Source organism: Mytilus galloprovincialis, chromosome 3 (assembly GCF_965363235.1).
Source record: "Mytilus galloprovincialis chromosome 3, xbMytGall1.hap1.1, whole genome shotgun sequence".
Lineage (NCBI taxonomy): Eukaryota > Metazoa > Mollusca > Bivalvia > Mytilida > Mytilidae > Mytilus > Mytilus galloprovincialis.
In genome coordinates, this window is record NC_134840.1 from 50,010,385 (window position 1) to 50,063,933 (window position 53,549).

At 32.4% G+C, this 53,549-nt stretch overlaps 4 protein-coding genes across 4 annotated transcripts; 3 read left to right on the forward strand and 1 right to left on the reverse strand.

Annotated features, from left to right (window-relative positions):
- Nucleotides 1-7,633: 7,633 nt before the first annotated feature.
- On the forward strand, nt 7,634-10,641 carry LOC143068221 (uncharacterized). Its single transcript, XM_076242111.1, has 3 exons — nt 7,634-8,026; nt 9,723-9,869; nt 10,299-10,641. The coding sequence occupies exons 1-3, from the start codon at nt 7,765-7,767 to the stop codon at nt 10,442-10,444; spliced, it is 555 nt and encodes a 184-aa protein (XP_076098226.1). The 5' UTR covers nt 7,634-7,764; the 3' UTR covers nt 10,445-10,641.
- A 2,535-nt stretch (nt 10,642-13,176) lies between these two features.
- LOC143066275 (bifunctional protein GlmU-like) lies at nt 13,177-17,647 on the reverse strand. Its single transcript, XM_076239268.1, has 3 exons — nt 17,558-17,647; nt 13,709-13,876; nt 13,177-13,428 (listed from the first exon to the last, which is right to left on the reverse strand). The coding sequence occupies exons 1-3, from the start codon at nt 17,645-17,647 to the stop codon at nt 13,177-13,179; spliced, it is 510 nt and encodes a 169-aa protein (XP_076095383.1).
- A 1,698-nt stretch (nt 17,648-19,345) lies between these two features.
- LOC143068222 (putative E3 ubiquitin-protein ligase UBR7) lies at nt 19,346-36,993 on the forward strand. The gene is made up of 11 exons (XM_076242112.1): nt 19,346-19,547; nt 23,220-23,347; nt 24,718-24,778; nt 25,432-25,527; nt 25,986-26,039; nt 26,470-26,578; nt 28,891-29,021; nt 29,501-29,635; nt 29,859-30,024; nt 31,010-31,071; nt 36,425-36,993. Exons 1-11 carry the CDS (start codon nt 19,383-19,385, stop codon nt 36,524-36,526), a joined length of 1,209 nt encoding a protein of 402 aa, XP_076098227.1. The 5' UTR covers nt 19,346-19,382; the 3' UTR covers nt 36,527-36,993.
- A 12,509-nt stretch (nt 36,994-49,502) lies between these two features.
- Nucleotides 49,503-51,064, forward strand: LOC143068223 (E3 ubiquitin-protein ligase NRDP1-like). The gene has a single exon (XM_076242114.1). The coding sequence runs from the start codon at nt 49,939-49,941 to the stop codon at nt 50,947-50,949; it is 1,011 nt and encodes a 336-aa protein (XP_076098229.1). The 5' UTR covers nt 49,503-49,938; the 3' UTR covers nt 50,950-51,064.
- The last annotated feature ends 2,485 nt before the right edge of the window (nt 51,065-53,549 follow it).

Below are 53,549 nucleotides of genomic sequence, written 5' to 3' on the forward strand. Positions count from 1 at the left end.
TATGAATTTCGAATAGCGGTATACTAAGGGTGCCTTTATGTATGAATAGAAAACAAACATATACATCTTGAAAATTTACATGTATACAGAAAGGTATTAAATTAAAATTTATATTATATTACAATGTCCCCAATTGTACAGAAAAAATATCAATTTCATAACTTCAAACTGTGCATTTTAAATACACATTCAAATGGTCCTAACAACATTGTTGGTACAAAAATGGCAAAACTAAATCTGCAAAAACAAAAACAATTAACAAAATTTGTCATAGAACACATATACATATTTCAGAGGATAATTTAAACACCACTCTCACGTGCACATTCTTACCTAAAATAATGCTATTGAAAGAAGTTCAGTAGTAAGTTTTTAATTCAGGAATGCTTACTTCCTTTTCTTGGCATCAATGATTACTTTATCAGTTGTCAGTGCAAGTATCGAAAACAGATAAACTGCAATTTTCATAGCACGTAACATTGGTGCAATTTGCTGATACAAGAACATTAAAAAGGAGGTTTACATTTGTAAGAAATATGAAGTCATATCGTTAATAGAAATTCTTTGTGTGGATTTTCAAGTTTTTCGATTTAATTTTTTTAAATTAACACTTAACTAAAGCAAATTGGGGAATGAAGTATTGAGTATCAAATTATGAACTTAAAAATGCAACTCGTAAATAAAACTGATAATTGATCTATAGAAACTTGAAAAATAGGTATCTTTGATATAGAAAAAGTAAATTAACGAACAAATTGCAAACAAACGTTAGACCAAGTTAAACGTATTTTAATAAAAAAAAAAAAAAAAAACCCGAATTGGTCTGTTTCCATCATTATGCATAAATCCGCTCTTAACATTTGTTTCCAACTGTTTAGAAATAAATAAACTCAGAAAGATCATGTGAACAATGCATGCAATCAAAGAACTTAGTACATTATATGACAGTTACAAGTCTATACATCATGTTATGCTATGTGATAATTATTTGACAACAAGTACATTCAACCTCGTTTGCGTCTAATTACACGTTATTATCTTGTGTATTGCTTTTTCTTTCTCCTGTTTTAAAGTTATTCTAATTCAATCTGCATAATCTTTCTATCAATTTTAAAGGACCAAATTTAAATCGTGAATTCCATTATAAAACTCAGGAGAAAAACATACTCCCTTTTTTCTCCTCCTCTACGAGGGCGTATGCATAGTACATTCCTCCTTGAAACCTATATTTACACCATTGCTGCAAATGTCTCCACGTTGACAAGAGACATGGACGGATGTGGAAAATCATTGATACTTTTAATTCTGTCCTTGATTACTTTATGTTGCTCTTTAGTTCTCTTTATTATTGGACTATTTACGGTCTCGTGGATGAAAACGTCCGGAGTTGGGACCTCGTATGATTATGGACTGTTTAAGGAGAGGGATTGTGATCGCGACAGATGTACATACACGACATGGTCAGAGATAATGAACGAGGGTAAGAATGAAGTGAAACATAGACCATTCTTCTTTTGTGGAAGCATTTTATTCTAAATTATTTTTTGATTCGAGATTTCTTTTAAAAATTTGTTTCCATTTGAATTGAGTGGGAAATCAACGACTATATTTTTTTTATTAAAAATGCTTGTTCCTCAATGATAAACAGTTTGTTTTTGAATACTGATGAAAAAATAAACTTCCCCGTCCCCTCACCCCTAACCACCACAAAAGCGGAATTGTCGTTTCACTAATATCTTTGCTAACACTCAGTTAAATAAAATGTTTATGCATGACAATTACACAAGCACCTTGGGTTAAATGCGTGCCAGCGTTTTAGAATTTCCAAACACTTACTGTGTAAGTTATATCAGCAGATTAAGTCTTTCGAGCTAAAGCTTCTGTAAAAAAGTAAAATCAAACATTCCGAATCCGATGGAAATTCAAAACAGAAAGTACCTTATCAAATTTCAAAATCAAAATTCAATCACATCAAACATGTCAAACGAATAGATAACAACTGTCATATTCCTGACATGGTACAGGCATTATGTAACTGATTATTTAATTCTTTTCGATGCAGCATCGTTAATACTGATTTGCTTATACCTACATTTTGAATGATAACATACATTCTTGGTTTTCCATTGATAAATAGGTTAAAAGAGATGAGAACTTAGAAAACTATTTTAATAAACCCCGACGCATGTTTATCTATCTGTCACAATTCATGATCAAGAACCTGTCTTAATCATATCATAGCGGGATTTACGTTATATAGGATCATATTGTGACGGCAGATCTTTAGTACCCTGTTTAATTGATTATAAACCTGTAAGAACAGTTTGTTTAAAGGGGCACTAGCTGTCAAATTCATGGTCACCGATTTGACTCAAATTCTCATATTTGATTTATAACAATGTAAAAAATTTATCCAAACTATCGAAAGTCTAAAAAACAGTTTACAGAGCATGGGGTAGATAATATATAGGTTCGTTTCGTGTGTATTTTAGTCCAGACGCCATCTAATTAACTATCGATTTGACCTCAAATGACCATATAAGCGATGTAAACATAAATAAAGATATGAATAGATTAAACCAACACGTGCAATTGGATTTTCATAGGTCTGTTTGATTTGATTTTATAGATTAAAAATAGATGTTTCTCATTGCTTTTAACCGTATAAGAATGGTTTTATGTGCATTGAATTAGTAATCAAATGATTTACCGTAGTTTCACTTTCATTGTTGACATTCTTGTTCTTTAAATAACCAGTACACGTACAATGCATGCGTTGTCAATCTCTAGCGAGGGGTTAAATTGAAGTTCACATGAATACGGATTTAGAGAGGTCGACTCATTCACTTGCAAGTGAATAACTAATTATCAATGTTTCTTAGCGTAATTTGACAAAATTGAACCTTTTTGGCTGAACATAGCGAATTGTTATTTCACTATTTCACTTTCATTATTGATTAAAACAAGGATTTGTATAGTAAGAAGGATTGGAATCTCGTGAACTTTTGCATAGACTGTAGTATAATATGCAGCGCAAGATTTTGACGTGTGATTACCCGTGATGCATCTGGAAAATGCTCTAACTATACAAATCCTTAATTGAACAAAAAAAAAAAATCAAACTTTAGATTTTTTATATATCTCGTAGCTAGTGCCCCTTTAAGATCGTTTTTAACTTGAGTTTGATCACGATATTATTTGTGTTTTTGATTGCTGTTCAATTAAAAATTTCACAGGTTCTCTCTTTCTGTTGATAGTGTGTTTACTTCATAGATTTTAATGTACATGCGTAAATTCATATACATACATAAAAAAAAACTTTTATTCAGCAGCTGTTTTTTTTTTAAATAGTAATTTGAGCTCAGACGCCTTGTCACTTGACTGTATACTTCTGAATAATTTGACAGCTTCTTGAGAAAAAAGTAATACTGCACTTTGGGGAAAATTCAAAACGGAAAGACCCTAATCTAATGGCAAAATCAAAACTTAGCTGAAACACATCAAACGAATGGTTAACAACTGTCATATTCCTTGCTTAGTATGTTCAGGCATTTGAAACTTATTCGTTTTCTTATTATTCCATTATCCCCCCCGACCACATACTCCTACCAGATTGTTAACTAATATGAACAATTTATGAAAAAAATATTTAAAGATGGACTTATACTTATACACATGGTATAGTAGTGTTTGTTGTATTTTATCTTCGTATCATAGTATGCATTAATCATTATGGTTTGAAGGTACGGTACAGTGATTGTATGCTACTTGGTTTGAAGCATAGTACGGTTCGAAGTATATTTTTTTTCCATGTGTATTTTGAATATCTAAATAGAAATCTTATTTTGATTTAGTGCTTAACTAATATATATCCCAGTTCTGATTCTAAAATTTAAATTTGTCAGCTCACACATGCGTCGACAGCGCAAACAGTATCATGACATTTGTTTTACTTTTGTTAACTTATTATGAGCATTTAAGACATCTCAGATTTGACTAAGAAACATTTCCTTTGCATATTTCCGTCGATCACTCTTGAAAAAAGAAAAAGAGGTATAAATGTCCCATGATTACAATCAGGGTGTGTAGTGAAAGTTTTATAGCATTCAGTCATGTATCATCGACCAACTTCGCATTGCAAATAGCATAAGTAACTGTTAAATATCATATCCTATTTGACATAGATGTATTATCATTTATTAGCAAAACGTTGCATGTTTTTGGCAATTAAATGAAACAGACATTATTAAGTGAGCAGTGATTCTTCCATGCAATCATAAGTAGTATAATAGACAATAAAGAGTCAAACAGTGAATCATATAAAATTGTTGATAAATACTTAGTAATGATGACAATGCGTAACTATGCCTCCCTTTTTTGTTCACCTGACCCTATCATGTTGGAGCGATGCTATTGTCATCACTTGGCGTCTATCGTCGTCGCAAAGTATTATTGTGTATTACTGATAAATTATTATCACTATAAAAACTTTTATAAGGAGTCTTTCAATGATTTCGGTCATATTCCAAATTTATGAATCATCTGTATTGCTGGTCAATATTGCTGTTTAAAATACATGAAAATTAGTCGCAAATTGTTTTTTTTTTTAAGATAATAGCTCCTATAAGCATTCATCTGATTTTTTTTATAAAATGGTAAGTTATATCGTCAGTCGATCTTATTATTTTGACATCTGTCGGATTCTCAAGTGAGGACAAAAGCTCATCTGACAAATATGACCATATGAACTATAAAGGGGATGAAATCCCCCCCCCCTCTTTTTTTGTTTAACGCAAAAGATTTTTTTTTTATCAACGATATTTAATTTCAAATACCAAATCTTTTGATAATACGTCTATATAAAAAGAAGATGTGATATGATTGCAAGTGGGACAACTCTCCACAAGAGACCAAATGACACAGAAATTAACAATGTTTGTCGAAGACACATGACTGAATACAATAGAAGGTTTACTGTATCACCAAGCTAGAGTCACGGTAATCATTAAATATTTTGCGCTTAAAATTTTATTGATGATAATATACGCCCATGCTTGGATCGTTTGTTTATTTTATTGTCAAATGTTTTGTTTATCTAAGATATCTTAATTGTTTATTCTTTCTAAAATGTTCACTATGAACAACTGTATATAAATGTTTGTCAACGCCTAATTATCCAGATGGATTTACACTTATATATTCCTATCTTAATCAAACAAAAAAATCGTTTCAGATTATCTTCAGTCAAATGGAAAAAATAAGTTCGATACTTAAAAAAATATGAAATTATGCAAGGGTATAATCATATAACTGTACTGTATCATAATGCCTATTGCTGTATATATTCTTGGTTGGTCAAAAGATCTGAAACCTTATCACAAGGTAATAGTAAATTAGAGAATTATTTCAACCTCAAGACTGACTTTGTAAAGGAGGCTTATTTATCAATTAAAGATTTTAGTATAAGAAGAGCTATATGTAAAATGAGAATAAGTGCTCATGATCTTAAAATTGAGAAAGATAGATATAATAAAAAATACATAGAGAGAACTCAACGTCTATGTCATCACTGCATATCACATGGATCAAATTCTATTGAAGATGAGACCCATTTTACAGTAAATTGTCCATTATATGATGAACAGAGGAAATTATTATTTGATAAAGTTATAACTTTTTGTACTAATTTTAAAGAACTACCTAATGATAAGAAATATTTCTGGCTGTTCACAAATGAGCATTTACCAACTCTCATGTGCCTAGGAAATTACATTATTAAAAGTTTAGAAATAAGATCTAGATGTAAACAAAATATATGAAGTAATTTAGTATTTTATTGTTATAAGATTTAATATAATAGTTATATAAAACACATGTTGTGTTAGGCTCTGATCCTGTTCATAACGTTATAGTATGTATTAGTTTTCTGTTTTGTTTTTTCCAATCATATTGTGTTGTAAAATGATGCCCTTTATGGGTTCTTGATTGGATTAATAAAATTCTTATCTTATTCTTATACTGCGTATTGTGCATACGTAACAAACCGCTATACAATACCACATACCACACCACCGTCCCATGCTAATTTTTACAGTATGTCATTTTATACCGACACAATAAATTATTTAATCAATTGCAAATTGACATGAACAAACTTATGAAGTTTTAGAATAATAGTAATATCCTTACTAAAACATAATTGATGTTCTTTTCAACATTTAATCATACCCTGGTATGCCATACTATACCAAATGGTACCATTATTACATATCATGTACTAGTACCATACCACATTACCGTATCATGTTTGACAGTATGCCCTTGAGGTGTTGCATGTTGTATCTTTAAAACATTATGTTCCAAGTTAAAAAGGGGAAATACGAAACGTAAATTAACATGACGTTAATATACTCATAACAGTACAGACATGCATTTGCTGTTTTTTTAATTATACTAACTGATATTATTTGATAAAGTTATAACTTTTTGTACTAATTTTAAAGAACTACCTAATGATAAGAAATATTTCTGGCTGTTCACAAATGAGCATTTACCAACTCTCATGTGCCTAGGAAATTACATTATTAAAAGTTTAGAAATAAGATCTAGATGTAAACAAAATATATGAAGTAATTTAGTATTTTATTGTTATAAGATTTAATATAATAGTTATATAAAACACATGTTGTGTTAGGCTCTGATCCTGTTCATAACGTTATAGTATGTATTAGTTTTCTGTTTTGTTTTTTCCAATCATATTGTGTTGTAAAATGATGCCCTTTATGGGTTCTTGATTGGATTAATAAAATTCTTATCTTATTCTTATACTGCGTATTGTGCATACGTAACAAACCGCTATACAATACCACATACCACACCACCGTCCCATGCTAATTTTTACAGTATGTCATTTTATACCGACACAATAAATTATTTAATCAATTGCAAATTGACATGAACAAACTTATGAAGTTTTAGAATAATAGTAATATCCTTACTAAAACATAATTGATGTTCTTTTCAACATTTAATCATACCCTGGTATGCCATACTATACCAAATGGTACCATTATTACATATCATGTACTAGTACCATACCACATTACCGTATCATGTTTGACAGTATGCCCTTGAGGTGTTGCATGTTGTATCTTTAAAACATTATGTTCCAAGTTAAAAAGGGGAAATACGAAACGTAAATTAACATGACGTTAATATACTCATAACAGTACAGACATGCATTTGCTGTTTTTTTAATTATACTAACTGATACATAGTAATAAAAAGAGTTTTTCTTATTGAAATAAGATTGACCTGTCTTGATCTTGTAGCAATTACCTGTAATCCTTATCAATCAAGCAATTGCTTCAATTGTTTTCTTAGTAAGCACTTCAAAACGATGTGTAAACATATGTACCTGTTATCAGCCAGTAATAAGTAATTAATTGGACATACAAAGCTATCCCAATTGTTCTTAAATCTTGTCTAAAACATTTTATTCAATGTTCATTCATTGTAGTATTCAAAAGTAATTTATTAAACAGATAAAAACATCTTAGATGATCGTTGTTATGGTAATTGGTTGTTACCGCAGATCTTTATTTTTAGGTTTCGCATCTATAGATAGGAGAAAAGTATGCAATTCATTTAGTTGTTATGATGCTATTTTCTGTCTATTTTGTTTAATTATAAACAATCCGTTAACTTTCGTTGGGCAAAGAACTCTCGAAAGAACTTAAGCGCTTAAAGAAATATTCTGACAAAATGGTGGTTGCAAAGAGATGGAAAGAAGCTTCAGCTTATATAATTATTTCCTTGTTTTGTTTGGCTATATCTGTTGTGCTTTTTCTGGTTGGGTTTTCATCAGCAGTATGGGTTAAAAAGACATACGAAGATAAAGGAGTAAGAATGTATGGACTTTGGAAATATACAAGATATTATCCATGGGTTGAATCCACTGAGGAATATAGACTTAGTGGAATGCTTCTAAGCAGTGACGAAACACCTTTGTCGGCAACAACTACAGGTATGTAAGTGTCCGAAACAAAAACAAATCTAACCCCTTGTTCTATTAGATAGTTCGTAACAAAAAATTTAATTGATTTATTGTAATAACGATTATTTAAAACACGACTTAGTTAAATGAATGCGTAAACCTTGATAATTTATCTGGTAATAATTAAAAGGTTTTTAGTGTTCATTGGTTTTGTTCATTTTTGAAGTCAGAAAGGTGACCTATAGTTTCTTACAGTCATATCCCCTTTGATCTCGGGTAAATATTTGTCTTATTTATAATCATACCACATCACTTTATTGTTGTTGCAACCTTGTCAATTTCCTATTTTTTATGATTATCACAAAATTGATAAGATGTTCTATCTTTGAATGGCCATATTGTAAAACAAGAGGACTTGGGACTTTTATGGTATTTTTTTCAAAAGAGGGTGGAAGCCGTATCCAGTAGAAGATTCAGGAAAGGGGTGTAGAGAGCCACAGACACTAGACGTTCTGTCAATAGTAATAAAATATTGGCAATGGGAAGAAAATAGTGTCCATATATATAAAAAGAGCTTTTTTTTCAGCATAAAAATTGTCCAAATTTTCGCCCAGTATATAATACGTTTTATTGATAAACGCCCCTTTAAAAAATGCGGATTCCGCCCTTGACATCGTCTATCTTAAACTGTATGTCTTGACTTCTCATTTTGCTTTTACCTAGACAATTATGCAAACAGGGTTATTGGGACGTCCAAACTAATATTGTTTTTTGTGACTTTTGTCTGAGTGGGAATTTGCATGACGAGAGTTCGTGCGAATTCGCCAGTTTTGTTCTTTAACTTGAATGGTCTCCTATTAATCGATTTACGAGATTTTCACATCGATAAACTACTGTCGCATTTTCGTTTTATCATCACATATTGATAACATTAATATAAGTCATAAGTATATTTTACATTGCAATTAATTCTGTTTGGTGTCATAGGAATTTAGAATTATGTTTCTTTAAATCATCCTTATCATCAAAGCCACACTCATTCAGTCATAAAGACAAAAGGAATATTTAAATATCTGTAGAGAAATTGATAGTCAAATTATGGTACACTTATGTACCTTAGTTAACCATTACCCTTTCTGTAACGTGAATTTTAAGCTACCTTAAGACATAAAGCCAGTGTTTAATTTTTCACCTAGAATGCATTTCGAATTTCTACATAACATAAAATTTACCTTCAAATAGACAGGTAATAACCGGCTCGAAATTATCATATTCCAAATTCAAAAATGGAAAAACAAAAGATATATACCATTACTACCTACTCTTTCTTTACAGTGGTATAATTTAAACACAACCGATGTTAATTTTTTTCGTCCAAATGGTCTTGGTTCCAAAGTATAAATTTCAGATGAACTGAATACATCTCTATTCTTCAACTGAATCAGTTTGAATTAAAGGGATTGTACAATCAAGCAGTCACCAAGTTTAATGCTTGTCGTCACAAAACTTTTTTTCAAACTAGAGTCGTCTTGGATGTTTAATAGGAAATGAACGCAATGCGAAAGGTCAAATCTATTTGATACTAAATTCATATTAAGGCTAATACAAACTAGTGTGGTGCTTCAAAAAGTTTGTATTTTATTCACCAGTATAATACTATAATTTCCAAACAGACTTTGATAACTGACATGTTGATCTAATTTTTTTCAACATTCTTTTTTTTTAGACTGGTATAGGGCAACACAAGCAATGGAATGTCTTGGTTTAATAAGTCTTGTTTTGGCTTTACTGATCCTGTTATTGTACTTCTGTGTACCATCATGTAAAGTACGGAAGGCACTCTATGGAATGATTTTCTTCACATTTCTAGCAGGTAATTGCGTATTATATCTCTATGTGTTATTCGTAATTACTTATATTATTAAAATATTCATACATTTAGTATTTTCGAGTAATTTTAATATCGAATCATAACAGGATATGATTATGCATCTACAATTTTTTCATGATTCAAGTTTGTTTTCACTTTGAATTCACTAAAGCATTGCAATTTTAAGCAATGTTTTAAAAAATTTACGAAAGCAAAAGATTAATGTTTCCAGTCAAAACGGAAAATCTACGCAGAAACAAAATATTGACCGAAATTCAATAAATAGTATTAACATTTTACATTGCTTGTCGTCTTCTTCTGGAAACATGAAAACATTTAAAAAACAAACAAACTGTAAGCACGTTTTTAAAATACTGTTTACAAGGTTAATCTAGTATGGTTATGATGCTTATCGTTTTTGTCTCTTTTCAGTAATGTTTATTGTGATTGGAATTGCCATTTTCGGCTCGAAGTTCGACGAGAAAGGATTTGACGTCGGATGGTCCATGGGATTAGCAATTGCTGCAGCATTGTTAGCTTTTATCTCAGGGATTTTACAAATTTTGGAGATGACATAATATTGTATTTATAAGTGTGTATGGGTGTTTCATGTTGTATAATCATTATAAATTGTTGAATGTTTCACTGTTTTGAAATGTAACATACTGTATGTTTTGGTGTCATAAGTTTCCAATACTATGTGTTAAAACCATTGTTGTCGAATAGATTATAAATTGTTAAATTTGCTTAAAATGAATACACTTGTCGTTATACATCAACTCGTTTATTTGTGAATGTGATGCAAATTATACTCTTCCATTTCCAGTTTCCTTCAGTTTCAACAACTGTCAATTCAAGATAGTTAATAAACAAAGCAGCAACTGGTTTAGAATACTTTCACTTCCCAAATAATTTATTACCTATGATATAAAAAAATGGTACACAAAAGTGAAGTAATAAAAATACCGAACTCCGAGAAAAATTCTAAACGGAAAGTCCATAGGCAAATGGCAAAATCAATAGCTCAAACACATCAAACGAATGGATAACTACAGTCATACCTGACTTGCTCGGCATGCATTTTCTTATGTAGAAAATGGTGAATTAACCTGGTTTTATACCTAGCTTAACCTCTCACTTGTATGACAGTCCTTTAAAGTTCCATTATATTGAAAACGATGTGTAAACAAAGTGCCAACAAAGCAAACAGACATAATAGGAAAAACATCTAAAATAGGGGTACACAACAGTCAACACTGTGTTATAATCTTAATCACTATGAAAATAAATAAATATGTAAAAAAGAAGCACAAAAAGGCATATAAATGAAAGAATACAAAAAATTACAACCACACAATAAAAGAATGACGGGATTATCATTAATAGAACATAGGTTACATAGATAACTTTGAAGATAGATTTATCATCAGGTGTTGATTTGGTAAACATCATCATTACATAATGCGTAATGTGTTTTACATACTTGTATCTTGTCATAGAAGAGAGGCGAGTGATACCGTAGAGATAACCAATCTCATAAGTCGAAAACATACTGTCAGTGCCTTGTTAAAAGAACGAAAACGACCAAGAGACCAACACATTAACAGTATACAAACCACAACATACAACATAAAAAAAATAAAAACTGACCAATACGAACCCCATTAAAAAAAGTCACAGGTATATTCTGTCATTTTTTTTTCGATTTTTGTTACTCTTTACCTTCGTATTCGATTTTGCCTTCGCATTATTTGATTCGAGCGCTACTACACTATGCGTCTGACGTAACAAATCATTAACCAGGTATATCTTTAATGAGTTTTTTACACGTCGATTCAAAATGGTATTATACAAAAACTGATTATCAACTAGCTACTACTGTTTAGACATTATAAAAACAACACGATTGCTGTCTCACATAACAAACGAATGAACAAAGTGGTTTGTGTAAATGATTAACCAGGTTCATCAGAGATTCTTAAGCCATGTAAATTAAATTTTAGTTATTGAAAACACATTTTGTTCTGAAGGAATATAAAGAGATTTTTTCTAACGAGTTTCTGAGTATCGGGGTTAACGAAACATGGTTTTGTAAAGAAATGTACAGTCATTTTAATAAGGTCTTAGTTAATCGACGTATTATGTAAGAAATTTGAAAGATTTAAAAGCTCAAACTATTTCTAACCGTCACAGATGAGCACTATATTTATTTAAACGTCCAAATGTTTTGATTTGAGCACCGCGAATGAGTCTGGTGTAGACAAAATTCGCGTCAAGCAAAACAAAATGCATATGGCATAATGATTGTTGATGTTTTTTGGTAAATATTGAGACATGTTTTTGATTAAGATCTGAATTGGAAAGTAAACATTTAAGAATTGAATGCTTCTTTTTGTAACTTCATTGGGGTGTAAAAGCGTTCAATACTTATAATTACATTTTTTAGCTAGGATCATGAAAACACGAATTTTAACAATTTTTTATTTAATTCACCTGTGCACTTTATTGTCGGACCTCGTGTCATCGTGAATGATAAGTTTTATTGTGTAATGCAATTGCTTTAGGAATAACACGTGATGTCACCGGCAGTTAGCCAATCAGAATAAGGTATCATAATGAATCATACATCTAATGTAATTATTAGGTTGTATGTTTCACCTGCTGTTATGTTCTTTTATTCTACTAAAGAACATACCTGTACCAAGTCAGGAATATGGCAGTTGTTATCCATTCATTTGATGTGTTTGAGCTTTTGATTTTGCAAATAGTTTCTGGACTTTCCATTTTTTATTTTTCCGTATTTTTGTGATTTTCCTTTACATATACTAGAGAAAAAAATACATGTGTATATTCAAAATAGTTTATCATTTAATATCTAAAATACTAGTTTTAATATCGAACACATAAATGCTCCTTAGGAAAAGTTTTGATCCCAAATTATTATTATGTTATTTTGTTAATAAATTTATAGTTTGTTATGAAGTTAGCACTTGGTCTGTTGAAAAGTTTCGCAGTTTTACATTAGCGAAACTATTTTAAAAGCAAATAAGTAGCACAAGATTCAAGCATCTGATAGAGTATGGAATATCCGAAGAATTAGTTATAAGACAAATTTGTAATATGTTTTTTTCGAATTCAAAAGACTAACATGTATTTTCATACCTTGTCCTTTTAACATGTTATTTTTTTATTAATATCCTTTAATATATAACACATATTCTTCTATATCAATACCAGCTCATTTACGCTATTTGGTTCATTTTTGTTTTGTTTACAAGTGTAAAGTTTCGAATTGATAATTGCATCAACACTAACCCTCTTGTGTAGGTTTTTCTATTAGAAGTTCTTTAAACCCTGTCCTTGTATCATGTTCTCTGCTAAACGATGCTCCAGAACACTCACCAACCATAATTTCTGCGGTAGTATACACAATCAAATTACCCATCACATGGCCACCGAATACGTTACCGTCTTTGTCACTTAGGCTTGCGTGCAGATGGCCGCCTGCAGAAAGCGTCCCAACCAAAGAAACGATTTCAAAGTTACCTTTATATTCCTTTATCTGTAAAATATAAGAAAAAAATTTAAATGATAAGCAAGATAAAAAACATAAGAATTAGTTGAGTGTTTCAGTTTGAAAATTATATAATAAAAAATTTCTAGAGAAAAATCGTTCTAAAAGTAATAAATAAGTTTGTAAAAAATGGTTATATACATATTTCAAAACAAAAAGTATTTCTATTTTCTTAAATCTAAAGTGGGCATTCTAAGTGATTAATGACGTATTCGGGAAAGATATTAAGTAGCACTTGTGATATTACGTAATTTAAAGAGGTATATACCGTCTTGCTATCTGACATCCGTAGAGATGCATGTGTTACACTGCCCACACAAGTCATTATAAATGCTGCATTCAATTTATTCTTATTCACAAAGCTGACAAGTGATTCTTTAATTTCCTGTCCAGGCTGAAGTCTCAAAGGATAGCAAGTAACAGGACATGGTACACACTGAAATTTTCAATTTATTTTGTGTGATTATCTGTCTACTCTTGGTATTAGTCATTTGATCCTTACTTTATTGCTTTCAGCAGTTGTAAGTATCCCAAGTTATAAACATACAGTTAAAAACAAATGGACATACAATCGTAAAAAGAAAAAAATAACAAAAACGGAATTCCAAGGAAACTTCAAATGGCAAAATCGAAAGCTCAAACACATCAAACGAATGGAAAACATTTTTTTATATTCCTAACTTTACACAGACATTTTCTTATGTAGAAGATGGTGAAAACTGTTTAAAATTTTGATATCGGATTCGCCATTTCATTATGGACTTTCCTTTTCTAATTTTCCTCGGAGTTCAGTTATTTTGTGATTTTACTTTTTTTTATATATAGCAAGCTTGATCTCTCACATATATGACAGTCTTATAAAACTGTAAAAACAATGTGTGAACAAAACAAACAGTCATAATCGGTAAAAAATCAAACATACAGTAATCGAATATTATCTGCATGGTTATGCTACTATACAGTTAGTATGTAAAAAAGGTGAAATTTTATCAAGCATTTGTCTTATGCTAGAATGTAGCAACCCTCGTTCATCTTGTTTTTAATTAGTGAAATGATTTGTGATATAAATCAGATGTTATCATTGTTATTATTTAATCACAATGAATAAACATTTTGTGAGTTTGAGGCGCTTTTCTGTATGTTTAACGGAACTCTCGAAGCATCAAATTTGAAAGGCCAGGATATATCAATAAACCTAAAACCGTGAGATGTTAAATGACCAAAAAGGGATAAAAAAAGAGTACCAATATTAAAATGCAATTGGCGGTTTCATTTTCAAGCTTACAAAAGCTTTCCTAATTTTATAAATGCTTGTTTTTGAAACTGAAACATTACATATACCTGAGTTGGATGATATACTAATAACCATGGATTTCTTTTGATTTTCTAAGTTCAGTATATATACTTATAAATAATGTGTTCAAACAGATTTTTTTAAAACTATTTTACTTATTGTACCCGATAACCTTATCTTTATTTGGCAAAACATCACGGAATTAGGGGTTCTCAGTGCGCTTAAACTTCGTGCTTTGTTTGGTCTTTTTTACTTTTTCAATTCGGGCGTCACTGATGAGTCTTTTGTAGACGAAACATGCATCTGGCGTACAAAATTAAAATCGTGGTATATATAATCTATTTATTTATTAGCTAGTTAATAGTAAAATTCAAACCGGAAAGTCCCTAACTAAATGGCAAAATCAAAATTTCAAACACATCAAACGAATGGACAACAGCTGTCATATTCCTGACTTATAAAGAAAATGGTGGAATAAACCTGGTATTATTGCTAGCTAAACCTCTCACTTGTATTACAGTCGCATTAAATTCCATTATATTGACAACGATGTGTGAACATAACAAACAGACATAATTTCTCGCTGCATTGAAGACCTGTTGGTGACCTTCTGCTGTTGTCTGTTCTATGGTCGGGTTGTTGTCTCTTTGACACATTCCCCATTTCCATTCTCAATTTTATAATAAGTAAAAATGTCAAAAAAGGGGTACAGCAGTCAAAATTTTGTTATTATCTTAATCACCATAAAAAATAATAATATGTAAACAAACATCTATTTGTCATAATTTGTCATACCCCTTGTTCATCGACTTTCTACTCTGACACTGGCGACGTTTTACAAAGTCAGAGTAGTTGCTGCATGCTTTGACTACCGAATAAGTGTTTGAAATGTATATATCCCATATGCATGTGAAGTTGGTATACTGCTACTATACTAAGGTGGGGTGAAATTAATAATTTCAAAATTAAAATCGTCTCGTTTTTCATATATTCTGGTACTGAGATGACCGTGTATGTCGAATCGAGGTATAAGTCTAAATATGAGATAGGCGTGTCTGTTGTTTCTTTGTTTTGTTTTTTTTTAATTCTTTGAGATATCAACTTAAAAAGCATCACTAAACTCTGTGTAAATTGTATATTACGCTCGTATTGGAATGACAGGAATTTGTAAAAATAATGAAGCTTTGTCGCCTGTTTGAAAACTTTATTTCTTTCTCAAGCTTATCCCAACCTAGTACTGTCATTTTACGTACCTTGAGTTTTATTTCAGTTTAATTTTTTTTCAACAGTTTTACTAAAATGGGGTCCTTACAGCAAGTTATCTCAAGTAGACTGTAGAAAATCGTTAACAGCAAACAAAAGTAACAAATAAATTTCATCACAATTCTTTTGAAATTAAAAGCATTATGCCATGAAAACATTTCTTTGTCTGGTGAAACTTTTCTCTTTCTCCTTGAGATTCAGTGTGGCATACAGAAGAGAACGGGAGTGGATCGTAACCATTGGCTAGCGAAGATGACATTCGATTACAGATGTTGAAACATCTATGATTCGACTTATTATGTGTAATTTATCATACATCCAGCTGATCCATAACTTGGAGGAAATTTTTACGTGATGATTTCAATTTTTAAAACTGTCAACTTTCTATTTCTGTAGTATCATATCATCTACCCAATCACACGACAGTTATATATCTTAATTAAAACGTTACAATCATAATTGCATGTTCCAACTAAACGGGATTCATTAATAAACAGGGTTGTGGTTTTATTACAAAAACTGCTCATAAACTTTTCAAAGAACTACTGAATTCGACAATTCCCAATTATTTGGTTACTATTACGAATTGGCTCATCGATACGATGTGTATATGACTCAACACACCAGCGACATGTTTTCGGGGTATTAAATTATTTTATACCAGTATAGTCGTCTGAAAGTTTACTGTTTGTTACATTTTGACTGTATATTCGCATGACGGATGCTGCATGGATAGCAGGAAACGTTAATCTGTTGACGTACTCTGTCGTATGGCATTTAAACATCGGCAAACTACTGTTACCTAAATTTACAAAAACTGGTGTGATTGATAACCAGAGTCAGTGAAATGCAAAAGGAATTACCTATGAAGCAAACACCACAATAAAATAATCTGGTTTCCAAAATATATCTGTGTTTATGGTCTTGCACAGTCAACCATCAATCGCAGTTGTTTGTATTTCATAAAGAGGCATTATAAGAATTTACTGGTTTGGTTTTCTAATCATTTGACACATGTGTAATGATTTACAACATCCTACAACATCTTGCTTAAGTTTTAGTAAAATAAAAATAATAAGTTTTTCTGATAATTGTTTCCTGATTTCCTCCTAATTATCGCCCATCGGTGCATTAACTTTGTGTGTGTATGTATTTTGTAAGTATAACAAATGGCAAAATCAAAACCTCAATGGCATCAAACGAATGAACATATTCCTAACTTGGTACATGCATTTTCTTATGTACAAAATGGTGGATTAAACCTGTTTTTTCCATAATTAAATTTCCATAACGCATATTTACTATGCGCGTGTGTCAACCAGTAAACAAAAACTATCGTGTATTTTCAAGAACAAAAAGTAAAAACAAATAAAATTATGTGATGTTTGCAACAACTGTACAGGGTTAAAATCAGTATCCATAGTTTCGTCAGAAAATCACACACACTGACCCGGAAATTGTCTGTTGTGGGGGTTAATTGGGTGGGACTTTCAGGTAGTTAGTTCCAGTCAACAATTGCTCTGGGGATGAAGCTGTATTTATAGGCATCCGTTGAATTACTGACTCTGGAAAACCTGTCTCTGTGGTATTGTCTGGTTGTAACAGTTGGTCTCTTAATGAAATCTGGAATGATGACTGATAAATCTCCATGTAGAATGTTATACAAAAGTATGGGCTTGATTCCTTTTCTGCGTGTTGCTAGGGTTGTCCAGTCAAGTGTTTGAAGGATGTTGGTAACAGTTCCTGGTTACCGAGGATAAGTTGTTACAAATCGGACAGCTCTTCGTTGCACCATCTCGATTTGGGTAATATGGCACTTTTATATGGGTCCCAAACTGGGATTCGTTCTCATGGTGAGGTCAAACTAATGTTTTGTATGTGCTCTAGTTAATATCTCGTGGACATTTGTTTAAGTTTCTTCTTAAAAATCTGTTATCTTTCGGTGTTGCTTTGGAAATACGATTTCCCAATTCATATCCTCTGACAGTTCTAAACCGAGGTATGGGTAGTGCTGAACAGTTCCAGGTAATGTCCTCAACATATGGTAGTTTTGAACAACAGGGTTGCGTTTTCTGGTCACCCTAAGGATAAACAATTTTGCTGGATGAAATGTCATCTGCCAGCGTCTTGTCCATTCTACGAGTTTCGTAAGGTCTGCTGTTGGCATGTCCCCGAGTTATGGCATTCCGAAGTACAAGAGGGAGTCGTCAGCAAACAGGAGTTGACTGGTACATGATGATATAGAATCGTCTATGTTGTTGATGTACAGAAGGAAACATAGGGCCCAAGGACCCTCCCCTGTGTTACACCGGAACGTACTGCTTTCAGTTCACTCATTTTACCATCTACATATGCACTCACTCCTTGATTTAGTTTGATAAGCCAGGCGCTTATCCAGCTGCGAACATGATCTTCTAGGATACCATAGAAACTTGTTTTCTGTAAAAGCCGCTGGTGTGGGACTGTATCTGCCTTTTATAATCTAGGACAAGCATATCTACTTGTTCTCTCATATCTAAAGATCGTTCGACTGATTCTATATATATATGTTTCCGAGTCACAAAATTTCACCAGTTTGGTTTCACTGTCACAGGAACGATGATTTCTTAAACCGTGTTCAACTTGGTAGTCTTTCTTGAAGATATGTGTGATGTTATCTAGCTTCCAGTCTGATGGTAAGTTGTCCCAGTTTCAAAAGTCTGTCGAAAGCGAGATTGAAAGTCCACCTATACACGGTCATCTGCACATGCCTGTAATTGCGCTTCCACTAGTATAGGCTTATTCATCAGCAGAATTCGTTATTTTCTATCAAATTGCCTTGGAGAACGGTGTAATGTATTTTAAGACAAGAAAGATACAAAATACAAGATACTTTATAACCAATCATGGTGCCCAATATTTGAGCTATATACAATCAAATGAATTACAAAATAAAGCACAGTAAACGATTAGAATGATTTTAAGTACATTCAACAAAAACACGTAAAACAATGTAAAATAATAGTAAATAAAGACATACCGGTATCCCTGGATCCATTTTTCTGAGCGCACAGACACGTGTATTCAAAATAACTTAACACCAAAAATACACTAATTATAAAATAATTTTTGTTGATGGTTAATTATCATCAATTTACAAATAGTGTGAAAGATAAGTTGATTATTTAAATAACAAAATTGATTATATTTAAGGTTAAAGAAGTATTTTCGATGACATTGATGCCAATTGCATTCGCGAAGCGTTTTGTTCGTTTCCTTTTTCGCTAAATAATTGAAGATCTTTCTTGTGCTTTGTTTCTTATACTGCAATTTTTGGAACATGCGCTACCTTTTCTTTCGGAACATTTCTACAGTTATCAAAAGGTTAGAAAATTTTAGAGGGAAAATGGCAACCAACGAAAGTGGCCAGTCTTCTGCTCGAAAAGAAGAAACACAAGATGAAGATTCAGCTATTTCAATGCTTGAAGTTTTGCAGGAACAAGAAGAATTAGAAGCAGATGCAAACGCTGTATTGGGAGATAGCGATGCTGTCAACTGCACTTACGTTATGGTGCGTAGTTTACTCTGACACTGACAGTGAGTCAGTTGGTTATGTCTGATGATCTCTGCCAAATTATTTACATTAAGATTATCATTCAATGTGTCTCGAAAAGGGGTTGGTGGGGTAATTTTTTTTTGTAAATTGAAAATGTCTGAAAATAGAGGTAGAAAAAAGAAGGGGGAGGGAACATACACATTTGTCAGTTTGCTGTACATGTACAACTTTCTAAATATCAGGCAAGTGTTACCTGAGAAAGAGGACGAAGTCTGTATCAATAAATTTTACTTTTTTAAATTCTAACATATTTTAATGTAAAAAAGAACCCGTCTAATATACGTCCTTGTTCAGGGGTACTACTTGTACAAGTTATTTTTAATTACTTGAAGAAGTAATATTAATATACTTATATAAGTAAATTTGTAGGATACTTATACCAGTGAATTTTATTTACTTGTATAGGTAAAAAAAATATTGGCTGAGTTATGTCCCTTAGACATTCAGATTTTTTTTACTTGTAGAAGTAAAAAAGTCATCCTATCTTCTTTTATTGAATTCTTATGATTTCTTTGCTCTAATAGAATTTTGAATTATCTGCCCTTTGCAGATGTCTTTACTAATCATTTAAGTGTAATTTCATGGACAATGAAAACCCCATTTGTCTGTTATCTTCTGAACACTGCTCATTTACAAGCCCCCAAGGAGCAATTTTTTAAGGCCTTGCGCAAGCAAATACTTAAGATCTTTGCACAATCAGTTTCTTTGTTGAATTAATGAGATGAAACATTGAACTCCAATAAAAAAAATTGAGCAAACCTGGGAAAAATCATTAAAGGCATGATTTTACATCTCAAAACTTGAGGACTTTTGTGGGATTGTAAGAAAAATTTACTTACACAAGTAAATTTTTCAGAAAATTAAGGGGAGATTATTCAAACATTATTTATTTACTTATATGTGTATATTTTTTTTACTTCTTCAAGTAAATAAAAATAACTTGTACAAGTAGTACCCCTGACTGACTGTATTGTTTCCGATGTTGGTCCTATTTTACTCAAAAACTCCTGATAAACGAGACTGGAAGAAAGAAAGAAAGATTTCTGCACATATGCAGGAAAATTAAAAAGTAAGAAAAAAAGTTAACGATTTTGAGTTCATTAGTACGTTGGAAATTATATATTTTTTTTATATTTTTATTGATTTTTCTACTGTAATACTAATAGGGGACTTCATCCCCTTATAATTTTTTCTATTCTATTCTCACAAACTGACTTGATCATAATGACTTTGTTAAAGCGTTTGACAAAGTCTCACATCGTCGCCTTATTTACAAGCTCAGCTTCTATGGTATTCAAAATAACAAACTAAATTGGATTCAGGGATTTCTACATGACAGAACACAAACAGTGGCCATCAATGGCATTTATTCAAATAGACTCAATGTAAAAAAAAAATCCCTACCTACCTACCCTGTTTTTTTAGCTCACCTGGCCCGAAGGGCCAAGTGAGCTTTTCCCATCACTTGGCGTCCGGCGTCCGTCGTCCGTCGTCCGTCGTCGTCCGTCGTTAACTTTTACAAAAATCTTCTCCTCTGAAACTACTGGGCTAATTTCAACCAAACTTGGTTACAATCATCATTGGGGTATCTAGTTTAAAAATTGTGTTCGGTGACCCCGCCAACCAACCAAGATGGCCGCCATGGCTAAAAATAGAACATGGGGGTAAAATGCAGTTTTTGGCTTATAACTCAAAAACCAAAGCATTAAGAGCAAATCTGACATGGGGTAAAATTGTTTATCAGGTCAAGATCTAACTGCCCTGAAATTTTCAGATGAATCGGACAACCCGTTGTTAGGTTGCTGCCCCTGAATTGGTAATTTTAAGAAAATTTTTGCTGTTTTTGGTTATTATCTTGAATATTATTATAGATAGAGATAAACTGTAAATAGAAAAAATGTTAAACAAAGTAAGAATTACAAATAAGTCAACAGGTCCAAAATGGTCAGTTGACCCCTTTAGGAGTTATTGCCCTTTATAGTCAATTTTTAACCATTTTTCGTAAATCTTAGTAATCTTTTACAAAAATCTTCTTCTCTGAAACTACTGGGCCAAATTTAACCAAATATGGCCAAAATCATAATTAGGGTATTTAGTTTAAAAATTGTGTCCGGTGACCCGCACAACAAACCAAGATGGCCGCCATGGCTAAAAATAGAACATAGGGGTAAAATGCAGTTTTGGGCTTATAACTCAAAAACCAAAGCAATTAGAGCAAATCTGACAGGATGAAAGTTGTTTATTAGGTCAAGATCTAACTGTCCTGAAATTTTCAGATGAATTGGACAACTGGTTGTTAGGTTGCTGCCCCTGAATTGGTAATTTTAAGGAAATTTTGCTGTTTTTTGTTATTATCTTGAATACTATTATAGATAGAGATAATCTGTAAACAGCAATAATGTTCAGAAAAGTAAGATTTACAAATAAGTCAACGTGACTGAAATGGTCAATTGACCCCCTAAGCAGTTATTGTCCTTTATAGTCAATTTTTTAAAATTTTCATAAAATTTGTAAATTTTTACTAACATTTTCCACTGAAACTACTTGACCAAGTTCATTATAGATAAAGATAATTGTAAGCAGCAAGAATGTTCAGTAAAGTAAGATGTACAAACACTTCACCATCACTAAAACACAATTTTTCATGAATCTATCTGTGTCCTTTGTTTAATATTCACATATACCAAGGTGAGCGACACAGGCTCTTTAGAGCCTCTAGTTTCAGCATGTGACAGTAAACACACATACTTTTTTGTTTGGCCTTAGACTTTTTGCAGCTGACAGCATAATTTACAGGGAAATAAAAACACAATATGATTGTCATAAACCATAACTTTATCTATACTCAGCAGCATGATGGGAGTTAGATTGGCTCATGGCATTTCACCCTGATAAATGTACCAACCTTACTATCTCACAAAAGAAAAATAACTACCAGCATAATTACATCCTCCACAACCACATTCTCGAATCAGTAACATCTGCAAAATATCCCGGCATTACCTTATAATCCAATCTAAAGTGGAACAAGCATATAGACAGTATAGTATCAAATGTGAACAGATCATTTGTTTTTTTAAAAGAAATTTAAAAGTTACAAACACAGAAATAAAATCAAGAGCATACCTTGCACCAATAAGATCAAAACTGGAATATAGTTGTAGCGTCTGGGACCCCCATGTGTAGCTTTCAAAAAGTGTATTCATGGTCAAAACACCATTCTGAAAAACACCATGAATATACACAATTATAAACAGTATTGATATAGATATCTCATTAGATATGGGTGATCATACTACTACATCATCATACATGTACTATATTTGTCAATTTACGTCCTTTCAAAAAATATCTGGCAAATCAGACTTTTAGAGTATGATATTTTTCAAATTGTGACAACACAAAGTTGCAATTTTCCAATCTTGTTCAGCATTTTTGTAGTTGAATGATTACAGATTGGATGCCAGTTGGTCCCCCTGACACATACACAACTACCAAACTGTTTTTAATAAAGCATATTTTAGCTCCCTGTTTGATGATTTCTTCAAGCATGATCATTAGCGCTTGAATTCCTAATCATAATGATCTATTTTCGAAAAATTTGATTTTAGTTATGTTATATTCTAGGGCTATGTTCCAAGACAAGCTTTGTATGCCTGTATGACATGTAACACAAGTGAACCATCTGGAATTTGTCTTGCCTGTAGCTATGAATGTCATGATGGCCACGACTTAATAGAACTATATACTAAAAGGTATGTCTTTTAAAACTCCTTTTTTTTCTAGAAATTACACTTTTTAACAGCAAAATCAGCATCACTGCACTTAACTTGGCTGAATATAATTGTTTGTGTCCTTAATCTTAATAGTTGTTATACGATGCAGTCCTGTAACTCCTCCCACCTAAGTCTCTGATCATGTATAGTTCATCTTTAAAAAAAAATTGCATAAAATTTTTATTTAAATATATTCACTGAAAACTGAATGTTATGTATATAATCTGATTTCCGCAAAGAGACATCTGAAATGATTTGAAAATCAATCTGACAAATGGGTCACCTGTATTTTTCTTGGAAGTGCGGTTGTCCGGTAAGTCCGCCCATGCGTAGTAAACATGTATGGAGGACCGGTTTACTAGATATTAACGAGCAAGAAAGTAAGGAAATGATGTTTTATTAATGGACCACTAAGATAGGAAGTATAGATGAACAAATTATAAAAAAAAATCAAGTCATTAGAATAAATGAATTGGTGAAAAAGAAGAATAAACCAAAAATGTAAAAAGGTTTTTTTATTAAGATCAGAAAATAAAGAAAAGTAAAAAATATGATAATAAAAAAGATAAGAATGATAATATTATTCTCATAAGAAAATTGTCATCATTCAGTTTTCTAAAATGCAGTTAAAGACACCCTCATCCTTGTCTTTGGGTTTAAAATCTCTGCATTTTGTGGTGATATTAATAAATAACCCAAAATTTTATTTCAGAGTCAATATATTTTATTTCTATTCTTTAGAATCTAAAATAAATCACCAAAAGAAAAGGTTGTGTCAAACTTTCACACACATATTTCTTAATGCTACAGGATCTTTTATAAGAAAGTTTTAATTTTTGTTAATTTTGCTTTCCATAGTTTTTAAAATTGAATTATCTCCCTTTGATTTAGACATGACGTAAACAAAGGTTTTCTTCAAAGTTAAAATTACATAGTAGACGAAATTTAGGCATATCGAAGTAAAAAGCGGAATTATCGGATGGGCAGAGTTACCGGACAGGCAGAATTACCAGACACGACTGTACGTGTAGATGCACTGACCTGCATTTAAGAGGGTTTGCTTATTTTTATGCTTTATTCATATTGAAAGCATGTACATTGATTATTTAAATTCAAATCCCTGTCTGATATGGCACTTTGCTGAAAATATTTAAAATCAGATGTACTTCAAAGTTCAAACTTAATAATACTCATATATATATATACAGAATTTAATTCATATTTATACTTTTAAAAAACAAGTACCAATACAAAAACACATAAATTTTGTAGAGAATGCAATACATTTGGTAAATACATTTGTTTGTTTTATGTAACTCTTTGATTCATTAATTTTTACGTTTTAATAGGAATTTCAAATGTGACTGTGGGAATGGTAAATTTAAAGACCAGACATGTCAGTTGTATGAGGTGAGTCATATCAGGCCATAAACTTGCCGGCAAAATGACAATTCAAGTCACCAAGGATTTTGAAAATCGCTAAAATTCGCCGGCTGACTTACTTCATGGCGAAGTCAAATCGCTATCAAAATTGTCTGTTTGGGTTATCATTTTATGATGATTTTCATCCAAGGATGTTGCGTAATCACTCAGCTGATTTTTATTTATTAAAAGGCCTATTCGGTAGGTCAAGGGTGGGAATGAATGGAAGATTTTTCACAATCTTTGATCAAAAATTGAAATATAAAAGGTAGAAAGACAGCTAATCACAGCTGGTAATCTACACACACAGAACAATATTGGTCAATTAAAACCATGAGAGGATTTGAGTAGAGCAATTGTAAATTTTGAAATGGTTCTATTAACAGACCTACAAGTTCAATTTTTTTTTTTTTTTCGGCTAATGGGTAAGAATGTCGTTTTGGGCGGCGTGTACGATGTCGGAAGTTGATAGACATTTGAACTTGTAGATCTGTTTATAGCATTGGTGTTTAATGTACAATGAAACTTTATAAAGATCACACCATTGATAAAGACTATACATTGTTTATATAATTATTATTCTAAATACAGATACACTATTTAATACCTTGTAATCTCCTCAGTTTCTTTTTTTGTTACAGAGAAAATCTGAGTACAATGTAGATAACAGATACAACCACAACTTTAGAGGGATTTACTGTGTATGTGACAGACCATACCCTGATCCAGATGATGATGTAAGAAATCTAAATCTATAGAAGAAATAGTATTTCAAGTCCCAATTAATTTGCATTTATTATTTTTCTATGATTTGGCATTGCAGTATAATATACAGTTATTACCAAAAGCTTGTTCTAGTAATGGCATATGTTACAGGCATATTCAGTTCAAGAGCCTGTGAAAGTGAATTAAGATACCATACATAAGTCTGACATGCTGAGTTCTGAGCTTTCAATGGCTCGATGAAACAGTTTGTAAGAAGACATTTTATACAACTGCCATACTTACATTTTGCGAAAATCTGAAGACTGAGCTGACCCGTCTTTGCTTATATTCTAAATACTTTAATAACAGAAATGCAGCAATTACCAATTCGAGCATTTAATATAACAATGAATAAAAGTTATGAAATAATGTGAAAAAGAAATTAAATTGATACTGCATTGCTGACTGATGCAAATATTTTTGCTTGTAGGTCGAGGATGAAATGATTCAGTGTATAATGTGTGAAGACTGGTACCATGGAAGGGTGAGTTAAGATCATTTTTCATTTATGCCAATCTATTTTGATTAATTGTCAGAAAAAGTTTTCTGTATGTCATAAAAGGAGATTTGGTATGATTGCCAATGAGATGAAGCATCTACCAAAGTTATAAAGACAGAGATGTGACAGCAAGCATCAAACTCCAAACTTTACAGCAAGCTATAAAAGGCCTGGGGATAGCAAAATGCAAAACAAACAAAAACGAAAGAGAAAACAGATAGCCCTATTTATTTTGAAATTTATAAAGAAAAACAAGCATGGCAGACAGCAACCATGGACAATCATTGAACCACAGGTTCCAAAGGCTTTCTGATTTCCTTAACATTAAAGTCTTAACTATAAAGTTTAAAATTTGTTTGAATCAAAAGTTGATTCTGACACTATTATTATTACAATTTATAATTTTATTTTCTAGCATCTTGGTTTTGATGAATTACCTGAAAACAATGTTAGAACGGAGATGGTTTGTAGAGGGTGTATGTCAAAACATGATTTTCTCTGGGCATACACAATACAGAGTTTAGGTGGGTTTCTTCATGTACTGAATTGTTTTTTTCGAGCAGCAAAATAAAATCATGTGCATACAAATCCTTCTTTAGAACCAAACTTGAATTTAGTTGCAGCTGATAAAATCCAAATACAACAGAACATGTAAAGATTTTTGAAATAGTATTACAGGTGTGCTAGCCAAATATACATGCAACAACTTACAATGACACTAGTCAAAGTCGAACAAAATTTGAATGGCCAACACTTCTAGAGCACTGTCTCTAAACCAGACTCCTCATGTTTAACAAAGTTGTACACATACAAAATATTGCACTTATTCCAATAGACACTAGAACAAGAAAAACACACAACCACACTTTTCAGCAACTCTCTACTACAAAAGAAAGTTTCGTATGGTCATTTTTATGCCCCTGTCTTAATGGAGGGGGCATTAAGTGTTACCCTTATCCATCTGTACGTACGTATGTACTTCCCAACAGAGGTTTCTGTTCCCTTACTTTAGTTTGCCTCAAACAAATTAAAGGAAACTTATACACAATGGTTGTTACCACAAAACACACAGATCAAGTTTGAATTTTGGTAACGTCACTTTAAGTGTTTTAGAGTTATGACTCTTTCTGTTTCCGTTCTCTAACTTTAGATTGCTTTGAATTAAATGTTATGAAACTTATACATGATGCTTATTACCACAAAATACAGATCAAGTTTGAATTTTGGTGATTTGACTTTAACCATTCTAGAGTTATGCCCCTTTACTAATGGAAAAATTGCATAATTATTAGGGTCCCGCCAAAGGCGGTCCCCTATAGTGATCAGTCTGTCCGTCCGTCCGTCTGTCCGTCCGTCCGTAACACTTTGTGTCCGCTCCATATCTAGAGAACCATTATGATTTCATACTTTATACTTTACATGTTTATTAACCACCACCAGAGGGCGTGTCATGATGTATTTACAACTTCCTAGGTCAAAGGTCAAGGTCAAAAAACTTTGGTTTCAGTTGACAACCCTGTGTCCTGTGGTGAAGATCGTGTCCGCTCTATATCTTGAGAACCGTTATGATTTCAAAGTTTATACTTGACATGTATATGAACCAACACCAGAGGGTGTGTCATAATTTATGAACGACTGCCTAGGGCATAGTTCAAGGTCAAAAACTTTGGTTTCAGTTGACAACCCCATGTCCTATGGTAAAGATTGTGTCCGCTCTATATCTTGAGAACCGTTATCATTTCAAAGTTTATACTTGACATGTATATAAACCAACACCAAAGGGTGTGTCATAATTTATGTGCAACTGCCTAGGGCATAGTTCAAGGTCAAAAACTTTGGTTTCAGTTGACAACCCCATGTCCTATGGTAAAGATTGTGTCCGCTCTATATCTTGAGAACCTTTATCATTTCAAAGTTTATACTTGACATGTTTATAAACCAACACCAAAGGGTGTGTCATAATTTATTTACAACTTCATAGGTCAAAGGTCAAGGTCAAAAATTTTGATTTCAGTTGACAAACCCATGTCCTATGGTAAAGATACAATTTTTTAATGCACATTATTCACAGCGGGGCCCACAGAGATGGCTCCCATCTCAATGATATCTAGTTATTTTTGTTTCCATTCTCTAACTTTAGTTTGCCTTAACCAAATGTTATGAAACTTATACACAATGCTAGTTACGACTAAAATCAGATTAAGTACAAATTTGGGTAGTGTCACTTTTACTGTTCTTCGTTTATGTCCCTTTATAACTTTATATGATATGCAAGCAGGGGCATAATCTGTGTCCAATGGACACATTTCCCATTTACTTCCTCATACAATAGTTCAGTGGAACATGCTTTCACAAGGTGTTATAGCATGTCCAACAATCGAATCCTTCAGAGAACAGTTAACACAATCTAACTATAAATATCAATGTATATAGTTTTGAATTACTAAAATTCTGGATCATGTACATGTATATAGTCACATCAAAGTAGTTTCTCAAAATTTAAATGATTACTGTTTTGCACCTTTTTATGCCCCATTTATAGTCATTATGTTTTCTGGTCTGTGCCTCAGTCCGTCCCGCTTCAGGTTAAAGTTTTTGGTCGAGGTAGTTTCGATGAAATTAAAGTCCAATCAACTTGAAACTTAGTACACATGTTCCCTATTTTATGATCTTTCTAATTTGCTCAATGGTTTAAAAAGTCAGTTATAATAAATGCTATTCTCATCATGTTACATTTTTTGGCTATACTCTCCCTCTATTATCTTGGTTAGATTGCTGAAAAGTTTTAAATACATTGAAACTTGCATTAAAAATAAGTCCAAATTGATTATTTTAGAAACACAGAAACTGACGTCAGGAGAAACTTCAGACAGTATAGATGTTGCAAGTGGAGGAAATGACAATGCAAAGGCTTCTAAAGCAACTGGAGGAAAACATTCACCAGCAAAAAGAAAGAAAGTTGAACAAGTTAGTGTTGAAGGTTTCTTACGTAATGTTTGATGCAGGTGAAAAAAGTAATTAGGACCAATTTCAACAAAACCGCCACCCAACAACACACAGTAACAAAAAATATCTGAATATGGTTCACATCAACTTTAAACATAGTACATGTGAACATTATGCTTCAGACTTAAAAAATATATATGTAGGACTCTGAGGTGCGATGGGGATGCTGAAGTGCGATGGTCTACGCCGAAGTGTGATGGTCCATTTGCTGATGTGCCATGGTCGGTCAAACCCATGATGGCGAGTTTAAAGTTATACAGATTATTTTGAGAAGTAAACTGAACAAGAAAATTCGATAGCGTGAGTTAGAGCATGGTGTTCATTGAACATTTATTCTTTTATTTAATATTGGTCCTAGACACTTTTATTACTTTTTTTTGTAAAATTGAGTATTGATATCTTGCTGCATAGTGTACTTATTACATTTTATAATTATTTAGGTTGACAATGCATCATCTCCAAGAAAATCTTGCCATTTGAAGGAGTTACAGAAGAGAAAAATTTCACATAAAGATACAGCTGCATTCTTTGCTGATGGCTGGAGATCAAAACTTTGTACATGTACAGATTGTAAGGTATACACAAATTTTGAAATTATCAATTTCATTTGAAAAATCATTTTTGATTGTTTTATGTAGTGATACCAACTGTGCAGGGGCTTACTAGTCAATCCAGGTTGTTAAAAACCCAGTTAGTTATGTAGTGATATTTCTCCAGTGGGTTTTAATCCTGAAAATGTCTTTGCATAAATGTAAAAATGTAAGAATTGAATTTTATCATTGGAATTTTTTTCTTCAGAATGTATATTGTGATCAAGGAATTGAATTTTTGAGTGATGAGAGTGATACTGTACATGCTTATGAAGTCAGAGGAAAAGAGAAATCCACACCTACATCCCAGTATGATAAAGGTCTTCAAGCATTATCTAACATGAATAGACTACAACAAGTGGAAGTTTTACATGGTCAGTATTGTAATAGGGTAAAAGTTTAAGATTTTATTGCCTTTTTGAGTTAAATTCAAACTCATGTTAAAAAAACATGTCAAATTTTGCATGTCTTAATTAGTTGAATTGTGATGTTGGGTTTGCTGTTTCAACGATATTAAGCCCACATGATGGATGCATCTTCATTTAAAATCATATGAAACCTCTAATTAAAGATAAATGATGCATATGTTTTTTATAACTAAATTAATTGCTAGCTTCCAGGAAGCACTTCGCCGAAATATTTTCCATATGCAAGTGACCTATGCATGACCCTTTTCATAAAAATCCAGTGATCTCAATACACATGGATATGTCATTGAAAAAAACTATTATCTGATTGTACATGTTATACACATGCTCAATTTCCATACTTCTTTGTTGATGATTTACTTTAAGGTGACAATCGGTAAACTACAGCTTCAAAACAAGGCAACTAAGTAGCTGCCATATTTGTTAAATCATAACAGACAGAGACAACAAAAATGACTGTTATATAATATTTTTTACATTAGAAATGATTAAATCGCGCACAAGAGCTTAAGTTTAAGATATATATATGCATGGGTTTAAGAATTGGATAAACATTTTTTTTCACCAGTCACTCGTTTCATATGACTGTAATCATAATTGTTGGTATAATTGCAGATCAAAATAGATATTAAAAAAAGGTGTCTAATGTATATGTAAATGGTATACAATATTTGGTGTACAAAATAATTGTAAGCTAAAGGTTAACATGTCTGTCAGGCAGGTTTCATCTGACCTTGACCTCATTTGCATGGATCATTGATTGTTACTGTTAAAGTTATGTATTAAATATATATTCAATGGTGATAAGTAAAGCAGGTGATACATTTCAGAATGTGCACTCCTGTTGAGTATTTGAACTAAAATAAAACTTTCAACTTGAACCTGCATGTCCTTGTTATTGTATTTCTTATCATTTGAATGTTATTTGTAGGTTATAATGATCTGAAGAGTGAACTGAATGATTACCTGAAAAAATTTGCAGAAAATAAAAAGGTAAGATAGATCATTTAGCTGACTGAACCATGGCATGATATTTTTAAATGCTTCCTTGAAAGACCAGAAAAGCAAACAGTTGTGGCCATGTCTGTCTGAACCAACTGGTTCCTGAATGATAAATCATAAGAATTGGATAAACATTTTTTTTCACCAGTCACTCGTTTCATATGACTGTAATCATAATTGTTGGTATAACTCCTTGAAAGACCAGAAAAGCAAACAGTTGTGGCCATGTCTGTCTGAACCAACTGGTTCCTGAATGATAAAATTTGAGGCTTTTCAAAAATAGTGCCTTCCATGAAATGAAGATGAAGGTAGCATAGTAGCATTTTTTATTGTCGAGCCTGCGACTTTTGTCGCAGAAAGCTTGACATAGGGATAGTGATCCGGCAGCGGCGGCATTAGCTAACTTCTCAAAATCTTTATATTTTAGAAGGTGGAAGACCTGGATGCTTCATTCTTTGTATATAGATGCCTCATGTTATGCACTTTCCATCAGTCACATGTCCAATGTCCTTGACCTCATTTTCATGTTCAGTGACTACTAAAAAAAAAAGTTAAGATTTTTTGTAATATTAAATTCTCTCTTATTATAAGTAATAGGATAACTATATTTGGTATGTGCGTACCTTGCAAGGTCCTCATGCCCGTCAGACAGTTTTCACTTGACCTCAATCTCATTTCATTGATCAGTGAACAAGGTTAAGTTTTGGTTGTCAGGTCCATATATCAGATACCAGGGCTCACACTACTTCAGAATTATAGGGAGAAGTGACTTCTCTTTTTGAAACTGATAGGGAGAAGTGGTGAGATTTGAAAGAGAAGTGCTCATTCGCGCGGTGCAATACAATGTTTGGATTTTACAATAGTATAAAGGGCCATATGTAAATAATGTCCTTTTTATACTGTTCAATTCATATCTGAGTAAAAAAATTACAATTAAAGTAACATTTGAAATTAAAAGTTGTTTAAGCTTGTGAGAAACTACCAACTAAATATCTAGCACTAAAAAAATAAAAAATATTTAAAAAAATGTAAAGAAATTATAATATATCAATTACAATTTAATTAAAAATTATCTTGTGTATGACATTCAGTGTTTCTCATAAAAAAATATAAAAGTTATTAAGCTGGGCCATAATATATTGATATTAGTATAATAGTCTCAGAGTTAAACAACTTTAATCAATAGTTTGAAACAATCCATAAAAAATATAAGGAATTATATACACCAATCAATTAGATGTTACCAAAAGTCTCTTAATGCGTGTGGAATGCGTAATTTTTCCCTTTGGGATCAATATTCTTCTGTCAGCTGTTCCATCCGTGCGTCCGTAGTAACTATTGTAAAAGTACGGATTTCGGTCATAGCTGGTCCTGTTCAGATCTGGAGATTAGAAATCGGTCAATGGCGGACGAATGCAAGAAAATTTACAAAAATAATCGATGTTTGACAAGTTATTTGGAAAGGAACATGACGTTTTTAATGCAATAAATGGATTAAAATTTACTGGAGGCAACTTTTATCACGTTTAAATGAAGTAACAAACTTATTTTGCCGCCGAAATTGAGGTTGATGTACGTTTTCGAGTAACAAGCACGGTACTTGCGGAAATGCACGAAGTGATAAAAAGTTGTATTTTTATACGACCGCAAAATTTGAAAAATTTTTCGTCGTATATTGCTATCACGTTGGCGTCGGCGTCGTCGTCGTCGTCGTCGTCGTCGTCGTCCGGCGTCCGAATACTTTTAGTTTTCGCACTCTAACTTTAGTAAAAGTGAATGGAAATCTATGAAATTTTAACACAAGGTTTATGACCACAAAAGGAAGGTTGGTATTGATTTTGGGAGTTTTGGTCCCAACATTTTAGGAATTAGGGGCCAAAAAGGGCCCAAATAAGCATTTTCTTGGTTTTCGCACTATAACTTTAGTTTAAGTGAATAGAAATCTATGAAATTTTGACACAAGGTTTATGACCACAAAGGGAAGGTTGGGATTGATTTTGGGGGTTTTGGTTCCAACAGTTTAGGAATTAGGGGCCAAAAAAGGGCCCAAATAAGCATTATTCTTGGTTTTCGCACAATAACTTTAGTATAAGTAAATAGAAATCAATGAAATTTTAGCACAAGGTTTATGACCACAAAAGGAAGGTTGGGAGATTTTTGGAGTTGAGGTCACAACAGTTTATGAATTAGGGGCCCAAAAGGGGCCCTATTAAGCATTATTTTTGGTTTTTGCACCATAACTTTAGTATAAGTAAATAGAAATCTATGAAATTTAAACACAAGGTTTATGACCATAAAAGGAAGGTTGGGTTTGATTTTGGGAGTTTTGGTCCTAACAGTTTAGGAATAAGGGGCCCAAAGGGTCCAAAATTGAACTTTGTGTGATTTCATCAAAAATTGAATAATTGGGGTTCTTTGATATGCCGAATCTAACTATGTATGTAGATTCTTAATTTTTGGTCCCGTTTTCAAATTGGTTTACATTAAGGTCCAAAGGGTCCAAAATTAAACTTAGTTTGATTTTAACAAAAATTGAATCCTTGAGGTTCTTTGATATGCTGAATTTAAAAATGTACTTAGATTTTTAATTATTGGCCTAGTTTTCAAGTTGGTCCAAATGGGGGTCCAAAATTAAACTTTGTTTGATTTCTTCAAAAATTGAATAAATGGGTTCTTTGATATGCCAAATCTAACTGTGTATGTAGATTCTTAATTTTTGGTCCAGTTTTCAAATTGGTCTACATTAAGGTCCAAAGGGTCCAAATTAAACTAAGTTTGATTTTAACAAAAATTAAATTCTTGGTCTTATTTGATATGCTTTATCTAAATATGTACTTTGATTTTTGATTATGGGCCCAGTTTTCAAGTTGGTCCAAATCAGGATTCCATATCAAGTATTGTGCAATAGCAAGAAATTTTCAATTGCACAGTATTGCACAATAGCAAGAAATATCTAATTGCACAATATTGTGCAATAGCAATTAATTTTCAATTGGAGTTATCTTTCTTTGTATAGAATAGTAGTTGATAATATATGTTGGAAATTTGCCAGACATGACTATGATGTCATTTTCTATTTTTATTTGCCAATAACTTTATGTAAATAACTTCATTGGAAATTTGCCAATATAAAATGTTGCTGATGAAGCTTTTTTTCCTTATCTTATCTAAAATGTTTTAGATAATGTATGTTGGAAATTTGCCAGACATGACTATGATGTCATTTTCTATTTTTATTTGCCAATAACTTTATGTAAATAACTTCATTGGAAATTTGCCAATATAAAATGTTGCTGATGAAGTTTTTTTTATTGTTTTATACAATAAACAATGTATATTCACTTTTACTACCAACCAATCTTTACCATTCAGTGATAAAAAGCACTTTATTTTACATTTTAATATTTTATGATGTATTTAAAAGAGTAGTTATTGTTGCAAACTCCATTAGAAATTTGAATTGATATCAGTTTTGGAAAAAGGGAAACGGGGATGTGAAAAAAGGGGGGGGGGGGTTAAATTTTTCTCATTTCAGATTTCATAAATAAAAAGAAAATTTCTTCAAACATTTTTTTGAGAGGATTAATATTCAACAGCATAGTCAATTGCTCAAAGGCTAAAAAAAACTTTTAAGTTCATTAGACCACATTCATTCTGTGTCAGAAACCTATGCTGTGTCAACTATTTAATTTTAGATTTAAATAAGAAGAAATCTTTAATTGATTTGTAAAATCTTGACATTTGTTTTGTGTAAAAAAACCCATGTAATGTCAAAAATTTGATCACAATCCAAATTCAGAGCTGTATCACGCTTGAATGTTTTGTCCATACTTGCCCCAACTGTTCAGGGTTCGACCTCTGCGGTCGTATAAAGCTGCGCCCTGCGGAGCACCTGGTTATCAAATAACCTGCTACACACTGCGAAGACAATGCTTCAACCTCTTTTCAAAAGATAATGAATCGTTTATGTCTGAATTTCTTTAATTATCAATAAAAATTTGATGTTTCATCAACTTGGTAAAAATTGAAAATGTCCGATGACGGAAGTGACTGAAAGCGACTGTCGTCAAGAACAGGGCGACTTGTTTTCGCTTTTAGGGGTCGGGGAAAGCGAAGTGACGGTCGGGAAGGCGACTTCTTCGCCCAAGTCGCCTGGTAGCGTGAGCCCTGGATACTATAAGCAATAGACGTAGTATATTGGGTATATGGAAGGACGGTAAGGTGTACATGTCCAACTGGCAGGTGTCGACTGACCTTGACCTCATTTTCATGGTTCAGTGGTTATAGATAAAAAAATTGTTTTGGTCTGTTTTTCTTATGCTGTATGCAATAGGTCTACTATATTTGGTGTATGGAATGATTGTAAGGTGTACATGTCTAGCTGGTAGTTGTCATCTGACCTTGACCTCATTTTCATGGTTCCGTGGTCAATGTTAAGTTTTTGAGATTTTATCTATTTTTCTACTACTATATGCAATTGTTCAACTATATTTGATGTATGGAAATATTTTATGATCTATATGTCAGTCGCACAGGTTTTATTTGACCTTGACTTCATGTTCACGGTCCATTGCTCAGTGTTAAATATTTGTGTTTTGGTCTGTTTTTCTTAATTTACAAGCAAAAGGTCAACTATATTTGTTGTAAAGAAGAATTGTTGGCTGTACATGTCTGTCTGGCATGGTTCATCTGACCTTGACCTCATTTTCATGATTCATTGGTCAATGTTTAGTTTTCTTGGTTAATGTTAAGTTTATGTGACAGTTTTGATAAAGGTTTATATTTAGGACTATCAACATAATATCAATGATAAGCGAAAAAGGCGAGACATTTCAGCATGTGCACTCCTGTTAGATTAAGTTATGTCCTCTTGAATATTGTAACCTTTCAAAATCAAGGAAACAAGAGTTATCTGCAGATGCTAAGTTTGTAGTGTGTCTTAATTATTTTTGTTATCAGCAAGATTTCAGGGTTTCCCATAGCAAACAGGGACTTGACCATGTTATCAAACTAAAACTTTATAGAATAACTTTATACCAATACTTACCATGTGTAGTTGTGAATTTACTATTTTATTTCTTTCATAGAATGATTTTTAGAGTTAGTGATAAAAAAATATGAACTTGACAAGGTCTAATTTGGAAATTGCATCATAACATGTGTAGTGATAAACGTTTTAAAATGTTGTTCAATTTTATAAATTTTGAAGAATTGATGTCTTAAGTTACATATATAAAATTATAGGGAGGGGGAATAATTTTTTTTCTGTTTAAAACCAATTTCTTATTTCACTTTAATCAAAGGTTCAAATGTGTCAATTACCATTCATAATATATCTTTTAAGGTTGTTCGTGAAGAAGATATTAGAGAATTTTTTAGTACATTGGAAGCAAGGAAGAGGCAAAGAAAATCCAGTGATGAAGGAATGAGTTACTTCTGTAAATGATGGGAGACAGCCATTTATTGTTGTCAGATCATTGGTTACAAATGTTTTTAAATTGGAATTGAACTGTTTTAATATTTCTTATTATTAAATGTTATTAAATGTTATTAATTTTATTGTTAAACATATGTTTTAAAATATTGAATGACTGTTGCTGTTGTACAGCATATGTTTTAAAGCTTAACTTGTGATTCTTATTCAACTCATTTTTCATAAGGACCAAAAAACATCTACTGCTGTCGCTGTCGCAGTATATGACATTTATGTATAGTTAGTAGCTGCTTTAAAAGGAACAAGTTGAAGTACTTAATTGTTGTCTTGTCATGAATAAGGCAATAAACTTTGTTTCATTGTACACAGTCAGAATGTTTATAAGGTTGTGATTCAAGATAACAGTGAATGGTGGCCTATTTTTTAAATAAAATTATTATTTGCAAATAATTTGTGAAAATAAAGCATTCGTTCATTAACATATTGGTATTATTATCTGTTCCCCTTTAAGACCAACTGTCCCTTGTCCACATGGGCCCTATGAGCCATCACTATTACCATCAATACACCTGTCCCTTATATGTCGTCCCTAAACTTTTCTTTAAAAAAGAATTCTGAATCTGCTAGATTGTCACCAAAGTTTGTTTGCTTCATCTATAGTGTGATGAAGTTTTTTATTTCAACCAGGTAGATCAATCAACATAGGGGCTTAGGCATAAAATAGAACATGGAAGTCAAACTCCAGTTTTTGGTTACTGTGCTTATCCTGTAACCTTTGTGGTATCACAATAGCAATGGCTGAAACAGTTTACCAAACTGCAGTTAGATTTCTTCTCCAACTAACTGATCAACCGCTGGTAAAATGTTTTAGCAGATTGCTAAAAGCTTTATATTTTAGAAGTTGGAAGACCTGGATGCTTCATACTTTTTGTCGAGCCTGCAACTTTTGTTGCAGAAAGCTCGACATAGGGATAGTGATCCGGCGGCGGCGGCGGCGGTGTTAGCTAACTTCTTAAAAGCTTTATATTTTAGAAGGTGGAAGAACTGGATGCTTCATACTTTGTATATAGATGCCTCATGTTACGAAGTTTCCGTCAGTCACATGTCCAATGTCCTTGACCTCATTTTCATGGTTCAGTGACCACTTGAAAAAAAAGTTCAAATTTTTTGTAATGTTGAATTCTCTCTTATTATAAGTAATAGGATAACTATATTTGATATGTGCGTACCTTGCAAGGTCCTCATGTCTGTCAGACAGTTTTCACTTGACCTCGACCTCATTTCATGGATCAGTGAACAAGGTTAAGTTTTGGTGGTCAAGTCCATATCTCAGATACTATAAGCAATAGGGCTAATATATTCGGTGTATGGAAGGACTGTAAGGTGTACATGTCCAACTGGCAGGTGTCATCTGACCTTGACCTCATTTTCATGGTTCAGTGGTTATAGTTAGATTTTTGTGTTTTGGTCTGTTATTCTCATACTATATGCAATAGGTCTACTATATTTGTTGTATGGAATGATTGTAAGGTGTACATGTCTAGCGGGCAGATGTCATGTGACCTTGACCTCATTTTCATGGTTCAGTGGTCAAAGTTAAGTTTTTGAGTTTTGGTCTTTTTATCTAATACTATATGCCATAGGTCAACTATATTTGGTGTATGGAAATATTTTATGATCTTTATGTCAGTCGCGCAGGTTTTATTTGACCGTGACCTCATTTTCACGGTTCATTGCACAGTGTTAAGTTTTTGTGTTTTGGTCTATTTTTCTTAAACGATAAGTAATAGGTCAACTATATATGTTGTATAGAAGCATTGTTAGCTGTACATGTCTGCCTGGCATGGTTCATCTGACCTTGACCTCATTTTCAAGGTTCATTGGTCTTTGTTTAGTTATCTTGGTTAATGTTAAGTTTATGGTACAGTTGTTATAAAGCTTAGCTTTATACTTAGGACTATCAACATAATATCAATGATTAGTATAGAAGGCGAGACATTTCAGCGTGTGCACTCTTGTTATATAGATGCCTCATGTTACGAAATCTGTCGCATGTCCATTGTCCTGTACCTCATTTTCATGGTTCAATGACTTCTTGAAAGAAAAAAAATTTTGTAATGTTAATTTCTCTTTTATTATGAGTAATAGTAGGATAAGTATATTTGGTATATGTGTACCTTGCAAGGTTCTGGTGCCTGTAAGACAGTTTTCACTTGACTCTCATTTCATGGATCAGTGAACAAGGTTAAATTCTGGTGGTCAAGTCCATATTTCAGATACTATAAGCGAATAATATATAGGTCTTGCATATTCAGTGTATGAAAGGACTGTAAGGTGTACATGTCCAACTGGCAGGTGTCATCTGTCCTTGACCTCATTTTCATGGTTCTGTGGTTATAGTTAAGTTTTTGTGTTTTGGTCTGTTTTTCTTATGCTGTATGCAATAGGTCTACTTTATTTGGTGTGATGAATTAGTTGGCAGGTGTCATCTGACCTTGACCTCATTTTCATGGTTCAGTGGTCAAAGTTAAGTTTTGATTTTTGGTCTTTTTTTCTTATACTATATGCAATAAGTCAAATTTATTCAGTGTATGGAAATATTCTATGATGTACATGTCCTACTCGCCCTGGCATGGTTCATCTTACCTTGACCTGAGACATTTTCATGGTTTCTTGGTCAACTATATTTAGTGTATTGAATGATTGTAAGGTGTACATGTATTTCTTGTTTGGTTGAAATGACCTTAACCTTATTTTATTGGATCATGCTTAGTTAATGTGATAGTTGTAGTACAGCTTTATACAGCCCGTAACAGAGTAGTGATCGAATTCGCGTTTCTTTACCGTCAGAATAAGTTACGTTATCAACAAACTTATTTCAGAAGTGACATAATTTAATTTGCTTCATCGACAAAATATTTCATGTCCATTGTGTAAGTTTTCATTGTTAAAGTCGAAGTTTTTTTAACACAGTAAAACATTTTTTTATAATCAACCTCTGTCATTGGCATATTCATTTTAACGGTAAAGGATCAAATACGGGATATCCGAAATTTCTATCATTTTTTACGAGGAAATCATTATTCAATCGAACATATGTCTTTGTTCATGACACATATTATGAAATACAAAGGAGTTGAAATTATCAAATACTTTCGAACTGACGGAAACAAAAATACATAATCTAGAATGTGTGTTCTGTCGTAAACAATGGCTTCGTCGTGCGAATCGACGAGATCATGTTACATGTTGGTGCGACCTCAATAAAATCTGTATCAATTTAATATAAGCGATAAACAATGATAATGAATTTATTGGAGTCACATCCACTGTTTCTACTGTAAACATGAACTTGTCAGTTAGTGCAATGAAGACACTTTTAAAGATTGAGATTGTTGGTTTATTCTTTACACCTTCGAGGTATTAAAATTATTTCAGTGTTTATTTAAAGTTGAATTTATTTTCAAATCTCTTCTGTTTAAAATTGTCGAAACTTCCGTTGAAGATTTCTGTGGTAAACTATCTATTATATAGTTAGGACCATTTTATAATAAATACCCTTTTGTACAAGAATACTTTCTTTATAGAAGTATAGATCTGCTGGTTATAGATTTTTTTTTTAACTTTCATTATTGTGACGACGCGCTATGAAATTCAGATTAATTTATAAATGAAGTTGTATATAAATTTTTGGTCATAAACACAAATCTTTTAAACAGTTCGACGAGTGCGTCAATGTTACAGTACTCTGTTTACTGTAAATCACTTAAGCTTGGCCCGATTCATCCGTCATTTATGGAAACTAATTCACCACTTTCTGAGACATTCATTTTTATTTCACCATCAGACATGGAGCTACATTTGTAACTAAAGGAAAACTCGCAAATTAAAGAAATTTGACATGATATACTGAAACGTCCTTCCATAAATCTTTTTTTTTCTGTTCTGACTTTGAAGAAATGACTACTTTTCGCCCAATCGAAATGGTACATGGACATATTTTGTTTTATATTATTAGAATTATTTTCAATATTATCGGTATTAAACTTGATTATCGACACATGAAAGTTTGTCAGCATTGTCAGTCTTTTTAATGTTAAAGTAACAATAGTTCACTACTCAATTAAGTTTGTCGATAACGTAGCTAATTTTGATGGTAAAGAAACATCAATTCGATCACTTCTCTGTTACGGGCTGTATTTATGGTTTGTCCCGCTTCAGGTTCAAGTTTTTGGTCCAAGTAGTTTTTGATGAAGCTGAAGTCCAATATACTTGAAACTTAGTACACTTGTGGTTTATGATATGATCTTTCTAATTTTAAAGCCAAATTAGACTTTTGACCCCAATTTCATGGTCCACTGAACATAAAAAATGAAAGTGGGAGTTTGAGGTTAAAGTTATTGGTCAAGGTAGTTTTTGATGAAGTTGAAGTCCAATCAACTTGAAACTTAGTACACATGTTCCTATGGTATGATCTTTCTAATTTTAAAACCAAATTAGATTTTTACCAAATTTCACGGTCCATTGAACATGGAAAATGATAGTGGCATACCTGTCAACCTGTGACGATGAAAATGCAGGTCATGACCTGCATTGAAGAATGAAATCTCAGGTAATAACGCGTACAAACTTTTTCGAGCTGAAATTCAGTAATTGGGGGACATTTTTTTTATAATTTAAATAAAAGTTTCCAAAACATGTTCACTTTTATTATTAATCATTATTTCATTGCACTTTGAAAAGCTTTTGATAACTTTGAGACACTTTCTCTTTTTTGGTAAATGTTATTATTTACATTTCTTCATTGTTCTATATGTATTTCACTAAGTGCAAGTGGGGCATCCGTGTACTTTGGACACATTCTTGTTTAGCTGAGAACTAAAAAAAAATGTTGCTTGATTGTTTGTGTCCTATATATACATGACACATTTGCTACTGGACATAAGAGGAAGATTGAATCCAATGTTTCATGGTAGAGGAGCCATGTTGAATACCTCCTTTTGCAATTACTCATAAGAGGAGTCTGTAAGCTACAAGTTGTATTGGTAGATATATGTCCCTAACATACCCTCTTTTCTAGTGACTGTCAATTTACAACCTTCCATTCCTAGCCATCTGCTAGAAGATGTATTTAATATTTGCCACTGGATGTTCGGCAATTGTTAATTAATCACCAGTTTTACGTATAGACTCTTCCAATTGATTCAAAATTTTGACAACTTCAAAAACTGAACTATCAGAATATGAAGATGAACAGTAACTGGGTAAAATTAATTGTCATTGTTCAAAATTTCAAACCTAAAATGAATTATTTGAGAAGAAAAAAGTTAACATAAAATCCCCCTTTTTATGATTGGGTTTAGTGTTTACCAACTGATTGTGTATATAATTTAAGATGTGCAATTTAAAAGCTCTTGGTTGGTTGGTATGTAGACATTCAACCAAGACAAAGTAAAGCTTGAGTTTCAATAGAATATTGGTTTTGTCCTTGCAATACACGTTTGGACTTAATTTGCCATAATCTAACAAGAAATCAGTTTATTTCTATTAATTTCTTTAGGTAATTGTGTTCTAATTGGTTTTGTTATTAAAATTAGCCACACCATTGTTTTTCAATGGAACTATAAAGATGTATAAAGTTAAAGATTGATTTTTTTTAAAAGATACACTTGTGTGAATTAGTAATCCGCACTCTACGTTAATGTACCCTTACAAAAAATCTGCTATCATTATTCATCATATATTGATTGATTGATGGATGGTTGCTTAACCTCCAGTAGCAAACATTTCATGCATGTTCAGGACGATCATATTGTGCTTTTAATATACAAGTCGGTCCATGCTGTAAAAAGACTGAATGGGCCATTATTTATGGAACGCCATGACTGCCTTATGTTAATGATCAGCATTATATGCAGTGCTCACACCATTATATTAAGTGCTCACAACATTATATTAAGTGCTCACAACATTATATTAATTGCTCACACCATTATATGCAGTGCTCACACCATTATATTAAGTGCTCACAACATTATATTAAGTGCTCACAACATTATATGCAGTGCTCACACCATTATATTAAGTGCTCACACCATTATATTAAGGGCTCACAACATTATATTAAGTGCTCACACCATTATATGAAGTGCTCACAACATTATACGTTTTTTGTTGTATGATGAGATTGTTGTATGATGAGATTGATGTATGATGAGATCATTCGGTAAACATCGTTTTTTTGCTTAAATTACCGAATCCATAATTTGTAAATTACGGTAATTCCCAGCAAACAAATTTAAACAGTTATTAATGTTTGGTGCAAAATAACTAGTTTGTGAATTTAAATTCTTTTAAGAATATAATTCGGACTACGCCGCATTTTTGCGCCTGTCCCAAGTCAGGAGCCTCTGGTCTTTGTTTTTCTTATATTATTATAATTTTAGTTTCTTGTGTACAATTTGGAAATTAGTATGACGTTCATTATCACTGAACTAATATATATTCGTTTATGGGCCAGCTGAAGGACACCTCCGGGTTCGGGAATTTCTCTTTACATTGAAGAACTGTTGGTGACCTTCTGCCGTTGTTTTTTCTATGGAGTCGGGTTGTGGTCTCTTTGATACATTCCCCATTTCCATTCTCGATTTTATGCTAAACATAAAAGTCAAATTAGTTTCGACAATTTTCCATTTTTTTCCCCGTGAGTGATCCCTATCCATGAGAAAGAAGCCCCACAGAAACAATCAAGATCCGCCGTCAAAAGTAGATGGATTTATATTTGTACCCATCTGATGAGTTAAGCCTTTTACAACTGATTTTCATAGTTCGTTCTTATGTTGTTCTGTTACGCCACTGTCCCAGGTTAGACGGAGGGTTGGTATCCCGCTAACATGTTAAAACCCGCCGCACATTCTGTGTATGTGGCTGTCCCAAGTCAGGAGGTGCCTTTATTTCAGTGGTTGTCGTTTGTTAATGTGTTATATACATGTTAGTTTTTCGATCGTTTGTTTGTACATAAATTAGGAATGTTTTACGTTTATCATTTCGGGGCCTTCTATAGCTGCATGACTATGCAGTATGGGCTTTGTTCATTGTTGAAGGCCGTACTGTGGCCGTTAGTTGTTAATTTCTGTGATGTCATTTTGTCTCTTGTGGAAAGTTGTTTCATTATCAAGCATACCACTTTTTTTATATATATTAACCGTGCAAAATGACGAAGAGATGATAACTTTAAATGAAAATAATGTTAAACTGGGTCTTGAAAGGGTAAAATTTATGGATTTTTTTGAAAAAAAGTGTGTTTCCAGTTTTTGGAGAAAAAAATAATTTGTTTTTGATTCTGAGAAAAAAAATTTGGTTGATTCACCCCTAGCTGCCAATATATGTAATGCTAAAATTGAATTAAAAAAAATATTTTCGACTTGTCGCGAGAAAAATAAAAATCAATAGCCCCCCCCCCCCCAAAAAAAAATAAATGGTTGCTGCCTAAAGTTATGTTAAACACCTACAATGAAATGCTTTAAACTGCATTTTCCATATCTGTTAGATACTTATTCATGTGAAATAACAAATTCTGAAAATGGATGCCAAAAATGACTCAATCATGACATATATATATAAGCTAGCGTAATATAACGCTTATGTGTTATAGAAAGCTGACTGTTTTATTTAAAATTTAATTAAACTTTTTTTAAACTGAGTACGGACTATAAAGTGGCACCTTGCTAAAGTTCATCAGTAGGAAATGAGCTCGAGGAATATGTCATACAAATTTCCCTTCGATATTTCATTAAATAAGCTTTTTATTATTTCACTTACATTTTGCCATTCGTATTTCTTACGACGAACAGAACTACTTTAATCATTCACTTCTTAGTTTCATCTTTTCCTTACTTATTTCAATCAGTTTTAAATATTGTATACTGCCTTATGATCACATGACTTTAATAACTGTTTAAATTTGTTTGCTGGGCATTACCGTAATTTACAAATTATGGATTCGGTAATTTCCGCTAAAAAACGATGTTTACCGAATGATCTCATCATACATCAATCTCATCATACAACAATCTCATCATACAACAAAAAACGTATAATGTTGTGAGCACTTCATATAATGTTGTGATCACTTCATATAATGTTGTGATCACTTCATATAATGTTGTGACCACTGCATATAATGTTTTGACCACTTCATATAATGCTTTGACCACTGCATATAATGTTGGGAGCACTTAATATAATGTTGTGAGCACATAATATAATGTTGTGAGCACTTAATATAATGTTGTGAGCACTTAATATAATGATGTGAGCACTGCATATAATGGTGTGAGCACTTAATATAATGTTGTGAGCCCTTAATATAATGTTGTGAGCACTTAATATAATGGTGTGAGCACTGCATATAATGTTGTGAGCACTTTATATAATGTTGTGAGCACTTAATATAATGGTGTGAGTACTGCATATAATGGTGTGAGCACTTAATATAATGTTGTGAGCACTTAATATAATGGTGTGAGCACTGCATATAATGGTGTGAGCACTTAATATAATGTTGTGAGCACTTAATATAATGTTGTGAGCACTTAATATAATGGTGTGAGCACTGCATATAATGGTGTGAGCACTTAATATAATGTTGTGAGCACTTAATATAATGTTGTGAGCACTTAATATAATGGTGTGAGCACTGCATATAATGCTGATCATTAACATAAGGCAGTCATGGCGTTCCATAATTATTGGTACGTTTTTTTTATGAACAGTCGTCCACAATCTTGACGGAATTATACCCTCACTGGTGATGTAATTTTCAACTAATTAAGTAGTTGACAAATGGTTTTCGGCTTTCATTCTCAGTAGCATTTGACAACAAATTATCTTCAAAGCTGCCCTTAACTTTTTCCATCACGTTTAAACCCCTATTCTGTTTAAGTATATTTATTCGGAAATTAAATAGAATAGATTTGCACAAACTGAACGGTTACTGAAAACAAAAACTTCAAAAACATAATAGTTTATCGGCATACAGTATAAATAAGTCCTTCTATTCGGTATATCATCTCTTATGCCAAAAAAAAAAAAAAAAACGAAAAAAAAAAAGATTTTCTGTACGGGATAGTATGATGAAGGGACAAGAACTATTTATTCCGAACTTCCATCTAAAAAAAATTACTATAGGATGTAAACGGCAATCTGTTAGTGTAACGACCACAGGTTAATAGTTCAGTGTATTTGAAATTTACGGTTAAGATCAAAGTGTTTTATACAAATATGGTTATAAATACGATTAACTTATTTATGATTTGTTGGTAAATACGGTGTTGATTAGATTTTCCATGCAATATGTTTGAATTCACATATATTGTGTTAACCAAAATCTTCCCCAAAGCATAGCAATAACATATACAGGGTTGATATTGGATATCAAATGTTGAGCTTTAAATCCACTCAGATACATTCTTTTTTTTTTTCTTTTAAAGATAAAAAAATTAGTAGAAAATTTAAAAAAAAGAAATCGCTAAGACCGATATAAGAAGGCCTATAATTATTTATCCCTCGCATGATTTCGTCGAATAATATTGATCCCACAAGTAGACACTAATTTGTTTAATTTGGTAATTTGCTCGACTTTCTCCCAGTAATCCGTACAAATATCATAGTCTAAAAGTTTCTCGATATCATAATTTTGTAAAGAATTTTTCAGCAATTTTCAGTTTTGAAACTTAGTTTACTTTTAGTACATTTTTTCACTTAATAGCTGTTGGAATGAAACTGCAAGCATTACCAAAGCTTTATTAACGATAGAGGACATACATTTTTGAACAATCTTATTCTTGTAGTATTCACCATCTTCTTAGGTATCCATATACTGTAAACCAACTGATTTCCCGCGAATTGAAAAAAATGTCGCATCTATCCCACCGAAGCAAGAAAAAGAATACTAAAGATACAGTTAAGTCTGCCTCATTTCTTGACTTACATCTAGTAATTGACAACAAGGGCAGGTTGGAAACAAAATTTTACGACAAGAGATGATTGCAGCTCCCAATAAGTCTTATTTGGTTTAAGAAGCAATTGAATCTATGTAAAAATGTGACCTTTTGTAATCGTAGATTACTTATAGTTTTCACTATTGGATTGCTGGTGGGTAATAACGATATTTAATATAGGATAATTCATTTTATGATGTATGTGACTAGGTATACAAGGTTTTGTATATATAATAACTTCAGTGTAGATATTGTATTACGTTTAAATTACAAAATAATTTACTCAAATCGTACGCTATAAAAGGAATTGAAGGTCATTGGTTTTTGATTACTCTTTGAAGAGATAATTTTAATCTCATATAATTTGAGATGTTTTAAAACAAGTTTACCAAATATCATGATCATAGTTTTGCAATTTGTCAATTCTCATGTTTTAAGCCTTTGCTCAGTTTTCTTTGTTTATGTTGCCAATAGATCGGAATGTTTCATTTTATATTCATAATATTACGCACAAAGGACACTCATACATTAACCTATATCATTGTGTCGGGTTAATTCGAGATATACATACAAAGGCAAATTTTGGTTTAAGTGAGGCCAGAACTTCATTTTAGGGTTTTGAAGAGACATAACCAATTTTTCAATAATTTGTATCACTTGCAAGTTAAAAATTCGGCGGAATTTGAAGACCCCGATCATCGAAGAGACAAATAGATAATTTCTAATGGTTTTCAACTAATGCGTTTAGCCAACAAATCAATAGTGGATCTGCCCAACACATACGGCCACACAGCACCTTGGACAATTGGTAAGTTGTTGCTTTTTCAACGTCTACTGGCAAATATGTCATGCACATTGGTTTGAGTGTGGGTGAAAGAAGTGTAAGGATGGTCATATTTGTTCCGTGTGAATTTCGATTATAAGGGCTCAATGAAGGTTGATTTTAAACTTAAGTTTCACGCAAAAGCACAAATACAGGATAGCAAATAACAATATCGCCAAAAATGCTGACAAGTTCAGTTCTGAATATAATAGTTTTGAAAAATACTGATATCGAAAGAACTAAAATTGGCACTTTTGAATATATCCTAAATTTCAAAAATATTAAAGATAACCGTAATGATAATTGTATTGTATCTACATTGTCAGCACAACGGATTTCAAATATACCAAAATAAATCTTGAAAATAACAGTAGTGCAAAAACAACAACAATACTGTACTAAAATGAAATTGGAAGCTTTGAACAAAAACCTATCGTTTTTAAAAATTACAAGATATAAATAACCAACCGTAAACTGGAGGGAAACCTAGACCTTGAAAGGCATTAATACTTAATGCAGACCAAGGAGATCTATTTAGGAGATAACTGTATTGTATTTTAAGCTTGGCCTTCGTAAAACGTAGATTTTACTGTCGCAAATTGAGTTTACCTAGCGACGCGGAGCGGAGATAGGTAAACGGATATTTGCGACAGTAAAATCAAGTTTTACGAAGGCCAAGCTTAAAATACAATACAGTTATCTCCATTCTAATGCCACATATTAAATTAAATTTCATTTAATAAATATTTTGGCTTAAAAATGCCATAAATGAAAAAGTCCGCGAAACTGTTGCATCGTCTTTAGCATCTAAACAATGTGACGTCATATGTATACTCTGGATTTCAAACATGAATACTAAAAGTATTTTTACTTTTCGTACGCTTCAGAATGGTTTCAATATAGACAAAAAGAAGATTTTGAGGCTCAAAATGTGACAATCTTGTTTATTTTTTGAGAAATTATATACCCAAAAAAAAATCAGAATTCAAAATGGTGGTTTTCTTAGTTACGGACTGGTAGAACGTGGAATCTAACCCCTCAAAACATTTGTCAACGTCCAATGAAAATAATCGTTACAAACTAATTGCATTAGAAAGACTTGTTGCTCGTATAATCATAAAGTATAGAGATACTTGTACAAATTGTCGTATCCTTAATTTTCACGATCTACTACCTATATTTAGACTGAAGTATGTAAGAAAGAAAAACTATACAAGGGCAAACATACAAGATATTCAAATATGTGCCTATCTCCTCTATATCTGAAAGTATGGCCTTTCATTATTATTATCAATAAGTGTTCATTACAACTGATATATTGGTTTGATAGCCCAAAAGGATCATCAAAGTCTTTTTTAAATAGTACACTTTAAACTGTACTTAAATTCAGCATAGAATTATATGACAAATGGAGGTTAATTAACATCGACAAGATCCATCGATCAATAGTTTAGGGTAAAAATGCTCAAGTTAGCCGTCCGAACCGGATCCAAGATTTTGAAAAAAATGCGGGTACACCAAGGCAACGCCTAGGAGTGGAACTTGTAATACGCGGTCTAGCGATGCATAAACCATAATGATTGTAGCTCCACAAGTCACTCCAAATCCCCCTCAGGCAGTCTTGCTTTTGAATCTCCCCATTCTTCAACTATGATAACTTTTGTTAAATTATGGGTTGGTGCAACAGCTAGAGTGTGCTACTTACTAGATGTCTTGTTCTTCTGTTTAAAGGGTTTTAAATGTTCTCCGCTACAACGACATCACACGAACTTGTGTATGCGTTATAAGATAAATAACTTTTGAGAAAAAAATAATTTTATTTTCAGTTTATAATTGGCTTTGTGTCAGTTCATCTTAAACTTCAAGCGTGACACAATGAAAGAAACGAAGTAAGCATGCTTAGTAATCTTTTAAATGGAGATGTGACCTACTTGAACTGTATATAGATAAAGAAATTATACATTCTTTTCTGTGTTACTAGCTCAAGACATTTACTTATGTTTTAGTCTCCGCATACAAATGTCTGATTAAGTGATCGAATTTATTATCAATCAGATCAATAAAGAATAAGGTATAGGTGAAACTATTTGATTTACCCTCGTTACGACTCACCCATGCGCGGACTAATGTAATATTGATCTACTGAAGGATACAAAAAAATGAACAACGTATTTGTATCAGTTGTATTTCATACTCCGTGGTTAGAATGTAGTATCAGACTCTAGAAGATTTTTGATGAGGTTTGTTTTCATGTAGGATTGATTTCCTGAATCAATACTTCATTACACGGAAAGTTGAAACTTTAAAACTGTTTTTATTACAGCATTCAAATATTGTAACGACTATCAAATAACATTATAAAGACAGTATGTATTAAAAGGATATTTAAATTTAGTCAAATTGGAGTTAATCAGAGAAGAAAACATTTGACGAGCAGTTCAATCTTTAGAATAAAAGTAAAGATTTGATTTTATGATAATAAAAGATATTAAAGTGACATTTCATTTGTTGCGATGTCGTGTCACCGAATTCCAAACATAACCATATAGGATAACAAGAAGGTCGCGTTAGTTTAAATAAGTCTAACTAATACTTTCAATATGGGATACGGCGTTCATAGATTTGTCTGTGCTATAGATCCTAATCTACTCTGTGGAATATGTAGTGCCGTGTTAGAAGATGCTGTTCTTACCCCGTGTGGACATACCTTTTGTGCAAAATGTTTGGAAACATGGCTTAACAAACCGGGTACAAATACTTGCCCAGAATGTAGGAGTGTAATGAACAAGTGTGATTCCAAACCGGTGTTGTCACTACGTAACCTCATCAATGGGTTTGATGTTGTATGTGACCATAGTGATCGTGGATGTAAGGTACTTGTTAAATTAGATAGGTTATTCTCTCATCTGGAGTCTTGTAGTTATTTTCCTGTGGAGTGTGCAGGATGTAATCTGACGGTGAACCGATGTGACCTAGCTGATCACCAGTTAGGATGTGAAGGGATAGCAGCGGTGGTACAGGAACCGACAGAAGAATCAAGAGGCGTACGTAGGCTGAGATATCTAAAAGCAGGTGCTTCAATTACTGCTAATGAAGTATCGGATCTCCTATATAGAATAAGCTCATTGGAATTTCAAATTAAAAATCTGAAACGGGATTTACAAATCTCTGAATCAAAAAACAGATTGATGGAAAGAGAGTGTCGTAAAATGAAGGATGAACTTCAGATCACTAAAAACGAACTGATTGACATGCAGTTTGCAGAATTTGATCCAAACTATGATTACGGGTACACACCACAGAGTATTGCTAAACTTTCTTTGCTGATCTCAAGATTCTTATTGAAGAAACCAGGGTACATTAACGAAGATAAGATTTTCGATGCTGTTAAACGATGTTATGACCAGTATTCGCGTTGTGGTAGTGAGTATGAACATGATGTTCATATGTTGCTTGCTACTTCCTTTGCCAGTGATTGGTTTAGTGATGCACAAAGGATACATTATCATTGTTGGCTTCAGAGTATATGTAGACAGAGACAATTCGCGGGGAAAACTTTGAAGGATTCTATAGAAAACCGACGTTCTTATACGTACCGGGAGCATAAATGATATCACAATACGATATGTACCTCAACAAACATTTCACAAATAATTCCTGTTACTGCTTATAGTTTTTGTTCAATGTTCGTAATAGTTCTGTATCCATTAAAGTAGTAAGATTTTGTTCGAAATTTATTCATTTTGTAAACTAAGTTACGACTGAATAGAAAACAGTTGTATTTGTGTTAGATAATAATCATAGGTGTTATGTTTCGATGATGTCAGATACTAAAACGAAAAGCAATTTATTCCTTTTATTTATGGGCTATTAATCACGCAATTATAGACGATAATTTCAATTCTAAAGCTTTTCAGAGCATAATTAGACAAAACTGACATGTATCTAGTGGTAGATTACTTGTTTCACCTAAAGATAATTATCTTTAATTATTTCTGTTGTTGACAGGATCTCCAGGGAATCAAAACTATATAAAATAAAGTCAATAAAGAAAATAATCATAAATTGCAATTTCATAGTCAATAACAGCTTTTTAAACACATCCTATGAACTCAACTGCAACAGTAAAGATATAATATTTAATATAAATAGGTGAAATTGAAGATGAAAAAAAGGTTTGCTTTATAGAAGATGATATGCGACAGTGCATATGAACTCTGATCAAGTACTGATATTTTCCCGATATTGTAACAGTATCATGTTTGATCAAACTTTGATGTGTTATAAGCTATCGTATATACTTTCAAAGGCGTCGATGTCAAGACATTGTTTCAGGTAAGGGTGAAGGTTGGTACCTTTTAAACGTTTAAACCAGCTGAATTTATTTGCACCTTCCCTATGCCAGGAAGCTTTTGTTCAGTAGTTGCTGTTTGCTGATGAGGTTCATAAGTGTTTCTTGTTTCTTTTATAGATTAGACCGTTGGTTTTCTCGTTTGAATGGTTTTATACTAATCATTTTTGGGGTCCTTTATAGCTTGCTGTTCGGTGTGAGCCAATGCTCAATGTTGAAGACAATACTTTGACCTATAATGGTTCACTTTTACAAATTGTGACTTGGATGGAAAGTTGTCTTATTGACACTCTTACCACATCTTCTCATATCTAATGTCTGTTGCACGAGATACGAGCGAGCGCATATGAACTATACTTCTACAATAAGAAATTGCACAAAAAATCTTTTCATGCAGTGAACTTCGCTTGCATGAATTAGTTCATAGTTCATTTCAGAATTGAATGCTTCTTTTTGTAACTTCATTGGGGTGTAAAAGCGTTGACCAAAGTACATTTTGTATGAAGCGCGGCGCTTCATACTAAAAATGTGCGCACGCTCAACGCTTTTACAACCCTATGAAGTTACAAAAAGAAGCATTCAATACTGATAATTACATTTTTTTAGCAATGATCATGAAAACACGAATTTTATTATTGTTTTATTTAATTCACCTGTGAACTTTATTGTGGGACCACGTGTTATCATGAATGAAAAGTTTTATTGAGCAATGCAATTGCTTACGGAATAACACGTGGTGTGCAGTTAGCCAATCAGAATAAAGTATCATAATAAAACATATATCTAATGTAATTATTTAAGGAAATAATGATAGATTCGACCAATTCGGTTCCGAATGTGTGTGATTACTTAAGATTGATTGGTTGTTGGTTGCTTAACGTCCAGTGGCAAATATTTCTTCAGACAAGATACAGGTTATCCATTGTTAAAAATATATTAATCAGAAACTGACTTTACAAAAACAGAAACGCTCACATAACATCGACGCTATATGAGTTCGAACCCCGCACATGTCAAATGCGTTTAACTCCAATCGACTGTGATTAATATTGCCTTACAAAGGTCGATGGTTCCCTCCAGTTTCCTTAACAAACAAACAAAAAAAAAAAAAAAAAAAAAAAACCAAACAAACTGACCTCCACGATTTGGCCAGTGTTGTGGGAAATTCTAATACCAAGGTATAGAAAAGGCTTATATTAGTAGAGATTTCGTCTACAGAAAATACATGTACGTTATGTCACAGATTTATCTCTTATTTAGATTGCGGAGGCACCGCTTTATTGTCTGAACAATGTATAACCTCTTGTCATTTGTCTGAACATCAGCTTTTGTAAGAAAGCTCAGCTCTACAGCCGTGTTTCGTTGTTTGTAAGTTAAATGTTTTGCCATAAAGTTGAAATTGGAGTGCATCTGGACTTACTGTATATCCGTTAGCAAATTTTTCTGAAATTGCAATTATTTTTAATCTCGTATTTTGTTCGTTCTATAACAATCGCAATAATAAATGCACGCAAAAAAAAATCTGTATTTACATCTTCTTGAATTTTCATTCGACTGTTGAAAGCGGATATATAAAATATAAACAAACAGTTACAATTTCTTTGTTTGCCTTATCAGTGTTTTATTACTAAAAATGTAAATGTAACGGCTACACAATAAACAAATTTATTAAAGGTAAAAATATGAAAAAAAGGAGATGTGGTATGATTGAAAATGAGACACCTCTCCACAAGAGACTAAATGACACAAAAATTAACAGCTATAGGTCACCGTACGTTTTTCCACAGGGAGCAAAGCTCATACCGCATAGTCAGCTATGATTTTAGCTATGGTCTCGAAATTGAACATGTTAAACACTTG

Coding starts and splice junctions, on each gene's coding strand:
- LOC143068221 (XM_076242111.1), top strand. CDS start 7,765: ATGGTGGTTGCAAAGAGATGGAAAGAAGCTTCAGCTTATATAATTATT. Junction 8,027..9,722: donor TTTGTCGGCAACAACTACAG/GTATGTAAGTGT, acceptor CTTTTTTTTTAG/ACTGGTATAGGGCAACACAA. Junction 9,870..10,298: donor TTTCTTCACATTTCTAGCAG/GTAATTGCGTAT, acceptor GTCTCTTTTCAG/TAATGTTTATTGTGATTGGA.
- LOC143066275 (XM_076239268.1), bottom strand. CDS start 17,647: ATGGAGATTTATCAGTCATCATTCCAGATTTCATTAAGAGACCAACTG. Junction 13,877..17,557: donor AGACAGGTTTTCCAGAGTCA/GTAATTCAACGG, acceptor TGAAAATTTCAG/TGTGTACCATGTCCTGTTAC. Junction 13,429..13,708: donor GGATGTCAGATAGCAAGACG/GTATATACCTCT, acceptor TATATTTTACAG/ATAAAGGAATATAAAGGTAA.
- LOC143068222 (XM_076242112.1), top strand. CDS start 19,383: ATGGCAACCAACGAAAGTGGCCAGTCTTCTGCTCGAAAAGAAGAAACA. Junction 29,022..29,500: donor AAAGAAAGAAAGTTGAACAA/GTTAGTGTTGAA, acceptor ATAATTATTTAG/GTTGACAATGCATCATCTCC. Junction 30,025..31,009: donor ACAAGTGGAAGTTTTACATG/GTCAGTATTGTA, acceptor TGTTATTTGTAG/GTTATAATGATCTGAAGAGT.
- LOC143068223 (XM_076242114.1), top strand. CDS start 49,939: ATGGGATACGGCGTTCATAGATTTGTCTGTGCTATAGATCCTAATCTA.